The sequence below is a fragment of the Malania oleifera genome, chromosome 10 (assembly GCF_029873635.1).
Source record: "Malania oleifera isolate guangnan ecotype guangnan chromosome 10, ASM2987363v1, whole genome shotgun sequence".
Lineage (NCBI taxonomy): Eukaryota > Viridiplantae > Streptophyta > Magnoliopsida > Santalales > Ximeniaceae > Malania > Malania oleifera.
This window is the reverse complement of record NC_080426.1, coordinates 12,923,525-12,989,936: the sequence shown is the minus strand read 5'-3', so window position 1 is coordinate 12,989,936 and position 66,412 is coordinate 12,923,525. Positions and strand designations below refer to the sequence as shown.

At 35.7% G+C, this 66,412-nt stretch overlaps 4 protein-coding genes across 10 annotated transcripts in view; all 4 read right to left on the bottom strand.

Annotated features, from left to right (window-relative positions):
• LOC131167098 (small ribosomal subunit protein uS12-like) overlaps positions 1-3,235 on the bottom strand; it is a 4,817-nt gene extending 1,582 nt beyond the window's left edge. Inside the window, exon 1 of the mRNA XM_058125904.1 lies at positions 2,995-3,235. Coding sequence (XP_057981887.1) covers positions 2,995-2,999 — 5 coding nt within the window. The 5' untranslated portion in view covers positions 3,000-3,235. The remainder of the gene's footprint in view (positions 1-2,994) is intronic.
• Positions 3,236-9,308: 6,073 nt separating this feature from the next.
• On the bottom strand, positions 9,309-9,966 carry LOC131167097 (salt stress-induced hydrophobic peptide ESI3). The gene is made up of 2 exons (XM_058125903.1): positions 9,785-9,966; positions 9,309-9,625 (listed from the first exon to the last, which is right to left on the bottom strand). The coding sequence occupies exons 1-2, from the start codon at positions 9,863-9,865 to the stop codon at positions 9,542-9,544; spliced, it is 165 nt and encodes a 54-aa protein (XP_057981886.1). The 5' UTR covers positions 9,866-9,966; the 3' UTR covers positions 9,309-9,541.
• Positions 9,967-11,026: 1,060 nt separating this feature from the next.
• LOC131167096 (uncharacterized) lies at positions 11,027-20,482 on the bottom strand. Its single transcript, XM_058125902.1, has 3 exons — positions 19,975-20,482; positions 13,362-13,621; positions 11,027-11,517 (listed from the first exon to the last, which is right to left on the bottom strand). Exons 2-3 carry the CDS (start codon positions 13,578-13,580, stop codon positions 11,404-11,406), a joined length of 333 nt encoding a protein of 110 aa, XP_057981885.1. The 5' UTR covers positions 13,581-13,621; positions 19,975-20,482; the 3' UTR covers positions 11,027-11,403.
• A 14,233-nt stretch (positions 20,483-34,715) lies between these two features.
• On the bottom strand, positions 34,716-51,796 carry LOC131167094 (uncharacterized). 7 transcript variants are annotated; one of them, XM_058125894.1, is made up of 14 exons: positions 51,546-51,796; positions 49,950-50,186; positions 47,181-47,419; positions 45,074-45,164; positions 41,860-42,056; positions 41,268-41,343; positions 41,074-41,157; positions 40,909-40,988; positions 40,693-40,819; positions 40,371-40,430; positions 40,223-40,273; positions 39,968-40,126; positions 38,594-38,726; positions 34,716-35,294 (listed from the first exon to the last, which is right to left on the bottom strand). In XM_058125894.1, exons 3-14 carry the CDS (start codon positions 47,336-47,338, stop codon positions 35,116-35,118), a joined length of 1,395 nt encoding a protein of 464 aa, XP_057981877.1. In that variant the 5' UTR covers positions 47,339-47,419; positions 49,950-50,186; positions 51,546-51,796; the 3' UTR covers positions 34,716-35,115. The 7 variants fall into 7 exon arrangements, with proteins under 7 accessions (XP_057981877.1, XP_057981878.1, XP_057981879.1 ...); XM_058125895.1 differs by lacking the exon at positions 49,950-50,186 and having other exon boundaries at positions 51,516-51,796; XM_058125896.1 differs by lacking the exon at positions 49,950-50,186 and having other exon boundaries at positions 47,181-47,376.
• Positions 51,797-66,412: the final 14,616 nt, after the last annotated feature.

Below are 66,412 nucleotides of genomic sequence, written 5' to 3'. Positions count from 1 at the left end.
TAAAGGCACAATGTCAGGAGAAGTCTAGGTCAGCATTTCATTCTAAAATGCTACCCACGCCTTTTCATTCAACCCATTGTTGTAGAAGAGTTTGCGACAGTCACAATGCAATCGCTTGTGCAAGGACAAGGGCTCTCTTCCTTTTTTCCGAAAATCATATCAAAACTACCAACAACACTTCCTGCTCAGACCTTTTACTTTTAACCATCATATCCTTCACTTGAAATTACAGAAAACAAAAGTAAACAAAAAGCAAAAAAAAAAAAAATACTTGCATAATTACAAAAAAAAAAAAAAAAGATTTTTAAAAAAATCTTCTAAAATGCACCTTCCTAAAATTGACAGGGGGGAAATCTTATTGCCCACAATTTGCAATGGTTAAATTCTTACCATTCATCTTATGCTGCAATGAGAAGGACACACATTTGTTTTTAGCATGTGCATTCATTGTTGTTGCTTGTGTATAATCCAACTCTTACCCAAGTACACAGGCATGATATCAAGTTGTGTTGTTAGGTGCCTAGATTCTTACTAGAAGTCCATATGTGGGATCTAAGTAACCTAATGCGTGTGGTATGGCTGGCAAATTTTCACATGGATTTGTGAATCATTTATGTCAAATCCATGAATTATCAAGGTCATATTCACTTTCAAATAGAGCGATTGTGGCAAACCAAATGCCACATGAAATGTGCGCATTTCACAACACTCCGCCATGAGCAGAATCAGTGCCCCAGCTCATCACATGCCTGTCCAAAGACACAAAAGTGAATCTTTGCATTGAGAAAGGATGGAACTGTGGATGTGTACATGGGCTATGACCTGTTGTGCTCAACACATAAGTAGTAAGAAAATATATACACCAAACAAATAATAAACTAATAAGGGAGAGTGGACAGCAGCTCAAAGTGTCTCAAGATTAAAATCTCTCTCTCACACACACACACAGAGAATGAGAAAGACCACAAAACATTAATGGGCCATTTGTTATCATTTCATATTCTGTTTTCGTTGCATTGCAATGAAGATAAAGGTGTAGACAAATCGTTTGTCTACACTGTTTCTGTCTTATATTTTTAGATATTGAAGTTTAAACTGAAAAAATTGTTGTGGCTATATACATTTTTTAATAAAAATTAAAATAAAATGACCATGTAAATTGAAAATGTAATTATAATAAAATATCCATAAAACAAAATTATTCAAAAATATTTCTTTGAATATTGATAATGATTCTAAAAATATAATTAAGTAAGCTTCTACTTTTTATTATCATATTTCCTCATTTGTATTCTTTTGCATTTTTCATCATTTTAGTTATATTTTTGAATTGTTATTTTATTCAAGGACAAAAATGAAAAGACAATCAGATAAATTTTAGTTTTTTTTAGTTTTCAACAAATTACGAATTTTAAATTTCAAATTTTAATTTATTTTTATATTTTTAGTTTTCATTTTCATAATTTTTTAGAGTAATGTAAAATTAACCCTAAGACAACCAAAAATCCCTACTTTAACCCCAGTCCCATCATAATTAATGAGGTGCTATATATTACCCAGCTCTCTTTGCCCCTCTATATGTTCATCATAAAATGGCAAAATATTTATGCATTTAAGCTAAAACATAAATAATAATGATATACTGCGTATGTAAATAATGTAGTATATAAATAATAAAGACATAACATATTAATATTAAAATGTAAAAATAATACCATATATCTACTCTTAAGGCACTCTCAATCCCATGTTTTCTTTATTTCTTATAATGTACTGCTCTCATTTCCACAAATCAAATCGGCTACCCAGTTTGTGCCCTCTATCTCTCTCTCTCTCCCACACAAAAACACAAAAGTGTTGTACACTGTAATACAACAAGATCGTTTTTGGATGGGTAGCAATGCAAAATGCATAGAGGTTGGCACTTGCAAACTTCACTTGAACCAAATAATACAGAACTGTTTCTATTTGAGGTATTTAAGATTGTTAAAAAGCTCTTTGAAGATAACTAGAATGATGTGTTACGTGGTAATTTGTTTAATTTTCCATGGGCTATATAATTTGAAGTAAGACTTTCTTGTCTAGCCATGAGACCATGGGTGCTGAAGAGTATGGGGGAAAAAGAACAATTCAGCATTTGATCATATAATATCACCTGTTATGCAATAACCCATTTGGAATTGCAAATTGTTTACTGTGGAGTTCTGTATCAGACATTAGAAAAATTCCTCTTTACAATAGGATAAATTGTGTGAACATGACAAATGTAGATAGTGGTAGAGACAAATTCTCCCATGTCAAAAAAATTTGTGGCAAGAGTTGACACGTTCATGGAAATCTGATGCACAAAAAAATGTGGGTTAATTGGGAGTGGGGCATTCTTTTTAGAATAAGGTGGAAGCTTTTGTGAATTGAGGGCTGTGAAGATGAATATTTGATGGGATCAAATACACACACACACACACACACACACAGTAAAAATGATTCCTAACGTCACTAAAGTGGTTTGTCAGTGTCCAAATATGAGGTTAAATCGTCACTACTGTGCTTTAATCAATCTGGATCTTACAAATTTGAAAAATTTAAGCAGAGAAAAATGATTAAAAACGTCACGTTTGGTGCATTAATACTAAAAACACCTTCATAGCTTCAAGCACCCAGTGTAGAGAAATACATTTTTCCCTCAAAACATAGGAGGCAAGAAACAATAAATGGAAAACACGTAGCTACGTATTCTGCCCAAGCTAACATAATACACAATGCAAGTGCACCTCAACCTTCAAGTAAGATTTTTGATCTAGATAGGCCTCCAAAAGGGAGAGGGAAACAGTTGCAGGAAACCATTTCCCGTCGAAACATATGAACTCAATAGTCACGACCGTCCATTAAATCCAATCGAAAATGACGCCAGACAGATTCATTGATAACATATATATATAGAAATTAAATTAAACCCTGTAAATTCAGATCAAAGAAAGGGCGTGAGAGAGCTACCCCATGGTTATTGATTGAAGTTGTTCTTCAGCTGGAGAAGCACACTCGCGCAGAAGGATGGGAGAGAGGGGCAGCCAACCCCTACGGAAGCTTTCTGCTTGTAGTATATATACCGAATCTGAGCTGGTTGAGCTGTTTGAATCGGAAAATTAGGGTTGCCTTCAGGATTTTGCAACACGGTCCCCGGGGACATCCAAATTCTTTTTGCACACCACGCGATATGCATCTGACGGTTGGGAATTTGTTTTAAAAAAAATAAAACAACAAAATACACTAGCTGAATTTTACTAAAATTTTTACAAAGTATATCTTTAATACTAGTGACATGAATTTGAACAAAACTTAATGTAATTTTATTTAAACATATAAAAATAAATTATATTTTTTTAAAATTAAAAATTTATGCTCCAAACTAATTAAAATAATATTATTTACTTAATTTTGTAATTCAAAATTTTAATAGCATTGAAAAATATATATATATTTTTTTGTATCATCAATAGGTAAATATAAATTTAATAATTGTCAAATTATATTATATATCTAAATTGAATGTAATGTTTACCAAACTATAAATTCAAAAATTTTTAAATGTATAAATTGTTTTACAAAAAAAACTTCCAACTAATATAACCCTAGTTACAATATCAAAATTTAAATTATTGAGCAAATAATAAAAATAATTATTCATACATTTATTAGTATTACACACATGTTTTTTCTGTGTTGTTATTTTAAAATTTTTACTTTATAATAAAAAAAATTATTTTAATTCATAAGAAAAAATCCCTATCTAATCATTCAATATTTGAATGATTCATAAAACCAATCTAGGGAAATTCAGTGTCTCTTTTTGGAACTTTAATATTGAAATGAGAAAAGATATGATAAGAAAGAATTACCTAATTTTAATTTATCACTCAAACAAATCAAATATAAATTATAATTTTTAAATCTATTTATGCTTAATTTACAATATATATATATATATACATATATATATATATATTGTTTTATAAAGTCTATATTCATTCTTAATAGAGATGATGTAAATGGACGAATGCTCACAAAGCCATGAGTCGACTCTTATTCTTTTGAATCAATACAAAAGAATTTTTTAGAGTTACAGCAATTGAGACAATTGATGTAATGACCCGAATTTAGAAGGGTATTTAAATAATAAAATAGGGGAATGAAGAATGAAAATAGAAAGAGGTCGTCGACGAATACAGGGGGTTCGTCGACGAAGGCTTAAGAGAATTCATCGACAAACACAGGATTTTGTCGATGAGAAAATATCGAGAGGGGTTCCTAGGTAGCCTAAATTTCATGGACGAATACAGGGTCTCGTCGACGGAATTTGTGAAGGACTCGTAGACAATGAATGGGCTCGTCGACGAAATCCCCTGTTTTATTTATACGAAAATCTGGATTTAAGCTTCTTTAAGAAGCTAACTCTTTTCTCTCTCTCTCCCCTTCGGTTCTCTCTCATTCTTTCGTCGATTTCGGGCCAGATCTTCGTCGGATCGACAATCCAAAGTCACCACGACGCTCCTAGTGGAGTTCTCTCCGAATCTACTGGAGCGAATCATCGGTGAAAGGAAGGTGGAAACCATCCCAAAGCCAGGGTAAGGCTTAATACTCAATTTTTGGATTTGTGATAGTTGAGAAAAGTGTTTTATGCGTTAAAATATTAAAGTTTAATGCTGAGAGTTTTCGTTTCCAGAGGTATTGATTGGAAACGTTGGGAATCCTCCCTAAGTTGAGGTAATGCTTTTAAGCCTAATTTGACTTAGTGATAGTTATAGAAAATATTGTACGTACGAAAATACGAAACTTTAGTTCTTGTGGATTTCATTTTCAGGGTATTGAGTTAGGAATCCTGCGGGGGCGGGGAAGACTTTCTTAAGAGCTGTCCAAAAACTAGGTAAGGGGATAAACTAAGCTAGTTGTTGTTTTTGAGAAAATGCTTATATATATATATATATATATATATATATATATATATGTATGTATATATTTATCATTTGATTTATGGAAATGTATATGTTTATATATATGTTTTATATTTGCAAAATACTGTGAAAATGATCGTATGTTGAATATGTGAAAAATCTGTGGTGTGGCATGAGTAAAAATGTTGTGAAATACTATTTTATGGGAATGTGGATGATACAGATTTTTATGATGGAAAACCGGTGTACGGGCCGAGATTTTTTATGTGATTTGCCGGTGTACGAGCCGTGCTATGTGACTGTGATTTGCCGGCGTACGGGCCGTGCTATGTGATGTAATTTTCCGGGGTACGGGCCGTGCTATGAGATATGATTTGCCGGCATACGGGCCGTACTATGTGATTATGGTTTACCAGCGTACGGGCTGTGCTATGTGTAGCTGGCGTACGAGCTGAGTTATGATAAAATGTGTAATACCGGCGTACGGGGCGATGATTTTCATGATACACGTATATATGTGAAATGATATGATTGATGTGAAAATAAATTATATGAGATATTTATGTATCACGGTTTTAGTATATCTATATGATATCAGAACTTGTTTGGCTTGGTTTAGACTAGCACTTGCACAGTACCGTTGCTATGTGTCCATGGTCTTCGTGATCATGATATTTGTGTTAACGCCGCTGTACGGAGTGGTGTGAGATTGGATGGAAGATTTGGTTATTTTCAAGAAGTGTGTTGTTATCGTCCCTAGTGTACGGATCAGTTTGGGTAGACCCATCGGACCTACAGACTAGACTATTGACTTAGCAGTGGTCGGCCAACCATTGTCGGGTCCCGCCTTCGGGCCACACAACCCAGTCATGTGGGGGTAATACATGACAACAGCCACCTAACCTACCAAAGATGTTTTATATTATTATTATGATATGAGATGAGATATGCTTATGAAATGCAGTATGTTCTGCCATGTTTGATGTACTTATGTTTTCCCATATTTGATAAACAGTATTGAATATGTTATGTATGGTATATGTAGAACACAAAATACTCATATTGTCATACACTAGTATTAGTTTATTTCCCTTACTGAGAGGTGTCTCACCCCTAAATTTCATAAAATTTTCAGGAGCTCCAAATAGGAGAGCGAGAAAAGCCCCGCTGATATAGAGCAATTATCTGCCCTTGTTGGAAGGGTGAGTCTTGGTAGGGACAGTTAGATTTTTGTGAGAATTGTTCCTAGATTTATTTGTGGGATGTATATATATATTGAGAGATAGTGTTTGTAGTACTCTAGTATGTGTTATGCACATTATGATGAGATGTATATAATTTTATACTTTCTGCTGCATAGGCTTCTGTTATATGTTCTGTTATATCCCTAATACCCATGGGTCCAGGTGGATGATGACTTGCTGAGCAGGATTGTGAGATATGTAGTATTGATTTTATGATTTGATGTTATAATATATATATATATATATATATATGTGTGTGTGTGTGTGTGTGTGTGTGAAAATGAGCTGGTTGTGACAATTGACATATGTCTAAAAAAATTATTTCATAAAAGTTCATTGTTTTCTTTTTTTAATAAAACAAACAACTTTGATACTTGAATAAACCACATCACTTATGCTTTTATTTTAACAAAAAATTGTCTTAGGCCCATTTCAGCCATTATGATTTTATATGTGTTCAATTCCTCAATATCTTGTTCGTTAACAATTAAACATTTCCTTTGGGTTAGAATACAAGCTATGTCATGAGACGAATCACAGGTATCTAATGTATTCATACTCAGTAGCGTTCTATAGTAATCCGAACAGAAAAATAAAATAAAATAAAATAATAAATAAATAAATAAAATATTGGCCTAACTGAGTTTTTCAATCTTATTTTGATGATAATAAAATGAAGGATTTTTAACATGCGTTGTTAAGTGATTTTAATTCAGGTATAAGTAAAAGGACACTCACGATTAATCATAGAAGTAAGCTAAAAATTAAAGTCAATCAAATGAAAGCTTTTCAGAACATTGAAGAAATAAAAGATACATGAAGAGCTTAAAGAACAAGTAGACCTTGAAGTGAAGACTGAACCTCAAGAGGTTACAAGACTTAATAATTAAGGAGATCATATTTAGAAAGATATTTGTAAGTATTTCAAGTCATCACTATTTAGATATGTGAAGTTCCTTAAGATACAAAAACTTAGAAACCGGCACTTAAAAAAAAATAATCTTGAACATGTTTTTGAAAAGTCATAATTAAGTTTTTTAAGTAAACTAGATTTTAAAGATATAAAAAATAGAAAATATTTAAAGAGATAACTGCCCAGCCGACTAGCCGACTAACTAGTGACCGTCGAGTGATGTCGAGTGAGTCAGCCGACTGACTCTGCGGAGAATTTTTGAATTTCAAACTTGCGGAGAATTTTTCAAAAATTAATTCTATAATTTAATATTTTTTAAAAAGTTACCTAAATGAAAGATTTTCAAAAATTAATTATATAATTTAATATTTTTTAAAAAGTTACCTAAATGGAAGATTTTCAAAAATTAATTATATAATTTAATATTTTTTTAAAAGTTACCTAAATGTTTTATGTTAAATGAGGAAACTTTTCCTTAAAAAGGTCTATAAATACCTTCCTTGTAATGAAGAATCCATTCAAGCAATACATGATTTTTATGCTAAAACTCTCATAAAACTCATTCTTAATCACACTTTTGCTGGGGGAAAACTCTCTCTCTCTCAGAGTTCCCCGGATCACTCGCGAGTACTCCTTGATTCTCTCTCCCTCCTCCTGGCTTGTGGGATCTCGTTTTTAAGCCCCGCTCCAAAAGTTAGGGTTTCGGTTTCTGAGAGTTCTAGATCGTTTTCAGGAATCAGGTAAGGGGATTATATTATGTCAATTACTTTTACAAGTTTTAACCGATTGAAATACTAGATATGTTTATATATATGTAGTTATGACTTTTCCTAGGTTTTCGTACCTAGGATTTGATTAAATATTTTATTTTCAAAACTAACCGATTAAATTCAAATATTATATTTTTGGATTAAAGTTTTGGACTTTCTGAACGTTCATCGATTAAAAATTTGGAGTTTCAAACCATAGGCACGTTTTAATACGAACCAAAGGCGGTAGGATTGATTATCTGCGCCTTTCTTGTACTTAATTATGTATCTACATTTTAGTAAAATAACAACTTGTAGATACTCATATCTCTATTTTCAGTAATGTTTATTTTCTCAAGCAGTTTATTTATTTATGATTTATCAGGTGAAAAATTGTGTGGCATGAATACAATTTTAATTGACATGAATGAACAAGTTTTGTGAAATATTGAATTGTTACGGCTATGAGCCGAGATTAGATATGATAATTGGGGATCGGGTTATGATTGACGATCGGGGATTGATATTAGTAAACAGTATATGACAGATATTCCACAAAATTACGAACAGTTTATATTTTATACAGTTTTATGAAAATGAATTATGATTTTAATTTTGTGATGTAAATTATCATATATGAGAGTCATGTGAATATGATGTTATGTTATGAGCACGGTACCGTAGCTATACATTGGAAAATAATGCAATTACACTTCTTAGAGAAAGTGTTGGTATTGGATATTCTATTGGAGACCTAGGTAGTACTCTCCGATGCAGAATTTCGGGTATCGGGTTGGCATAATTATACTTACTACTTAGTTTGACTTAACTATAGTCGACCGGTTATATGCTAGGTCTAACCTACGGGCCGCATAACCTGTCATGAAAGGAAAGTGCAGTACCAGTTAATTATATTAATTATATTTTTCACTATTTTATTTTTATGTCAAATATCATTAAAATAAAAAAATATTTTAATATAATTAAAAAAATATACAAAATATTAAAAATATAAATAAAATTTTAATTTTATTTATTAATTCAATATTTATCCACTTTTTTCTTGACAACAAAATATTAAAAATTGAAATACTCTTATTTTTCTTTTCTTGACCGCAAAAGATCTTTAAAATCAATTTGAAGATGAAATTATAAAACGCAAAATATAAGAACTTCTACACCCGAAAAGAAAATGATTACATGGAGGGCATGTGAAGGAAAATAAAGTTAAAATTAGATGCGAAAAAAACTATACTAAAGTAACAAAAAATAAAAATAAAAATAAACAACCATCGCAGACTTGCCTTCCAATCGCTCTATCCATTCGTTCATAAATTAATATTATTTTTTTGTTAAAAAAAAAAAAAAAAGGCATTTAGATTTTCATTTCATTATGTATATATTTCCCCAACAAATAAATTTAAAACAGCACGAAGATTGAAAGATGCAAAAGGAAATGAACGTTTTGCTTCAATTCACAATTGACCGAAACATGAATTACGCATCATCTCATGTCATGTCATATAATTACACTGATCAGAGGGTAAACTTAAGAAGAAAGAACCAACCATCCATCCACCCGGATGTTCAAATTATGTATATATATTAAACCACATCTTCAACACCTCATCCATTCCATTCTCATCAAATTATTTTTTTTAGGGAGAGAGAGAGAGAGAGAGTATACTATCCAACTATAACATAAATTGCATAGATAATCCCCGGAATGTATCCCAGTATCGTCAGCAGCAAGTCTATCCAAAACTCCACCTGCATTCATTATCAAATTACAATTCCTAATTATTAAATAATAATCATCAACAATAACTGAAAAAACATAATAATAGAATGAACAACTCGATCTCTTATTTCTTAAAAAAAAAAAAAAAAAAAAGGATGAGAGAGAGAGAGAGAGAGAGAGAGGATTACCCCGCAGCCATAGCGGAGGAAGACGCCCACAGGGGGAAGCAGTATTGCTAGTATTACTTCCAGAAACGTTTCCGATCCCATTCAATCCTTCCCCACACCACACTCGCTGTGTCTGCCTCTCTTTTTCCTAAATTTGGAATATTTGGGGGAGCAGACCGTAAATATAGAACAGATGAGGGCCTGCCTTTTGTTCATTTCTCACCACGCCTCTCTATATTTATATTGAATCCTGAAGCGAAGAAGCGGTAACAGTTAAAGGACAGGTGTCGGCTGCGCAGGAGATCGTGGAGCCGAGGACGCCACGTGGCATACACGTGGTGCCTCGTAGAAGAGTGCAGCTGCGGCCCTACTCAGTTTCTGACTGATTTAAGTGTTAAGATCTTGGCTATTTGCTCATCCGAGGCTGGGCTCAGCCGAACATGTGGGATGGGATGCCCGTTTCAGTTAGTTCACTTAATTCCATCAATTTATGAAAGTTTTAAAAGAACCAAAATTTTGATTGTCAATACAATAAAAAATTTAAATTAATTAATCAAATTAAATCATTTATTGTAAAATTTTTGTTAATCAAATCTAGCTAAAAGATTTTGTTAGTAACTCCCCCATTAATTGAGTATATTTTGAAAAATTTCAATAAAAAATGTCAATCAACTGAAATTAAACTAAATTAGCTAAACCGAATGAACCCCATTGATAATCCAAAGTCCTAATGTCAATTTTTATACTTTGGAAACTAGGCTAAAATAAAAATATTCAAAATTATAATAACTATCGTGAAGTAAACTTGTAATAATACCCTGAAATTATGAGAAAGGATAATTAAACAAAGATTAAGCTTATAAACAAAGGTCTCCAGAAATTAATTTGATTTTATGCTTGAAAAATCTACTACAAAAGCTATATTTCTTTTAAGATAATGAAAAAATTTAGGTAAAAGGCCTTGCTTATGATATTTATTAACCTAGAGAAAGCATATGATATATCTATGAAAGTTTTAAGGTGAATTTTAGAGAAAAAATGTGTATGTAATAGGTATATTGATGTCATTAAAGATATCTACCATGGACTAATGACTAGCATAAAGATTATAAATGGAGAAGTCAGAAAATTTTCAATCACCATATTGTTGTTGTTGGAGCCTAGGCTAAAATAGAATGAAATTATAATGCACTAACATTCGAAGTCAAATAATACAAAATTGTGCTCTCTCTTCTGTCGAAAGTATTGTAATGCATAAGAAGGTGAATTAAAAGGACGACAGCATATATATAATATAATGGCAGGGTCTCCTGCATAAGTAAGAGGTCCTTCATTTCTTCCCGTGTTGGGGCACAACCAAGAGCTTGAAAAGCTATAAAATAACTTGGATGTGTAATTACACTCCAAACCCAGATTACCAAAATCTTAACAGTACATTTGAACCTAAGATTTTTCTCTAACAAAAGAGTCAGATGAAAGGAAAATGAGTCATCTGTTACTTATGAGTTCATTAGGTTCAAGCTATAGAATTCTAAATAATGGCATGCTACCTAAGAGAGAGAGAGAGAGGGAGAGAGAAGAATTTTCAATTCTGCAAAACAAAAATTCCATGACAGAGGAACTGAAAAATCTTGGGCCCATCAAGGCTGATAAGCTTCAGGGAGCTGAAGACCCACACTTGCAGCAGATTTTCCCAGAGTTCTTTTCATTTCTTCTGATCTATCCACAGCAATGTTGTAAGAGAATAGTAAGTCCTGCAGAGTCCACCAAACTTAAATAAATTAAGGTGCTCAGAATATCATTGCCAAATTCCTTCCCAAATAATTAGCCCCTTCTTGCTGCTAGGAGGGGACACAGAGAAGATAAAAACAGCAACAATGGCTATATATTCAACAATGCCTAGAATTCCCATGAAAACAATACACACAAATACACCAAATAACACACTGGTACTTTAATCAAATTGGTTGCCATTCACAAACAAAGCTACCAAATTCCATCTTATTCCAAACCCTAAAGAATGCTTCCTTAGCACGGGAATGATGAAATGAAACTTGAACAGCATCAGCATATACTGACGAGGATATCAGAACTTTGATAAGGTTAGCAGCAATTGCACACTGTGATTTGAGAAGAAACAACAGAACATATAGCAATTATTTGTCTTCCGTGACAGAGTTTCATCAACATAGTTATGCTCAACATTCAAATGAGAGAATACACAGTATCAAAGTTATAGAAGATTCTGACAAAATAAGCAATGATTGGATTGATGGATTACATCTGATGGATGAGGATAGTTGCACTAAAGAGAAGAGAAGATTAAGTGGAATCCTGAGATATGATGGTGGGAGAGCACAGTGCTGCAGAAGATTGCAACATGAATAAAACTCTTAAAAGTTGGCTTGAAGACTTAAAACCCAAGAATTAAGAATAAACTGAGTAAGTGCTCTGCTCCCCCTTTGAAGATGGAAGCATATAGCTAAAGACATGAGACATTGGCAGCTGAGTTCCCCACTGTAAAGTAATGCAAAGGAGGTGAAAAAAAAAAAAAAAGCAACTGAGTTTCTCATTATGGAGTAAGTAGTATACAAAGAAAAAATTGTACAATTGATCTTTTGGCCAGTCAACCAGGGTTGGTTGCTTCATGGTATGGGGTTATTCCCATGTGGCTTTGAGGACAGAGATTAGGTTATGTATCAACCAAAGGTAATGTCCATGTTTAGCTCACAGGCTTGTCTGGCTAGGCTACACTTGGCAGTTGGCATTGGTTCTTGAGGAGGAGGGGGTCCTACAAAAACCTATGACAGCATATTGCCTGTCATACTGTATTTGAATCGAAAGATGTCATTAGGGGTAACCACCCACCACCCCCCCCCCCCCAAAAAAAAAAAAAAAAAAACAAAACAAAAATGATTATTATTTGCAAGATTTTCTAACAAGCTGGGAAGAGTAACTATGGTGTTGTCGCCCCACAGGCTCCCTAGGAAGGTTATTCTGATGATTGAGAAGGATATGAGTGATAATACTTCTCATCTGACCACAAAAAAAAGGTAAAAAAAAAACCCTAAAAAAAGCTAGGCAGTCTTCAGGTAGATGTCACATTGAATGGATCAGTTTTAATTCCATTTTGAAAACTGAAACAGTTGACAATTCATTTCAGGGTTTCAAGGGAATGGATGATCAGATGTGTGCTAGGTCTAAGATAGCAGAAACATATAGGCCCCAAACATATGACTCAAAATCCAAATTCTTATTATACTGGAAATCAATATCCAAATAAACACGATCATTGTTTTTATACATTAAAAAATTTAATTTCCATAAATGTTGGAATCTATTGAAGTAACTCCACCTGTGATACACTTAATGTCCTAATTTTTCCACACACAGCCGGTCCCAAGCCCGGGTAAAGGAGGAGGGTTGCATTAGGTAGATTACAGCCAGCATAAAATTTGTCAGATCACTATGATATGAATCCTTACCAAAATTGGCGAAAAAGGATTCATATAGCCAACCCCACCTAGTGAGACTTAAGGCTTGGTTTTTTCGTTGTTGTTCGAGTTTATTGAAGTAGAAAGATCTATAGTGGTTATACCTTATGGTGGTGAACGCTATTGAGCAGAAAAGCATAATCATGAGCAAGCTTCAGTTTTTGATGCATGGATGACAGGTCTGAGACCTCACCATTCTTCCGGAACTCTTTTGTTACAAAGTCCCTAAAATGCCTCTTGCTGCCTTCCTCACCAATATGTTTTCTGATGGCTCTTAGAAGGTGGCGATAAACCTTAGCAGCTTGCAAGGCTTCAGATCCCATTTCCCAACTTTGTCAATTGTCAATCTCTGTGTTTTTTTGTACTGCATCATAATGACATTTCATCAACATACACACGGACATCTCTCTAACTCACGAAGGCACAAACTAAACCAAGAGACCTACACTCAATATCAGTAAAAGAAGAAGCTACACATTAATTCCCTTCAAAAACAAATTGAATTACTTCAGAAATATACACTTATCTGCAGCTGGTGTACGGATTTCAGACCTTGGATTTGGATAAATTTCAGCATAATTTTGTTTACATTTTGCCTAGATCCAATACAAATCTAAATCCGGCCCCCTCCAAGCATAAAGTCAAAATACATTCTATCCAATTCTAAAATACCAATTTTGGCTGCCATGACTGTATAATCGCAGTCTGTATCCTATGGGCTACTACCAACGCTAGAGTAAATTTATTGCCAAATTTTTTTTAAAAAAAATTTATGAAGCATTGCTACAAACACATAATGTGCTTTGTTAAAGAGAGTTCTCAAACATTGTGATGTTACTTTTCACAAATTCAAAGCATTGGAAATTGGAGAGCACAACACATGCCTCCTGAGGATTTTTTAATTGCTGCTGACAGCACAATACTCTTCAGTATAATCCCAAATATCTTTCCTACTGTCTCATGATTGTGTCATCAGGCCATTTACTAGAACTGGACATCTACACACATTTACACCATCAGAAACATATAATCAATGGTGTTGGTCATTAAAATGCTACATCAGGAATTCAAACCCAAAATTAATTCAAATTACACATTACAAGCTAAAAGAAATAGCAATTCAAATTCAAGATTAACAAAGTTTATTTGCCATTTAATATCCCACATTATAGAAATTCCGAGAGATTTCAAGTAATTAGCATACTAAATCTAAAATAAAATAGAGATATTGTAGTCAACAACTGATATTGTATAGGCAGAAAAAATGCATCTGATAATCTTTTTCTCTTCTTTTTTTGTCTTTTGGGGGGAGAGGGGAGAGAAATGACAAGCATAGTAAAAGGATCAGCATTAAGGTTTGATCACCGCAGGAAGCATGGTGGCAGCTGATAGTTACCCCAGTATAGGGCTAAAGGGACAATGTAGGGAGAAGTCTAGGTCAGCATTTCATTTTAAAATGCTACCCGCGCCTTTTCATTCAACCCATTGTTGTAGAAGAGTTTGCGACAGTCACAATGCAAACACTTGTGCAAGGACAAGGGCTCTCTTCTTTTTTTCCTAAAATCATATCATAACTACCAACAACACTTCCTGCTCAGACCTTTTACTTTTAACCATCATATCCTTCACTTGAAATTATAGAAAACAAAAGTAAAAACAAAAAAGCAAAAAAAAAAAAAAAATAATAATTTTTTAAAAAAAATCTTCTAAAATGCACCTTCCCAAACTTGACATAGGGGAAATCATGATAGTTTCAATTCAAACTCAGGTATAAATCTTGTTGGCCAACAATTTGCAATGGTTAAATTCTTACCATTCATCTTATGCTGCAATGATAAGGACAGATTTTTTTTTTTTTTTGCATGTGCATGCATTGTTGTTGCTTGTGCATAACCTTACTCTTACCCAAGTACACAGGCATGATCTCAAGTTGTGTTGTTTGGTGCCTAGATTCTTACTAAAAGTCCATATGTGGCAAATTTATACATGAATTTATGAATTATTTATGTCGAATCCATGAATTATCAAGGTCATATTCACTTTCAAATAGAGCTATTGTGGCAAACCGATTGCCACATGAAATGTGTGCGTTTCACAACACTTGGCCATGAGCAGAATCAGTGCCCCAGCTCATCACGTGCCTGTCCAAAGACACAAAAGTGAATCTTTGCATTGAGAAAGGATAGAACTGTGGATGTGTACATGGGCTATGACCTGTTGTGCTCAACACATAAGTAGTAAGAACATATATACACCAAACAAATAATAAACTAATATGGGGGAGTGGACAGCAGCTCGAAACACTTCTAACCATTGTGCATATGCAGGTGTGTGCTGCACTTGTATGTATGATCCGAAATAATTAAAAAAATCAAAGTACAAAAATGGTTATAACTAAAGGAGGTAAAAGAGACCTCAAGACTAAAATCACACACACACACAAATTATATGTTTCCTGATCAATTACATTATAGAAGGCAGTTAAGTATGAGTATATTAGATACCTGTGATTCGTCTCATGACATAACTTGTATTCTAGCCCAAAGAAAATATTTTATAGTTAATGAAAAATGTACTGAGGAATTGAGCATATGTAAAATCATAATTATTGATACGGGCCTAAGGCAATTTTTTGTTTTTTTTAATTATATAGGAACTCCAGCCACCAATGAGCCCTTCGGACTCCCTGGTGCGGCACCAAACCTACGGATCAGTATCCTCAGCCCTCAGGTCTCGTTGATTCGGGCAAAGTTCGGATGCGGACACGACTTCCAATATTAGTTGGACGTTCGGTCAACCCGATCCCCGTGACGCATCTCCATTACCATCCACGTTCCTCGCTGGCTCATTAAGAACTCTCACAATCCACAATTCCTGCTGGCTCACAGAGCGAACTCTCACCATCCACAGGTATCGCTGGCTCACAAAGTAAACTCTTATCACCCACAGGTACCGCTGGCTCCATGAATGTATCTACCTGAAATTGAACCCCGAATGCTCCTTCTTACGTGCTGATGCCTTTCCACCGCGTCATGCCCGTGGAGGCTAATTTTTTGTTAAAATAAAAGCATAAGTGATATGGTTCATTCAAGTATCAAAGTTGATTGCTTTATTAAAAAGAGAAAACAATGAACTTCTATGAAATAGTTTTTTTAGACTTGATTGAATTGTCTTAATTGTTGTAACTCTAAAAAATGAATTTGTATTGATCCAAAAGATCCACAGTCGTCCGACTTTGTGAGAATTAGTCCATTTATATCATCTCTATTACAAATGAATATAGACTTAATGCAACAAAATAGATTTTTTTTTTGGTAAATTAACCAAATAAATAGATAGAAAAACCATAATTTGATATTTGATAAATATTAAATTTATATTTACCTATTGATGATATAAAAAAATATTACTTTTAATGCTATTAAAATTTAGAATTACAAAATTTGGATATCCCTTGGGGTTGAGGACCATGTTGCAAATTTGGATATCCCTGGGGGCCAAGGACCGTGTTGCAAAATCCTGGAAGGCAACCCTAATTTTCAAATTCAAACATCTCAACCAACTTAGATTAGGTATATATACCACAAGCAGAAAGCTTCCGTAGGAGTTGGTTGCCTCTCACTCCCATCCATCTTCATGAGTGTGCTTCTCCAGTTGAAGAACAACTTCAATCAGTAACCATGGGGTAGCTCTCTCATGCCCTTTCTATGTGGTTTAATTTAATTTCTCAGATATGATGTGCACTTCAACACACACACACACACACACACACACACACACACACACACACACACATATATATCTTTTTCATTGTAGTTTGTCTTTCATTTCAATGGCTTTTTCATTATTCTTAATTTTTCTTGTTATCAATGAATATGTCTAGCGTCGTTTTCGCTTGGATTTAATGGATGGCCGTGACTATTGAGTTCATATGCTTTGACGGGAAATGGTTTCCTGCAACTGTTTCCCTCTCCCTTTTGGAGGCCTATCTAGATCAAAAATCTTAATTGAAGGTTGAGGTGCACTTGCATTGTCTAGTATGTTAGCTTGGGCATAATTCGTAGATACGTGCTTGCCATTTATTGTTTCTTGCCTCTATATTTTGAGGGAAAAATGCATTTCTCTACAATGGATGCTTGAAGCTATGAAGGCATTTTTAGTATTAATGCACCAAACGTGACGTTTTAAATCATTTTTACCTGTTTAAATTTTTCAAAATTGTAAGATCCAAATTGATTAAAACACAATAGTGATGATTTAACCTAATATTTGGACAAAAACAAACCACTTTAGTGACGTTAGAAATCAATTTCATTGTGTGTGTGTGTGTATTTGATACTAGCAAATATTCATCTTCATAGCCCTTAATTCACAAAAGCTTCCACCTTATTCTAAAAAGAATGCCCCACTCCCACGTAACCCACATTTTTTTGTGCATCAGATTTTCATGAACGTGTCCAAGACATTGGTTGCACTTCTTTTAAACAAAAAGATACAAATTGTAGTTTGAAACGAGAATCCAGAATAATAGTCATTGCCAAAATTTTACTATAATCTAACCAGTATTTGTCAAATTTCCCTTACATTTGACTAGTCACATTCCTTAAAAAGACATCATTACCCAATGCCGCATTAAGTAAAGTTACTTGTACTTTCCATACTCCTTGAAAGTACAAATTTGCAGTTGGAAAAGATGTCCCAAAAAATATATTTGTCAAGTCATAAAAAACCTTCAAGAAATAAGCAATTTTCTTAATTTCCTTCCATTCATCATCATTTGGGCAAAACTTGAAATTCTCCTCACTAAACTTGAATTGGCAAATAGCATCTCTATAGTACAAAACACTTTCAAGCATAATATAAGTAGAATTCCACCTAATAGGACAATCTTGGTGAAATCCTCCCACACGTGGCACTCTTACCTTTTCACAACATTCATGAAATCTAAACTTACGATGTTGTGAATGCTTCACATATTTGACATAATCTCGTATTTTGTCCACAACCAAATGAGATAATTTTAGGCCATCTTAGACAATGAGATTTAATATATGAGTGCAACAACGAACATGAAAAAATTTTCCTTCCCTTACCAAAGCATTTTTCAAGTTCAGATTAGACTTCAAAAACTCTACAAAACAATCATTGGATGTAGCATTGTCTAATGTTATGAAAAATAACTTTTTGTCTATACCCTAATTCACTAATAAGTACATGACTTTGTTACTAAGTGCTAGACTAGTGTGTGGAGGAGGCATGCTTGAAAAACTCAACACTTTCTTCTGAAACTTCTAATTTTTATCCACAAAATGTGTAGTTAAACATAAATAGACATCAATATTTAATGAAATCCATAAGTCCAACGTAAGAGAAATTCTACTAGAATTATTCAACAGAAATTCACAAATGTGCTCTTTTTCCTTGAAAAAAAACGCTCATAACATCAGCTTTTGCAGTATTTCTCGTCACAAATTTTGTCTCTGGATTTAATTCTAACGCTCATTCATGAATTCCTTCATACTCAACAAAAGCAAAGGGCAAATTGTGTCTCACAATTGCCATTGCTATCTTACGTTGTACAACTTGATCAAGTTTTCGTGTATGCAAAGACAACTTTCCATCACCTTGACTCATTAGCATTTGTTTCAGATCATTGTTTTTCTTTCCCATGCAATTTTTTACATGACAATGTAAATTCGATGTCCCAGAGTTCTTACTATGGTAGAGATATTTCTTAGGACAATACTTATATTGGGCATATTGTTTATCTCCACTTTCAATCAACTCAAAATCCGTCCAAATATTAAATATTTTTTTCCTAACTCTTTTTACCTATGGAGTTGTTTCTTTTGTGAGTTTCGTGTTTGATGAATCTGGTAACTGAACTTCTTCTTCACTCATTTCATCATTTTGATCAATTGAATTTACTATTGATTGAAATATTTTTTTTCCCAAATCCTTCACTGCAAAAAATACGAAATGGTATTAAATATTTTCATTGTCCAGCGAAGGATTAAATTCATCTTAAAACAGAAACAATGCTACAATGCAGGCCTACAGCAATAGCAATGCAGAGAAATTATTTTTGGATCTCTTTTTCCATATTGTGTACTCCATAGTTCTCTTCTGATGTCACATCGATTTTTGCCATGGCTTCACAGGTTTTTTGCACCCTATTTACATTGTTTAATTGCACCTCTTAATATTCAGTTAAAGCCAATAAAGATATAAAAACAACTCTTTCTCTTAGTGCTTGTAATCATTCAAAATGCAGGTTACAGTCACAAGTTTAGAACTTAATTCAGTGATTTGCACTCAAACAATTGTAAGTTATCAAATTGGCCGCTTATTATCTATATATTCAGCAGAAACCTATATATATTTAGCATATTCCTATCTTTAATTTGTGTATCCTTTATTAAAAAAAAAACAGTTTGGCTATATATTTTGCCTTAGCTACTCATGCTCCTCAGCTTTTGTATCCCTTTTCCCATAGCTTTGATACTCCATAATTCTCTTCAGATGTATTTATTTTACCAAACTTACACAGCTTGGAATTCATGACTGTTTGATTACACCTTTATTAATATTGACTTCAAGCCAAAAAATAGAAAGAGTTGGTTCAAGGTGGGGTTTTGACCAATTTGACTAAGATGCAATAACAGAGAATAGGAAGCAGATCTGTAGAAGAAGAAGAAGAAGAAGAAGAATACTTACAAATTCGAACTTCGAAGCAGATGAACTCACGAAGGCTGAAGGCTTGAAGACGAGCTTGCGAAGAGCTCCTTCTCGTTCGAAATGTCCACGACGAACTCACGAAGCTCCTGCTGGTTCGAAGGGTCAACGACGAACTCACGAAGCTCCTGACGAACTCGCGAAAGGTGCTGCTGGTTCGAAGCGTTGAAGAAGAACTCACGAAGCTGAAGCTCCTGCTGGTTCGAAGTATCGAAGAGACTGGCGAAGGGTCGGAGGGCAGAGGGCTTCGAAGGGTCGAAGAAGAAGGGTCTCCGTCCCTCGTGCGGCTGGCTCTCTTTCTCTGAGTCTCTGTTGGCTCCAATGATGAATTGAATGGAGCATGAGGGAGGGCTAGGGCTCGAATCGAATGGGAATGGGACATTAGGGCTGGCCTGGGGGCTGGAGTAGGAGGGGCCGAGAGGGGCGTGCGGGCCGTGTGGGCACTTTGGGGCTTTGGGCAGTGGGCTGGCAGGGGCGATGGGGCTCGGTTGGCTATCCCATTGAGCTTTTATGGGTTAATAATGTACGCGGTTTGCGGACATTCGCCTAACGGCTAGATATGAAAATGAAAATTGATATTTGATTTATTTAACAAACGGATGATTATAAGTCAGTTAAAATGGTTCGGATATGATTCGAATTAACGGATTTTTATCCACTTTACCAAGTCTATACGAACATCTCTCTAACTCACAAAGACACAAACTAAACCAAGAGACCTACACTCAATATCAATAAAAGAAGCTACACATTATTTTCCCTCAAAAACAAGTTGAATTGCTTAAAAAATATACACTTAATCTGCAATTGGGATATAGATTTTAGACCTTGGATTTAGATAAATTTTAGCATAATTTTGTTCAAATCAAATATAAATCTAAATTCGGCCTCTCCAAACATAAGGTCAGAATACATTCTATCCAATTCTAAAATACCAATTTTGGTTGCCAAGCATGTATAATCGCAGTATGTATCCTATGGGCTACTACTGATGCTATAGTAAATTTATTGCCAAAAAATTTTTAAAAAAAAATTATAAAGCATTGTTGCAAACACATAATGTGCTTTGTTAAAGAGAGTTCTCAAATACAATGATGTTATTTTCCACAAATTCAAAGCATTGGAAATTGGAGAGCACAACGCATGCCTCCTTGCAATTTTTTAATTGCTGCCGGCAACACAATATGGAGGTCTTGAGTTTTATAGCTATCAGCACGCCAAATTTCTTTTATTGTTGATGGCCAAGGACTCCAACATGCAATATGGGGCTCTTGTGATGTATTATTGCTCATGCAGTATGGGCTCTTGTGATTTATTATTGTTGTCAGCATACAAACACAATAGCATGACAGTAGCTCAGGAGTGGTGGCTAAGGAATGCAACAGATGTGTATATAAGTATATATTTTGGCACAATACCGTGTGGAAGAAAATTATGAATTAATGGAAATTCTTTGAGGCATTCTGTCAAACACTTGCTTTGCATTTTGTTATTTACTTTAGCATGGTATCGAGAGCCAATTAAGGGACTCACGTCCATCAACATTTTTTTATATTTTTTTTTCTCTCATGTTCTTCAGCCACTATGGCCTCTTTAGACTCCTTCGACAAATCCCAAACACCTCCTCCCATCAACACCACATTTCTAAATTCTGCTAGTCATTTTATTACTTTTAAACTCAATATTGAAAATTACTTGCTCTTGAAAGCCAAAATGGTTCCCTTCCTTAAAGGTAACCAATTGTATAGCCATGTTGATGTATCTTCCGTCATCCCTCCACCAACCGATTGATAATATTCCCAACCTAGAACACACCCAACGGCTTTTGCTTGATCAACTTATCATTTCGACCATCAATTCTTCCTTGTCTGATCTTGTTCTCACACAGGTTCTGGAATGCACCACCTTGCATGAAGTCTATACCACCTTGCACAATTTGTTCGCAGCTCAGTCTTCGACTCATGGAAGTGTAGAACATTGTCATCACCATGTTGTTGATACTGGCCTCTCACTTTCAACTCACGCATTAATGTCATCTCAATATTGGTATGAGGCATTTCAAACAGTTGTATTTCTCATTAATCAAATGCCCACTCCAATTCTCAATCATAACTCACCTTTTCAAACTCTCTTTCGTCATCCACCTAATTACAAGTTCCTTTGCACATTTGGCTCTACCTGCTAGCCCAACTTAAGGCCTTACAACCGTCATAAAATGGATCTGCGATCCAAACTCTGTGTGTTTATGGGCTATAGACCAGACCACAAAGGCTATCATTGCCTTCATGTTTTGTCGGGCGATGTCTATGTCTCCCGAGATGTGCAATTCAATAAGGCCCATTTCCCCTTCTCTTCGGCACAACCAGCTACTCTTTCACAAATTACCTCTTTGGGTCTTCACCTTCCCTCCGGGCCCACATCCATATGGACTATCTCCCCTCAATTGCCCATACCATGTGCCACGTATTCTTTTGATCCCTCACATCTCGAGTCTGGCCCACCTACACCTACCCACTTATCCTAAACTCCTTCCACCTCGTAACATTCACCCACTCAAATTCTAGAGTCTTTGACTTCACCTCCTGGGTCTTCATTGCCTCACCATGATCGCTCACCTTCTGCTATCCCAACGTAGAATAATCACCTCATGGTTACCTAGTCTAAGGTCAATACTCACTGTCCTCTCACTCGCACAGATGGCACAATCCCTTGGCCCTCTAGTAAACCCTCCCTTGCACTCACCAGCTCCCCAATTCCATAAGAACCACAATCTTACATTGAAGCTCTTGATGGATCCGCGGTTGAGGATCCTCATTTCTATCGTAGTGTAGTAGGCAGCCCACAACACCTAGCATTCACTCGACCAGATATTTCTTTCATTGTCAACAATGTTTGTCAATACATGCATTGTTTACGACTACCTCATTGATAGGCGGTCAAAGGAATCCTACGTTACCTTAAACTCACTCACAACTTTGGTCTTCATTTTTCTCCTTCATCCTCATGTAATCTTTCCTCTTTCTCCGATGCTAACTGGGTTGGCTGCTCTGAAGATAGAAAGTTCACTGGTGGGTTTTGTGTCTACTTTGGATCGCATCTTGTGTCATGGGGTTCAAAAAAGCAACCAACAATTGCTAGATCATCCATGGAGGTTGTGTAGTGATTCCAAAAAATACAATAAAATAAAAAAAAAAAAATAATTAATTAATAATTATTATTTATTAAATAATATAATATAATATATTAATATAATATAATATAATATAATATTATAATGTTATAATAATAATAATATTATTATTACATATGTATATATATATAATTAGATCCAATCTTCCTGAAAAATAAGGAAGAATAGAATTTCATTCCAATGAGAACCCCACTAATTCTCACCACTCTCTCTCTCTCTCTCCCTCCCCAAACACTCACTCCCTCTCTTTAAATTTTTTCTCCATCTGTCAGCCCAATCGAAAAATGAACACCACCACAGGATTCTAACTTCGATTCTCGTCATTTTAAATGGAGTGGAATCGTCATTTTGGGATCTTAGGCACCACTCCAAGGATAAGGTAAGTGAAATAAATTATATTAGACTTTTATTTTTAAAAAATTTAATCGATTAAATTTGAGTATATGAACTCATATATATTATACATAATTTTCTGTATAATCCAGGCATATGAAATGGGTGTTTTTTATTATTATATGAATTTGGGAAAAACCTAAAATATGTAGGTTGATCGTCATTGTTTCTGAAAAATATATTTGTGGTTAAATAAAATTGTGGAGGCAATCAAACCTGATTTTCGTTAAAAATGTATTTTTCCTGGGTAGTTTAAGGTATTCCGAAATTATAATTTAAATCGTGTAGCATGAGAATAATATGTTTTATTGCATAATTGAATCAAAATAATTTTATGGTATTATATAGTGAAATGGTGAAGTGGTACTTATTATATGGAAATGCTGGAAATACTGTGAATTTGTGAAATATGTAAAATGTCGATTTTATACCGAAATACAAACATGATATTTTTAATACTAAGAAATGTGATTTGTATAAACATGATATTTTTTATATTGAGAATTACTGTGGAATTATGGAAATGAGAGCTCTGATGGACCAGTGATGTACATGAGAGCACAAAATCATTGCTAGTGGGTGAGTCAATGCAACCACACCTCTCGGGGAGAGTGTTGGTATTGGAAGTCGATTAGACCACCCCTGGGTCCGGACCAGGCTACGATGAGCTAATCATACTACAGACGAGATGTTGTAATTAGTGTGATCCCAAAAGAGGGGTGAATTGGGTTTTAAAAACTTTTCGACTAATTAAACATTTACGCTGAATCACCAGAGATCATATCTCATTTTCACATGTGTAAATAAATTAATAAAATAATAAAAGCAGACATACACATGAAACATATCTCATTTAAAATAGAGGTGTGCATGCAAATAAGTATAATGACGAATGAAAGCATACACATGCAGAAATGTGCGCGAATTTAAATGAGATAGAGAGAGAGTGATTGTAATAACCCCAAAAAGTGATATAGAAGATTAGTAGAGTGATTCCAAAAAAAAAAAATTAATTAATTAATCGGATTTAAAAAAGAAAAAAGAAGGAAAAATAAGAAAAAAAATAATTAAAATTTATTTCTATTTTTATTAATAAAATATTTTATTAATATTAATTAAATATATTATTATTATTATTATTATTATTATTATTATAACTCTCTTGAAGCTAGAAGCTTTAGGAGGCTTGTTTTTTATTTACTTTCTTTGGTTTTCTTCTTCTTCTTCTTCTTCTTTTCTTCTTTTGTTTTTCTACGCGATAGTCTCTCTCTCTCTCTCCTCTCATTCTCTCTCCCTCTCTCATCGATTTCGTGATGTATTTTTGCCCGATCGAAAATCGGAAGATACCGCTGGACTCCATTATCTGCTGTCATCATTTCTATCTGAGCAAATTGGTGGTAGGAGCGGCGTAAACATATCTTCTGGAGTAAACTAATTTTTACTTTTTCTTTAATTTCTTGCAAATTATAAGTTCAATCAAAGAACGGACACCACCCTGAGAATCTAGGGATGATTCTCTACAAGTTTAGTGAGACGAAATTCTCATGGGGTCGTCGTGGGTAAAACCTCAAATTTGGGGTACGGGGGTTATTAAGGGACTTATTTTTAATTAATTTGTATTAATTTAGAAATGCTAAAATATTGAGCATCTGGGGTTGAAGTAGGATTTCTGAAATTTAGGGCCCGAGTGAGCACCGCAGGTGTAATTTTGGGACCAACAGACAAAATTCAGAAAATTAGGTGGGACTGTTAAATGTTAGTTTAAATATTAATTTGAGGTATATGGAGTTTAGGGAAGGTTAGATGGGTATTATTTTATAGAAATAGATTAATTAATCTGAGAAAAATGCAAATTACAAGAGTTGAATTTCGGGCGCCAAGGGCGTAGGATTTGGGTTCTAACGAGACTGTCAGTAAGGCAGGTAAGGGGAATAAAAAATAGCAGTGTTTTTAGAATTACTATTTGAATTAATATGTGAAAATGAGTATATGATATTTTGTTTGGAAATTATTATGATGTAAATATCAGATAAATTGTGTGACATTTGAGTAATTTTAAATTGTGATATTTTGGAGTATAAAATATAACGATAAGTAATTTTTAAAAAAATATTGAAATGAGAATTATTGATGTGATTAGTGAAAAATAATGAAATATGGTATTTATATGTGAGTAGAAATGTTTTGCCTGAAAAATGAGATTTTGTGAATTACTGATATTGGAAAATAATGAAATATGGTATTTATTTGTGAGTGAAAATTATTTGCATGAGAAATGAGTTTGTACAAATTATTGATATGAGTATTTTGGGAAAATATGAAAAATATATGAAATATGATATATGTTATTATGAGATGATGAAATGTGCACAGAAAATGATGAGAATATTTATATTGAACTAAATTGTAATATACTGGAATATGATTGATGAAATTCCAATACCGCATAATGATTGCGGGTATGTGGTAGTAAACCCTGTTGGATGGTTATGATATTGAGCACGGTACCCTTGCTAGTAGTGTTAGTGCAACCACACAGACTCTTGGAGCGTGTGGCGTGACAGTCGACCGAGCCATTTTGTAGGGTTGTTGGACCCCCTGAGTCCGAATCAGGGTTATAGACTGGCCAATCGTACTACAGATGCGATATGTGATATGATACCTTGATCTAACCGGGTCGGCCAACTACGGTTAGATCCAGCCTTCAGGCCGCACAATCTTGACCATAGGGGGAAGCATGGTATAGATAGAAAGATCCTTAGGGTGGCCATGAGTTACAGATGCGATGTTGATATTTGATTTAAAGACCCGGAAGTTTAAAATGATTAAAATAATTTATAAATAAATAAATAAAAGGAATGACGTGGGAAAAAAAATTAAAAAAAAATTAATTAAGTAACTAAATTATTAGTTGTTAAATTAAATATTATCACATTGGATTTAAAAAATAATAATAATTAAAATAAGATATATATATATATATATATATATAAAACTTACATATATATATATATATATATATATATATATATATAAAGTAATCTGAAGAAGATAAGAAGAGAAGAAAGAAGAAGCAGAGAAGCAGCACGCGGCCCCCCTGTGATGACCCAAAAATATATATATATGATTAAAGTACAATAATAATAAAATAATAAAAATAGTCATTAAGTTAATATCAATACAGAAGTGTTTTTCTGTAGGATCCTTGATTCCATGTTTGATGCCTAAGAAAGACCTTATCTTAACGAGTGCTCAGAGACCATTGCGGCTCAGTCGCTCCCTGGAGGTCGGCCTTGTCAAAATGGAATTTCATAGGATAAACAGGATAGACACTATTTGTACACGTAAATAAGTATATATACATAAAATAGTGTTTTAACAGACATAATTTGTCGAAATACATAATAAGATAATAATAATATAGGTATCATATGTGGGGCCCACAAGACTATGTGGGGTCCACATGAGTCCCGGAGTCACAAGACACTGTTTATATACGTAAATAAGTACATAAAATAATGTTTTAACTGATATAATTTGTAGAAGTATATGATAAAATAATAATAATATAGGTATCCTATGCGGGGCCCACAAGACTGTGTGGGGCCCACATGAGTCCCGAAGCAGTATGGAGGTTTTCACAAGTCTCAAAGCTATGTAGGATGCATAAAATCGTATAAGAGTTATTCGAGTTACGTAGGATCCATTCGGGTCTCGAAGTTGTGTGGGGCCCACAAGACCATGTGGGGCCCACATGAGTTTTTAAAATTTAAATTTAATTCTTGTTCAAAAATAAATAATAAAATAAATAAATACTAAAAGTAGTTTAAAATTAATAACAATGATAATAATAATGATAATAATGATTAGAAAAAAAATAATAAAATAATAGAATAATTAATTAAGTTATTGATTAATTAATTAGGTAAGTAATTAATTAAAAAAAAAATTATTTAGTGGGAATGGTGGCAAGCACTCCCACATGGCTTCCATCCCTATCCCATACTCAACCCATACCTTGCCCATCCCTTGCCCATTCTTTAATTTTTAAAAATTATAATTTCACCCATCTCCCCACACTTTTATAAATTCCATTTCTTCCCCAAAATTTTCCTATAAATAGGGAGCTCTCAACCTTCATTTTTCACAACAATTTTCTAAGGAATAGAAGGATTAGTGAGTGAAAGAATTTGTGGTGGAGTAAGAATTTTGAGTAAGTTCTCACTCACCCACTCTTTCCGATCTCATATCTTAAAGATAGTTATTGTGTTCGTAGCACACGGTAAAAGAAGAAGGTAAGTAAATTTTGATTATGTTAGTTTCTTTTTATTTTAAATTCATACCCGAGTTTATTTTGTACGAAAATTTTAATTATGTTACTTAGTTCCACAAAATTTCCATGAGTTTATTTTTACGCATATTTAATTATACCAGTTCTATCTTTAATATACTTGCATCTATTTTTGGGTTAAGAAATGTTCCAATCCCCTCGGGTAAATTTTCAGCATTTCTTTCTATTCAAAAATAAAATTATATATATTTATAACACAAAAATTGTGTGGCATGAGTTTATTTCTACGTTACATTTTTTATGTAAATATGAGTAAAGATGAGATTTTCACAATATTATTTTAAATTGCATAAATTATAATAAGATGATTTTCAAACCCCTTATGGCAACGAAAGTTCAAAGTTACAGATGCTCGGTACCGCAGCTTAAAGTTTATACGGATCAGAGTGCACCCACACTGTTTACAGAGTGGTTATTTATGTTAGTGGATTTCTCTTGAGTGCACACCTGGTTCCGGACCAGGACTTAATAAGGAAAATCTCACTTAAAGTTTACGTACATTGATTTAGTTTGGTCGGCCAGCCAGCTAAGTCTAGTCTTCGGACCGCACAACCCAGTCATGGGGGTAAACATGACTTACGGCAAACAGGCCTAAGGGTGGTTTTTATAATATATATTTATACATATTTAATTACGTGTACAAAGTTACTGATGATTTGAAGGAAAAGTGTAAGTTTACGTGAAAATGATCATTTTGGTACTTAAATGACGATCTAAGGAAAACGTATAAGGAAAAGTATATGTATGTTTATCATTAAATATTTTTACAGTTTTAAAGTTAAAAGTTTAATTTAACAGTTATAGTATATGATTGTAAAAATTTACTGTTGAAATTGATGACAAAAGTTTTATGCAGAAATTTTTAAATTTATGTTTATTTTAAAAGCAGTCTTGAAGTTATAGTATTAAATATTATTTTACGAAATTCTTTAAAAGCTCATTTTTGCCACACACTAATAATAATCTTATTTACTTACTGAGCGTCGTCTCACCCCAATCATATTTTATTTCAGATAACTCTGAAGGACATGTCGGAAATCAGGCTTAGCAAGCATGCGGGTGGGGATTAGAAAAATAAAGATTAATTAGAAATATAGTATGATTTCAGATATTTACGTTTGTGTAATTTTCTTCTTTTGAAATAAGTGATTGTAACATGAATAATTAGCACTCTGGTTTGAATAAAATTGAGTTTATTTGCTTCCGCTGTAAATTAGTAGTAAAAAGTTAATATCCCAGGCCCCTCGGGGTCGGGGTGTTACACCCCCACCCTCCTGGAAAATTTTATTGCTCCTGCACACCAGCCACTTCCATCTCCGCCTCTCTCCTTCTCTCAATTTCTCAGTGAATTGGTAGCGGATCGGGAAACGGAAGGTGCCGTTGGATTCCTGGTTTCGCTGCTAACATTTCTACTGGAGCAGATTGGTCGTGGGAACGACTTAGACACTGCTCTTGGGAGAAGGTAATTTTTTCCCATTTTCTCAATTTTACTTTAAATCTGTTGTTAAATCGGCGAACGGGTACCACCACGTGGTCCTAGTCGTCGTCATCGTCATTTTAACGTAGGTAATTTTTCAATTGGGATTTTCTAGGCCCTACTCCAAAGCGAGTGGGATTTGAAAAATTTGACAAATTAGTTAAATATGCAGGTATAACTGTAAATTGAAAATTATGACCCTAGAAAATATTTAAATAGTATGTTATTTAGAAATAATTTAAATGAAATTAGAGTTTTTGAATCAAAGCTCGGGTAAGCGCTGCGGGTGTAACTTTGGACCCCGCAGGCATAATTTAGAAAATTAAGTGGGAGTGTTAAATATTAGTTTAAATGTTAATTTGAGGTATGTGGAGCCTAGGGAAGGCTAGATGGGTAATATTTTGGGGAAATGAATTAATTAATTTGGGAAATTTGGTAATTTGGTTATATTTAAGGATATATTTAATTATTTAGAATTTATGGGCCTAGAAATTATTAAAATAATATTTTATTCAGGAATAATTTATTGGAACTAGGAATTTAATTTCAGGATCCTGGTGAACGCTATAGGCATCTTTTTGGGGTCCCTGTTGGAGTAGTTCAAGAAACAAACTAAGGGAGAAATTTATATATTAAATCAGGTTTTTCATGAATTAAAAATAAACATGTGTTATTTATGTATATATGTTTTTATGTGAGTTTAAATGCCAGCCATGAAATTTATGTTTTCTGAGCTTAGGATTGTTGATATAGTTATGTATGTGTGAAAGTAAACAAACGAAAGTGAAAGGAATTTTCTAAGGAATTATGTTCTTAATTAAGTGTATTTTGAGCATGTAAATGTTAAATGTGGGTTGGCTTATTTTATGAGAAATATGTATGAATTTTACTACTAAATTGTGTGGCATGAGAATCTGTGCAAATTATATATTAAATGTATGAGATGCAGGTTAAGTAAGTAAAATAATGAGAATAAAATATGATATGGACAATGTTGCCTGTGTATGTTAAATGCAACCATGTAAATGTAAGATAGCTGAAAAAGAGTCATGTTAGCAGATCTAGCACACTTCTGTGTAGACTAACTGATGACAGCTAAAAGGAGCCGTGTTAGCAGATTTAGTACGTTTCTATGTAGACTAACTGATGATGGCTAAAGATCAGCTGTAATACGAAGTAATGAAATGAAATGTTATGCAATGAAATGACTGATGAAATGGTAATGAAATGAAATGACAAAAGCAAATGATGTAAATGGGAAAAAGTCACTTAAAGTGAAACGAAATGTAAAGTTAAGTTATGAACAGGAATGAATGTGCATGAATGTATAATGACAGAATAGAATGATGTATTATGATAATAGAAGTATGTATGTATGTAGAATATGTTATGATTGGGCGATGCATACTCTTCGCCTGAGGGCTTGCTGAGTAAGGCGAGTGCACTAGTAGCTTCAGATGTGACAATAGCTACATAAAACACTAGGGCAGAGGGAACCTACTTGTATGGGCGAGTAGGATTCCCTATCCTTAGGGCCTTTGCCGGTAAACTATTGTTGAACCGTGTGAGTACGAGATTAATCTACCACTTGAGGGCTTATTGAGAAAGGTGAGTGCTCTGATATGTTTTAATTGTGACCTTAAGAGTTACCTAAGTATCAAAGTAGAGGGGTGCTATTTGTATGGGCGGGTAATCACCCCTATCTTTGGGTAATCTCGTGGGTTAAATATTTGCATGTGATTGTTTAGGTTCAGAAAACGATTTCAATATTATATGATGATTTGCAAATGAAATAAAAATGATATCTATCTATCTCATGTTGGCCACACGTTTTAATATGTATATTTCTTCCCTTACTGAGATGTGTTTCAACCGAATATGATTATTTCTTTTTCAGGACATCCTGAGGTCAAGCTTAGGGAGCTCGAGGGTATTTAGCATTTTGAGGGACTTAAAGAGAAAGGGTATATTTTCGAAACACTTTGGGGGAAGGTAAATATTTATGTTTTAATCCTGTCGAGAACAGGATGGTTGTGAAAATACTAAAATGCTTTTGGAGATGTATGTATATATGGGAATGCAGGTGTTGGATGGATACTTTGGATTATAGATAGAAATTAGTAAACTCTGGTATTGTGCTATATGGAGATTTTGTTTATATTTTCCGCTATGTATGTTATGTTAATTATGGATTATCAAGGATTTTATCCAATATAACGCGCCGGACCTAGGTTTAAGGGTTCGGGGCGTTACATTATGGTATCAGAGTAATGATTTTGGGATTTTGAGAATTTAGGAAATGATTTATACCAGAGTATAGGAATGAGTCCTGATGAAAAATATGAGATGGGTAGGTTAGTTATTGAGAAGTAGGTATGGTGTATGGAAGTATAGGATTTTGTCTTATAGCTTGGAGGTAGAAATCCCTTAGCGGACTTCTGTGATTTTCTGATTCAGTCGACGGTTTCAGAAAACCATGGTAAATCCATCGACAGTGATGTTTCCTAGCTGTGAGATTGGTCCTTATGTGGGGATCTTGGATTTATTGGATTTAATTTAATGATTATGTTATTTGAAGTTATGATATGAAATACTTATCTCTTCTCTGTCCTTTTTTAGGATGGATTCTGGAGATGAAAATGTAGGGGTTGAAGAAAGGGAAGGTTTGGATACTTCCAGTGAAGAAGACATAGATACCTCTAAGGTGTTACGGGGTATAGTTCGCCAGGTTAGGGCAGAGATGAAGAAGGAATCTAAAGAACAGAACTGTCCACCTGCAGATAAGGGCAGTAGCATCAAGGAATTTATGAGGTTGAACCCTCCTACTTTTGAGGGGGGACCTGATCCAGTGATTGCAGAGAACTGGGTTCAGCAAATAGAAGAGATATTGGAGGTACTTGATTGCACGGACGAGTAGAAAGTCGGATTTGCTGCATTCAGAATGACAGGAGAGGCGAAACGCTGGTGGTGTCTTGCGAAGCTGCTAGAGGATCAGAGGACCGTAAAGATAGCCCTTACCTGGGAAAGATTCAAGGAACTGTTCTTTGACAGGTATTTTCCTTCATCTGTCAGAGAGGAAAAGATTGAAGAGTTCACCAGTTTGACCCAAGGGGATATGACAGTTGCAGAGTATGCGGCTAAGTTTGTAGAACTGTCACGCTTTGCTCCATTTTTGATCCCAAATGAAGTAAGGAAAGTTAGGAAATCTGAGAAAGGCCTAAGGCGCAGGATTTATGAGCTAGTGGTGGGGTTTCAGGTTTAGAATTTTTCGGAATTAGTTGATAAGGCATCGGTGTTGGAGAAGAGTATTCAGTGCAGCACTGAGCCTTTAGAGCATAAGAAGAGACCTGCATCATCTACTTTTCAGTCTGAAGCCAGTCAGGGACCAGCGAAGAAAGGGAAGGAAATGGTAGTCTCTGTATGTCCAAAGTGTAATAAGAGACATAGGGGCGAATGCTGATTTGACACTCCAAATTGCTTTAGGTGCGGTAAACCAGGGCATATCAAGAAGGATTGCCGGGAACCATGGCCTATGGTAGCTGCTCAGAATCAAAACCGTGGAAAACAACAGGTACCACTTGGAAGAGGCGGTCCACCCCGGCTATACACACTTCAGGCTGAGAAGGAATGTGTACCTATTCAAGTGAAGATAATACTTCTTAGACAAATGATTTATAAGACAAAGAAGATGATCATTTAGGATCAGTGTATTTTAAAAAAAATTAAAGAGACGATAATATCTTAACAGAGCAAAAGCAATAAAGCTAAAATTGCTCTACCAAAGGAGTGACTCTCTTTAATTAAAGATGGGTCAGCTCAATTCTATGAATTATCCTAAAAAAAATTATATAATGATCAGGTCAATCAACAAATATTGTATCTTAACTTCTGAAGAAATTGAAGTAAGAAAATTTTGACCATTTTAATTGCCTTGATTATATACATTTTACTATCTTCTCACTTTGTATGTTCTGCTTTTATCAACCAAGGCGGAATGGTTCAAATGGCATCTGAGCCATGTTTTTGGAAGAAGATAGTAGGCCTGTTTTTGGAACATTAGGACTTCATTAATTAGACAATAAGTCGAGAAGAGGCATTGTAAGTCAATAAGACCTTGATTGATATGAATATCCTAGAATATTACCTACTTGAAATTTTGGATGAGAAGTATTTATGGTTCGAGTTATAATCCAAATGAACGACAAACAATTACAAGCCATCAGGCTTGCTGGGATGACAAGGAGCTCTGAAATTGTGAACTCCTTTGGTATTGGGCAAACATACTATTTGCCAAAAAAAACTTTGAATCAAAATAGGATAAAAGATAAAAGAAATAAATCTTAGATTCATATACAAGACATATACCAATATATATATATATATTTTTTAAAAAACACTGAGAAACTAAATAAAGATAACTTGATTAAAATTTTAATAAGGGCGTCCTTCTCATGTAGCCTAATTTTTTTAACCAAAAAGACGAATATCAATAGAAAAGTAAAATAATAAGTAATTTTATTTTTATTTTAATAGTTCAATGTGTAACGATAAGATAGATCCCATGAACTTCTTTCAATTAAAGGTTATTTTAAATAAATAAAAAATCATATTGGAGGTTGTTTTAAATATAGTGTTCGGGGAAATCAAATAAGCTAATGCATTGTTTAAGTTAATAACACTTTTTAGCACTGATATTTTGTTTATAAAAATTCCTCTTTTGACTAAATTGTTTACTTGCTAAAATTGGCCCATTATTATATATATATTTTTTAAAAAACTATTAACTAAAATTTAAAACATGCTGATTTTTGCTGTCATCTTTGATTCACAAATAAGCAGCGGTTTGTATTTTATTAGAGCAAATGATCAACAAATCTAGTAAAAATCCGCTATCTTAATTGACAGAAAAATGATAATTACAAATATTAGACTACAAGTAAAATAAGTGACATTTTTTTTAAAACTTTTTATTGAGGATTCATTTTGTTCTTAATTGTAAGGAGTCATTTGTGTCATTATAAAAAATTATGAAAATAAAATTAAAAGCAAAAAACTAAAATCCAAAAGCAAAACCTGGTTCACATTTTCAAAACTAAAACATATTAGACTTAATAATTCTAAAAACAAGTTAATATTCAGCTACAGAATGCAATGAAATTTTGCCAAACCAATCTCTCTCTCTCTCTCTCTCTCTAGGTCATCCCTATATAATACATTCAGAGGGGAGACCTTTTTCTCATCCTTTCGTTCCTTGTGGAACGAAATACAGTGGGAATGAAACAAAATAAATAATTAATTAAATAAATGAAAAATGCATAAAAATCAAATTCATAAATTTAATTCAATTCAATTCTAACGCACTAAGCATAAAGTGAGGACTAAAATCAGGTACAGGTATTAATGGGTTTTCGGCGCTCAACTGCCCTGCCCTATCAAATTGAGCACCAATACAATTCAACCCAATTGGACATGTTATAATGTACAACAATTTCTAAAATCAAACCTTATTAAACATATGTCTATGAACACAAATAAATCGTACGTGGGTGTATTGGCAATGCCACCAAAATTCAAAAAAAAATTCAAGGGAGGAAATAAAAACCTTGTGAGCCTATTAACCTTTTTATGTCTTCGATGGAAGACAAGTCCTTCTATTTCAGGTATATAGTAAGTTGGGAAGTATAAAGCTAAGGGTCCTTCTCAGCACTTGTTTCAGGCCAAGAACGGCTCCATTGAAGTTCTTGAGATAGGTGTAGAAAGTTCCATAGAACAGGTCACGGCTGACCCGACAAGCGCACAAAATGCTGGAAGCAGACCCAACCCGTACCTTGTTATTGAAAAACAACCAAGCATTGAAATTGAGTTGCACCACAGCATTTTTGGAGAGGTACCTGCGAACAAGTCGATTGTGTCAAAAAAGAGAAAATTTTCTTATCAAAATCCCTTATCTGGAAGCAGAAATAAATCCATACTTGCAAAGTATTTTCAAACACCGTGTTAGTCCTCGGGTCTAGATGAAACTATTGCATCGGGTTTTGTCCAAATTCACAAAATTTCAAATTCAAAATCCAAAGTCTCAAACACAATGATTACAGCTTTTTATGTGCCCCACACCTGTAAGCATGATCAGGGTATCATATCGTAATTATACTACAACTGTTTTAAAGAAGGCTGAGACACCAATAACTAATAGGCAGTGTGTCACGGACCGTCAATTTCAACCTAATTAATGGGCCGCGCGGCACTCAACGAGGCTCTCCCTCGACAGAGTTAGCCAATAACTACACGTTTAATCCGACTATCATGAACACTCGAGAGGTTTCAGTTCCAACAAGAATGAATTCATGAAGACAAGCGACCTTCATACTCAATGACATGTGGAACTAGTTGTTATATTCAATCAGCAAGACAACTACACAAGCCATCATCCGAGTTATTCAACATCCACTATAAAAATCCCTAGTGAGAGCAAGTGAAGACATCTCTCCTTTCCATTTAACCAGGGTCACACTGTCAACCCCTAACATTCTCCCCAACTCACTCTATCGATGACCTCGTCGATGTATTTGTAAGAAGACTTCCTACTCCTGTTGTTGATGACCTTCATGATTGACAATATGCCTACTAGGTTATACTCTACATATTTAGTCTAGACTCTATACGACTCATCCACGGTATGAAGAAATAATGAAAACTCACTTGCAAAGAGCTGAAAAGGGACACAGACTCATCCACTATGTGAGATTACAACGACTACTAACTGGTTAAAGAGCTAAAAAGGGATACGACTCCTCGACCATGTGGGATAAATGATGACAACTGACAAGTAAGGATTTGAAAAAGGATACAACTCATCAACTATGAAAGGTAACTACAACAACTGATAGGTAAAGAGCCGAAAAGGTATACGACTCATCCACTCCAGTTGGTTGTCTTTTGGGTATTGAAATCTACCGAATCTCACATTGTAGCATCGTTCAAGTCATCAGAGGCTTGCAATTATCTATCTTAACTTTGTCAGAGTGTGCAGCGTTCACTTTACCTACCCCTTTTCACGCATTTGGAATGTCACCCTGCCTACTTTCCTAGGTACTTGGTGAGAACCATTATCCTATCTCTGCCATACCAACCAAAGCATGCATCATTTACCCTGCCAACCCTTTTGCGCTTGGTGTGACATCCTACCTGCTTTCCTGGGCGCTTGGTGTGAACCATTACCCTTTCTTTACCATGTTGACTTCCAGAGCGTGCAGCGTTCACAATGCCTTCCCTTTTGCACTTTTGTGTGGCACCTTGCCTACTTTCCTGCGTACTTGGTGTGAACCATTGCCTTCTCTCATTAGTCTTACTGGAAGTCCTCTACTCACTTACCCATCAAATTGTTATGGATTCTTTTCCCATCCTATGTACATGCAATATAGCAAAAATCTCAATTAACTTCCGTAGGGCAGCCTCAAGCTCTGTTGGCACAAACCCATGGGATTCTAGATTGCATCCAACCTTGATGTCTTTCAGCCTATTCAAGGCTTCCGACAGGTCAATATTCTCAGACAAACCTGAAGCTCTATTGGTTTGTTTCCCGCAGGGAGGCCTCAAACTCTATTGGCTCTACTCTTTGGGGACAATGAATGGCATCACGCCCTTGATATGTTTCAGCCTACTCAAGGCTTCCAATAACTCAATATTCTCTGGCAGACCTCAAGCTCTATTGGTCTGCTTCTTATAGGGAGGCCTCAAGCTCTATTGGCACTACCCCTTGGGATGATGGATGGCATCATGCTCTCGATGTGTTTTTAGCTTACTCCAAGCGACAGCTCAATACTTTCTTGCAGACCTCAAGCTCTATTGGTCTACTTCCCGTAGGGAGGCCTCATGCTCTATTGGCACTACCCCTATGGATTATGTATGTCATCGCGCCCTCGATGAGTTTCCAACTGCACAATCCTCCTTCGAATACCGCAAGCACTGTTTTTCTTTCTCTTTCATGAGATAGGAGATGACATCATGCCCTCTATGTATTTCAACATTTGTGAGGCTTCCAACTACTCCATACCAAGGATTTTCATACATGGAGTGACTTAAGTTCCACAATTCTATTTTCAAAATCAATTTTCTTTTTGGCGGCCTCAACTCAATCAACACGCCTTTCTCTTGAGTCGTCCCATGCCTTAGATACTTACACATTGTTCTGTTTTACAAAAAAGTTTAAATTCTCATTTTCCAACTCATAGTGTTCATGCCCACCGGACTCACGCACACTGTGCTCTGATACCAACTGTCACAGACCGCCAATTTCAACCCAATTAACTAGCCGCGCGGAACTCATCGAGGCTCTCCCTCGACAGAGCCAGCCAATAACTACACGCTCAATCCGGCTGTCATGAACACGAGCCATCATAGGCATGAAATATCAGTTCCAACAATAATGAATTCATGAAGACAAGCGACCTTCATACTCAATGACATGTGGAACTAGTTGTTATATTTAATCAACAAGCCAACCACATAAGTCATCATCCAAGTTATTCAACATCTACTATAAAAATCCCTGGTGAGGGCAATTGTCAACCCCTAACACACTGCATAAGGTTTCAAAAAGGAAGCAAATTGGACGGTAAATTAGTTTGGACTACTCAGACTTTGAAATGCTACTACAGAAGGTGAAATATAGAGGACAAGATTTTTTCAAAGCAGATTTTTCAAAATAATCTGATCATGTCATCTAAAAGGGTGCATCTATCCAATACAGCTTGACGTGTAACAATAATTTAAAAAATTTTAAAGTGAAACAAACCCATGTAACTTTTGATTCTACCCTACAAACAGTTTTAATTTAATCTTATGATGTTTATATATATATTTTACTCATCAAAACCTAGGGTTTATTGAGTTTTATTTAACAGTTGTTGAAATCGATTATTAAGAAATATTCTATTTATCCAAAATCTTTAATAATTGCAAAAGAAAAAAAATAAAACAATAAATAACTGCCTGCTTAGATTTGAGAACATGGAGTTAAACCCGATCTGGTATTACCCGGGCATGGAAATTAATGCAGCTTCTGAGGCTCTTAACTGGTGGTTGAAAATTTATGCAACTAAATTCAAACCCAAAAAACAAAAAAAATAAAAAAGACGAACACACACACACACAGAAAAACTTGCAAATGAGGAACAGCTAAGCGGCTTACTTTCATGCGACTCAAGAATGTACAAGGCAAGCCCACATGAGATTTTGTCCAAGAAGCTTAGTGATCCATAAACAAATGCACAGCCATTGAGATCTTCACCAACCAGAAAACTTTGCATACCAACTCCAGTCACCTGTTAGTCAAAGGAAATAGCCCAATTACAAATTAACGCTTTCTCCAGACACTTGTAACTCCCAGACCCAAAATATTAAAAAAAAAAAAGAGGGGGGGGGGGGGGGGAGGGGGAAGCAGCTGGGTGAACATATAACCTAAGTTTAAAAAAAAATCTGAAAATGCAAAGTCTTTGACTTTCAATTTTGATGGATATTTTTAGAGTTCTAAATTCACATTTGATTTTATCATCAGTTTTGCAATTTGGAAAACTGGTGAAAATCTCAAGCAAGACATGGAAATTTCAATGTGTTAGATTACCACTGGACTTAAAACCTTAAGTTGGTAGATTGTAACCAAAAACGTATATCAAGCATTAATGTTCCCCTGCATGTGATTGCATGTGGGGAGGTAAACAAAAAATGAGTAACAATCCTTACGGGAAATAAAGATTAGTTTTAACAAACAGTAAACATGGACAAGAAGAATTTGAAACCAAGACCTTTAGAAACAACAGTTATATGTGTGCACCCACACATGCAGATACATATTTTTATGCCAAGTTGTCAACATACACATGTTTTTGTGCATGTGAGTTACATGCACACGTTTGCATACATGTATACTTACATATACACTGGCAACAATTATTTATCTATTTACATATGTACAACATGTGCGTGCATGTGTGTGCATGCACACTTGTATGTGTAGGTGTCTATGTACATGCGCATGTGTGTACGTATATGATTATTTCCGTACATATGTGCATTATGTTTACGTAAAAGATAAAAATTTTGAACTCCTGGCTGAAAATTCATATATATATACAAACATGTAAGCTCACCCAGCTACATATGCTTGCATGTACATATAGTATGCAGTATCTATGTATGTGTGTACAAACATGAGAACAAATCTATATTTTGTAAAATTCCAGAAATTTTGTAACAATTTAGTTGAGTGTGCCAACATTTTCAGATATTAATTTCTAAAACCTTGTCAAATTATGTATTTGCAGTTTTGTTTTATTTCTCCAAAATAATAGTTTTAATATTGATGCAATACTTTATATTTCGCATGACGCATCATATTATGTGCACTTTAGACATTAATCCTAAACCATTATTGAACGAAGTTGACTGACCAGTGACTATAGTACGGTTAAATTTAACAAGGGCAACACATTTCTCCTTTTTCGTTAATGGACTAACACATAAAATGTAATGGAATGAATATAAAAAGCATAAGTTTCCATCATACCGTCATTAATGCATTTGCTATGCCAATAACTACTGATAAAATGTACATAAAACCACTCAAGTTTCTTGGTAAAAGTAGGATCCCTGCACCACAAAATATCCAAAGTATGCCTCCAGTAGAGTAGAAGGCCTTCAAGCGTTGGCCATTCCAGGAAATCTCCTATAGTGTTCATTTAATTAAACACTTAAACATTAACAATAAAGTACATATATGAATCAAGAGACATATTTTAAATCAGAAAACTTCCAATGCAACCTGCAGAAGGATAGACACGATGAAGCTGCATATGTAGATAATGGCAGGAACCTGTTAACACCAGTAAAACAGGAAATCAGCCTTGCACATATTTTTTCTTACAGTAGAAAACTGAACAAGGAAATTTTAATGTGGACAAAGATAGTACCAGAGCCTTCGATGATTGGGCCATTTGCAGATCATTAATGGCATATAATGCAAGTAATGCCTGAGAAAAAGAAAACACCATCTTGTTGTAAGAACTGTCAAGATTAAATTAACAATATTTGCAAATCAATTTCTGCCTCTTCTTTTGGGGCTCGCATTATAAGGCTTATTTTGCAGGAAAAATGTCCCTGTTTGAACAATGCACTTACTTGAATGCTCAAAAAAGAAATCCTCGTGGAATACCAGCTCCTTGCATGTTCTTGATAATAAAAACTAAAAAATCTTAAAAAAGAGAGCTGCTATGCAAGGAAATGTGAGCTGACCTGTGAAACATTAGTCACTAGTCTTGTGAGCATATACACAACGGCAACTTGATAGTACAAAACTTTCTTGAACCAATAAGTCCATGAAATCCTTCGATGACTTTTTCCTTGAAAACCTTGCTTCAGTCTACACCCAAAAAATGCAATGATTGCTTCAATTCAGTGGTTGCAATTGCACCAGGAAGTTTGACATCTAAGTAGGAAAATATTGCATACCTTGGCTCTTTGGTTCCAAGATGAAATACTCCCACAAAGCAGGATCCAATAATAATTGATAGATATGCAATCCAATGGTACTGCCCAATTGAGAATAACTGTTACACCCAAAGGAAATATCTCTGACACCTAAAATTTATACCAACACTCCTCTAATCAACATACCTGATTTTCAGTATCAACATGTGTCCTGGCTTTACTGACGTTGAACACGATAAAAGCAATGGCATATAGGCTAAGATTGGCGACCTTTTAGAACATTGGATTAAAAAAAAAATAAAGACAGGACCTTCAATGATGCTGCATAAAATTTGCATAAAAAAGGTATGCATCAAATCAAAAATTAGACAGGTGCTAACCATTGTAAAGGCATTGCGACAGCTAGCCAGCGCTACCCTGCTTGTTGAATTTAGGGTGATGCAATTCACCATGGACCTTCAACAGAACCAAAAAAAAAGCAGCTTATATCGTATAAAAATGTCCTGCAAAAAAGGCTTGCTATCTGGGTATGAGTTCTTTTGGGCAGAATTTTTTTTTTTTTTGTGAGAGAGACAGAGGGGGGGGGGGGGGAAGTTGGCCATGCTGTTCAAAGGTAATATTCTGACAACCTTCAACCATGGACCTAAAACACTAGATGAAGAAGATGGTTAAAAAAATCCAGTGATGAGTACTTAACCCATTCCAATTTTCAAAAGGTCATTCTAAGTTCAGAGGACAAAAAAATCCCATCTAAGGAAAATGAAGATATTTTGCTCTGTTGGCTCTTGGGAAAATACACAAGGAGTTCAACCTTTCCATTACACTAGAAAATTCAATGAAATGGCGACAACTCAAAAACAACAAATATGAAAAGGAACCTGTACCCCCACAACTCCCACCCCTTTCCATCCTTTTTTTTTTTTAAGTTCCTTCGCTCAAGTAAAATGTCACATTTTAAGTTGAGGTAATTACATGTGTGAAACTTGAGTAGCAGCCCAGCCCACATTAAAGATTGCTGCAAACACGCTGTACCCCACAGTTTGCATTGCGGAAGAAGTGGTGCCAAAGATTTTGCAAGGCATGCAACCACCAAAAACAGAAGAAAAAGAAACAGCAACCAAAACAGATCCTGCACCATGCCATATTTTGAAATGTCCAAACCTGTCTATCTACCATGTAAAACAGTAAGAAAAAATTAATTCCAGCATGCAATAGTCTTAACAGGAAAAAAAAAAAAGGATGAACCCAGGTGAGAGCTTAAAATTTGTATTTCCTTCAGATTCATAGAAAGATGCAAAATTTTGAAGTTGTGCTTAAAACAATGAGTGCAAGCTGTTTAATGCGGGATGCCGACTAACCTCTCTTTTGGATGTTGGTACTTATTAATTTTTTTTTTTAATAATAAAATAGATTTGGAGAGGATCAAATGACTAGTGCAGTTTTTGGGTTCTTACTTGAATTCTCATGGACAATACATCTACTAACAAAAAGCAAATTTCAAGGATGAAAGTGCATTACTAAATAATCTGAAAGTTTTGGGATGCTCAAAAAAGCCTTTTGCCAACTACTTGATGTTGGTAGAATAATATTAGACATGCAAATATTTGACTCTTCCAAGAAGAGCACAAGGGGAATACTTTTTTCTTATGACTTCTTGATGTGGCTGCCCAAGGAAAGAGTGTGATTACCTAAGTTTCACCGGGAAAAACATAAAAGAGAGACTATGGATGCTCATAACAGAGAGACTACGGACGCTTTCCTTATTCTGGAAATTAGGAAGATGACCTCTCCCAAATAGACCATGAGAACAGAGAGAGAGGAAGGTGAAGTAATTTAAAGTAAAATATAATTTAGAGCAGGAACTTACCTGTCCCGCAAACTGCCATGGTAAGCAGTACGCAGTTTGGCCTGAAAGAGATTTGACTGGCATAGGTCTATAAACAACATAATGTTAAACATACGCATATTGTCATGGTTGGCAAGGCACAGCCCAAAATATAATTGACAACAGTAGGTATAATAGCATGTGTAAATTTCTTAGTTTAGTAAATTCAGTTTGACACCTTAGCTTTTAATGCCAGATCAATTCTCTTTTCATAAAAATAAAAATAATTCATATAGCGTCATTTTTAAAGTGCACTACTTCTTTGCACAGAAAATATGCAAAATACTAATTTATTTTTCTTAATGCCAAGAACCATCTATTAGGCATGCAGCATGCTGGATCCAAACACAATTTTTCAGGAAACCATCTTTGGTAAAGGCTTGATAGGAGTTTGGACAAGGTTAAACATGGAAGAAGTATTTCCATGAACTTGAACTAAGATTTTGAACTTGAACTAGGCTTTTCCGCCATAGCTCAACTCAAACTCAACCCTACAGGTTGGCCAAGTGCACAAAGCCCTTGCTTACAAATGGATCCAGGGAAAATGAAATGCTTGAATGTTAAGCAGCATTAACCCCATTTCTGGAGGGCTTGATTTGCTGAATTCAAACTCATGCCACTGTGCTGGTTTGATAAGTACTTGCAATCCTGCCCCATAAAACTCAACCTTAAGGTTGCAAGTTCAACTCAACAAGCAGAATCACATAGTACTTGTACAATTTAGGCCTGCACAAAAGCCTATCCATAAATGGGCTAACCTCAAGCGAGAGATGTGAATTCAGAAAAGGCAGAACGTGATTTTTTGTTTGGGATAATCTTGAGCAATCCTCATCTTTATTCAGCATTTCCCAATTGGTAGGTCAAGTATTTTCACTAATATCTCCATTTGTTATGCCCCTTTTAACATTTTTTACTGAAATGACATTTTCAGGTTTTGATTGCTACAAAGTAAGGACATAGACGTAGTGATGTAGCAAAATCCACAAAAGTAGGACACGACATGCTATGGATGAGTGAGCATGCGCACGCGCACGCACATACAGAATTAAAACATGATCAACCAAATGCAAAATCAATAAGTCTGCAATAAAAGCTCAAAAGTACATTCTTGTATTTGGTATTTACTAACTGATGAGATAGCTCAAAGTCAAACAATCAAACAAATAGATGTAAATGGGCATAGTCTAGCCAATTCTGTGTTGTTTTAGGTTCGTCCAAAGCTAAGCTTGTCTTTTATACAACTAAAAGAATATTCATTATAGTAGTCCTTTTTATACTTTATTAAAGACATGCCACTTATCATATTTCCTACAAATGTCAACAGGGTTTTCATGTCTCTTATAAAAACCAAATCAATGCTCATGCAAGCACGATAATAGATTTTCATTTTCTCACAAAGTTTGATCTGCAACAGAAAGAGCTAAACACCCTTCTTCCCCAAACTCAGTAATAGAATTCCATTACAGCCATAAAACTGGACGTTGAAGGCTTGATGCTAAATCCAAGGCTTAAGAAACTAGAACAATACACACAGCAGGTGTTTCTCTACTCCCAGTTCTGTCTGTCCTTGTTTCTTCATTTTCTCCCTACTTGTTTCACCAGTTTGGGCAGGCTGCTATTAAAGCTGCCCTCTAAGCTTTCCTTTTTTGGTGAAAGGGGCATACTTATTGATTTGGGAGGCTTGCATCGTTTATTTCCAGATACAATTCTTCAACCCCTTTGCTTGCATTGTCCTCTTATTTTCCAAATAGCAAAATAATAATACCTAGATTGGGATTTCAGGCCAAGACAGTACCTAAAGTCTTATCCCTTGGCTTAGGCTAGCCAACCTAGGTCCAATCTGCATCATATCAAGTTTTTCTTAACTGAACTCACTAATGTGCTTCCTTTAATGAATAGCTGCAAAAAAAGAGTTACATGTCCAAACATATAGGATGATTCTAAGGTCTTTATATTTGCAGGTTACAAAAACCTCCCAGAAAAAGGCATGCACTTTTAACAATATTATTGGACAGACAACTAACATAGTCAAATTGCACTACAGTAAATTAGTTTAAGTTAACCTAGAGAATTGATTACTCATCTTATATATCATTGTAAATAGCAGAATCTCAAACATGAAAAATATAAATATATCTTAATTGCTGATATAACTATAAATTTAAAATGATTAATAGGTTAGGCAAAATATTACTGCAAAATAAAAGACATGAAAAGGAATGAGAAAAAACAGCAGACAAGCACATATCAGTATTTTTCAAATGTAATGTCAGCATTTAGGCAATTTAATTTTAGAGATACCAGTTCACCAGCAAATATGGTCGCAAATCCATCAGCTATTTGACCAGAAAGCATAACAGTGGCAGCATCACTGTGAAATAAAAGGAACACACTATACTCAAAACACAAAGATAAAAAAATACAATTCCCATGCTAGAACGACTAAACCTCTGAATGTCTCAAGGCTAACAAATTCCAGGTGGTTGAAACAATAAAGGAAACAAGCACAAGAATATTTGGTGATATGTTAACAGAAATGTTCAAAATAATGGGCTTTTGTACATCAACTTTGTGAAACCAATGGTACAACAGCGAACACCCGAAATGTGTGTTTGTTTAACATAATGTACATGATAACATAATGTGTGTTTGTTTAACATAATGACAAATGCCTAAGGATTCACCTAAACCATTACAAATTTGAAACAGGGATTCCCTCAGGGTGCATGAAAAGCCTAATCGCGCATAGAAGAATGGATTTCCAACGCCAATCAATAGATAGGGTAAAATAGTTATAGAAACACAAATTAGCATCATTATTTATCTAGAGCAATTGTTCATGAAGAAATCCACAAGCATAGAAACCTAGAGATAGAAATGACCAAGGGGTTAAGATAAAGGCCCTCCCCACCTCAACAAGAAGGTAAGTGAAAGAGATCTATTTGTGAAACCCACAAGCAGCCCAATACCAAACTTCTTCAAATTAAAAGCTAAGAATAAGTCACAGATCTACAGAATGTGAATGTGAAGAGAAGTTTTATTACATCTCCTGAAAAGATCACTAGCCTTTAAAATCAAAATTACATGGCAATTAAAGTTAGTACACATTGATATGAATATATGTCAAACTAGAGCCAAAACTTATTATTCATGTTTATCTCTATTTTCTTAGTATTTTGTTTATCTCTATTTAAAAGAAATCGCACGCGTATCTAGAAGCTTAAAATCATAAGGCACATTAAAAATATCCAATATGCTGAATCATATGTAGCACACGTATATGGACGATAGTTCAAGATAGGATCCTGATATGTAGAAATGAACTTTGTCTGTCACAAATTTTTTTTTTTTTTCTTTTTCATTCCCTTTTCTGTGTTTCCGCTCTTATGTTTTTTTCATGGGAAAGTTCAACCATTACATAATAAAAATCCAAACTTATTATTCAAATCTATCAAAGTCTGTAATGGTCATTGACAAATTGTGTATGAGACATCGATAATTAACAGAAAGTACATGGCTGTATTCTCATCTTTAAGTGAGCTATGGGCTCAAACTTGGTTGCCCTCTTCGGCATAATAGCAGTGGCAAGCATCTGCCCTCAATCCATCCCTGCAGTGGCAGAATGTCTGCTATCATACTGAAAGTACTTCAAGTAATCAAATATACACATATCCAATTGTAGGCAGTGCCCATATTTAAGTAATTGAACAAAAGCATCAGCTCCATTCAATAAAAGAATAGGCAATGTGTGACAGTCAGCATTACCAAGCCATGGAAATCACATGCAATAGAAGGCAAAGCAATATCAGTGGTGATTGCTTACCAATAAGTTATAAGTGATTACACACCCTGATAAATTTCAGTGACATACTGATAGTCTTTGTTTAAAATGTCATGTGGAATGATGCCACATGTTCAAAACAAATAAAACAATGATTTTTTCTGAATTAAGTTGCTTTTAACCTATGTAATATTATCGTTGCATTTTGTGAAAGATTGGTATACTGCAGTTCCTACACACCCGAGACAGCAGAGCCTATTTACATTAAGCAAGATAACTCAAAAGAACATCAATTGCATATAGGATTCATAGTAGGGCTTCTTGCTCCCCCAGCTATTTTTCCTGCTTTTACAGGTTCGTGGTTCCTTGTGTGGAACATTGGAACCGCTAAAAATACAAGTACAAACTTCTTCTCGTAGAAGCATCAATTCTTATCAACAATGGATCTCATTGAAACTCAATAATTGCATAAATTTTCTAAAAGTAATACTTGATCTCTATTTTACCCTAATATCAATTGCAACCTGACACAAGAACAAACTGAGATTTACTGTACATCTATCTTTTGCAGGGACCCATATTCAATATATATACAATGAAAAGACCAAAAAGACAAATGAAATGTACCTCGGGGACAGTCCAATGTCAGTCAGGAACACTAAGAGATAAGTGAACCAACAAGATGATGTTATGTCATTGAGCATGTGTCCAACACCATAGTATAAGACAGACCGCCTTTCAAGGGGCTTACTGCCTGATTCATCATCTCCCATACCATCAACCATGATAACAAGATTAAGGTAGATCCATATAATAGTCCTCTCTGCAAAGGGTCGAAAACTGTAGCTTCAGATCAATAAAATACCCTGAGAAAAAAATGAGTTAAAGGTTCAGAAGGCAAACAAAATCTATCAATTCACTATTTTTTTTCTTAAAAAAAATGCAAAATCCCATTTTAAAATACACAGGTGCAGATGGTCTTGAATAATCTGCACAGCCATTTTTTCAAAAATGATTTTGATGGCATGTATAAGGAGGCAGGAAAAATCAAGGCAATGTCAAGTTAACAAAGAGACAATCGAAAGGCCAAATCCATGGTTATCCCAACCAGAAGACCCAAGTAGCATGCTGGTGAGCACTTTCCTCGGTGCTTGTGTGTGTAATGACAGAAGTAAACGACTTGTATAATTGGTCTAACAAGAAGATTTTTTTTATTAAAGCATATAAAGCAACCATTTTCCAAAATAATTTTTAGAAGAGATTCGTTCCTTGAATGTGGAAAAACCAGAAGCTTTTCGAAGTATTAGAAATGATAAAAAAGATTCTGACATAGCAAACCTTATGAATACATAAGACTATCATACTTATGCAGCATTTGGGACCATGAATTTGAGACTTGGGTTTGGAGTACTGTAGATTTTAGCACAATATATAAAATACAAATCTACATTGGCCTTTATCCAAATATAAGATTCAAACTGCATGTCCCCTATTAAGGCTTGATATACATTGTTGGCCGAACAACCTAATGGCTTAAGCTTTTAAGTAAAGAGGTAATCTAACATGGTATCCGAGTTAGGTTGCCAGGAGGTCTTGGGTTGTAGTCTTGTTGCCCACATTTATTGGTGGTTGTCAAAAGCTATCTCACTCCCTGTAGCATATGTGATGCAGGACAGCATCAAGGAACTACCGCCAAGAGAGAAATTAGAATAGAAATAAAGGGAGGGAGGAGAGATGAACAGAACAGCACCAAGGTACTCCCCAGGGGAGAAAGAATTTGGGAGAAATAGAGGATTGGAGAAGGGAAGAAGAAGAAGAAGAAAGAAGAAAAAGAAGAGAGGAAGAAGGAGATGCAATTGAAGGGAAAACAATTCAATTTCAAATTCAACAATAACCACCTCTTATATGGCTCTCATACACTATTTATACGAAACCCTAATATACAAGAAACTACACAAACACTCCCAATGATATTGTAATAGCTCATTTGTTAATAAGCTTCCTTTTTAGTGTAAATTTTCTTCATGCTTTCTGAATTCCAATTGACTAATTCAATAAGACATATTTTGCTGTCATGTTTACACAATTTTTCATAGTGGTTTATATGATCTTTGCTTTTGACTAAATGCAGATTCCATTTGTCGTTGTTTAAGCTATACCACCAATCCACCATTCAACTATCAATCTTGTCTCAAAATTTGCTCTTGCACTCACTGCTGGCAACTCCCTTGTTCTGAAGCCCCTAACCCACCTAGAATCAATATTGTGTGGATGTTTTCTGTTGTGTGTCTATGCTTTTAGCTGGTTTTATAGATGAAGAAATCATCGTTAATTCATGATTCTTCTCCTTGAAGAGTGTTATAGCTGCCCTATACATGGCTCATTGCTTTCACTTGGCTGGTTTCCCCAAGGGCCTTACTAACTTTGTTAAAGTAGAACGTTTTAAGTTACCATTAAAAACCCCTAAAAGACGTAATCCCACTACTAATTAATCTAAACACATGTGATAAACTGATTAACTAAACACAACAATGCCTTGATCCAATTCTTTCCTCAATTAATATCCAACAAGGATCTACCCAGGGTCCGGCTTCTTTTCCTACACCAGTGAGTTATTTATCATTTCTTTTTTATCTCTACACGCGATCAGGCTGCACATGCAAGGAAGTGTTAAGGATTGATATCCATGGTCGGCCGACAACCTAATAGCTTATGAGCTTAAGCTTTTAGTGAAGTGGCCATCTAACAAATACAGAGTTAGTGTAATTTTACTACTCCTGTCTTCTCATAATTGTTACTACTTAATTGCTTTGACCAAGGGGGGCCGCCAGTCCAAATAAATGTTAAATTGCTCAGGTAAAACTTGTTGCTGGAATGCCAAAAAATCCTCGTCTCTAATCTATATTCATCCCCAAATCCAACAAAGAGAACTGTCAGGATAGAAAACAAAGCACTTAATTATCTGGGCAACAAAGCCAACCAACTCATTAAATTAAACACCAATTTAACTAAAATACTAGCAGCGCAGGAGAATTGAGAAGCAGACAGAAAAAAAAAAAAAAATTTGCTGCCATAAGCAGAAACATGTCATATGGATTCTGAACAAGGAAATAGTTACAATAAAAAAAAAACAATAAAAGCATTCAAAAAATATATATAATCATCAGAATTCATAATTCTATATAATACATATAAAAATGTTTTGTTTTTGTTTGTGCTGAGAGCCTGAGAATCCCAATCCTTGCATTCTCATTCATTTTCTCTCCTGCATTTCACCCATGATTATGCTGTTTTCACTTCTACAGGCACTCTCACTACACCTCCTTTAAAAAATTATTAAAAAAACATTAAAAAATATTTTAAAAACCATGAAGGTTTCCCGATGCCCTCGCCCACCTGTGGCAATGGTTTACATTTCCCCATGTGGCACTACTCTTCCTCCTCCTCCTCTCTCTCTCTACAACACCGTCTCTCCCTCCCCCATCTTGCAGCCTCTCACAGCCCCAACAGCATCCAGTAGTTGCTGGCCCCTGAAAAAACAAAGGCAACCCTACCATCTTCCCCTTTTGCCCTCTGAAAGCCTCTCGCAGTTCCTGTCACAGGTCATTGCTGGTCACCGACTGAGCAGGTGCCCTGTGTGTGTGTGTGAAAAAGAAGTACAATGGGGCTACCAAAAAATCAGCAAGACAATAAGAATCATCATAATTTAGATTTAGAAAGGAAGCTGAAGCTGAAAAATCATCATGAATTAGTAATAGAAAGGAAGCGTGTTCCAAATTCATGACATGAACAATGAAGAGAGGAATTCCAGAAATTTCAAATTTTAACTGTGATTGTAATTCAAGGATGTTGGAAACAGCCTGTCTAAAATATTGTACTTGTTTTTGTTTTCTAATATAATGGACTTTGTATTCCTCATAATTTGGATTGCTTTGTATTCAATGGATTGTATTTGCATTTTTTGTCTTTAGTTTTGTATTCATAAGCTTTCTTTCTCTTTGTTCATCTGTGTATTCATATGTAAACGGTAAGCTGTTGGTCAATAAAACACACAGGGCCAGTTTAGCAGTAGAGAATGGTTTTTAGTTTCCATTTTCAGTTTTCATAAGAATTGCAAAGATGTCCCCTTATTTCCAGTTCTCTGAATAGGAAACTTGGAAAATATTTTTTGAATATTTTTTGTTATTTCCTGAGTTCTCCATATAACTATAGAAAAATTCACAAATAACATGACATTATATTAATTTTTAAATAATTAGTTATGAAAAGTACAAACTCCCTCCACAATTTAACAACCCCATAACTTTTTCGAAATATTTGCTAAGGCAGATAAGATCCCGACATAGAGGACACAACATAGCTTCACACTTTCATATTTAGAAGCATGGATTTGAGCTCGGATTTTCAACTGTGAGAATTAGAGCAAAACACAATACAAATCTCTATTGCATTTTAATCCAAATCTAAGGTTCAAACTGCATGCTCCCAAGTACAGCCTTAGGGTAATTTACCACTCCCCTGTCTTCGCATAATGTTTACTACTTCCCTGTCATCTCATAATCCTTTAACCAATAAAAATTGTCGTCCGGATACAATTCATCCCCAAATCCAGCAAGAAGAATGCTAGACGAGAAAAAAAGAAAAAAAAGAAGCAATTAATTAACTAAAACGAGCACAAACCCCAACGTCTCGTGAAACTAAACCCTAATTGACTAAAACACTAGCCTTCCGTACAGTACACCAGCAGAGCCGCAAGGAATTGAGAACAGAACAACTACAAAAGCGGTTACCATGCGTGGAAACATCGCAATACGGATCATCCACCAGGGGTCCAGGACGTATTCATAACAAAATAACAATAACAATAGTAATAATAATCACTCAGAACACATATGATAATCAAAATTCACAACAAATTAAAGGAATACGCGCGCGTATAGAGAAGGAGGCAGAGAGAGTAACCGGTGGAAGAGAGAATCAGAGATCCATTACCAGAGCATTGCTCTACTTGCAGAAGAAACTGAAGCGAGGCACAGAGAGAGAGAGAGAGAGAGAGAGAGAGACTGAACTGAAACAGCCAAAGGAGTGACGATGCTGCTGATACCTTGCTTCCTCTACCTCAAACGGCCAAGCCCTCTCTCTCTCTCTCTCTCTCTCTCTCCTAAATAAAAAACAATCTTTTTTAAAAATAAATAAAACAAAAATCTGGCCCAAATCGGACGGGGCACCGGTCCGCCCGGAAGACGGGAAGAGAAAATATCATATCCGGAAAAAGGAAAAGCAGCGAAGAGTCGCAATCAGAAAGAGAAAATGGGCCGCCGAAGAATATGCAGGTGAAACGGCATGTAGGAGTGTCGTTTGGGCCCGCAAATGTGGACTGACATTTTGACAACTCAATGGAGGCGAGCTTTGTTTGCTCCACCACAGATTCCTTCACACGTCGCACGTATTTATTCCGCTACCTGCAGAGCAGACCAGTACACCGCCCCGGACCCAACTACCAAACACGCCCTACCTACCTCTTGTGTCCAAAAATGAAAAAGGCCAAACGATCCAAAAAAAAAAAAAATGAAAACGATTATTCACCAGCTATTCTTGCAAATACGAAATTATTGTTCGTTTGTTTTTTTCTTAATAATTTTTTAATAGGGGTGGATTTATTAAATTTAAGCCAATGATTTGTCTTCCGGCTCCCCATTGAGACACTAAGATTCGGTCCTCCAATAAAGGATTTCTTCCAATTTGACATTGTTAAGGAGATAAATTCCAATGGGATGTTCAATAATGTTGGAAGCAAGAATTTTTGAATTTAGATTTGTATGAATTTTTTTAAAAATTATATATTTTTATAATATCTTAGTCTAAATTTGTACAAAACGATATAAGATTGGAACTTAATGTTCCCAAACACAGGTCAAAATTAATTATTGTTTTCCAAGATTATAGCTTATGAGGTAAATCGCATCCAAAACTTAAAAAATTATAATATTTATTTGAAATTGGAAAAATATTAAGTTCTCACTTGGAGCTAGGGGTGGCAAAACACGTTGAAATTTCACAGGTAACCTGTGACCCATCTATTTAAATCGAGTCTGGGTTTAGCATAAGGTGACCCGTTGTTGAAATATTTTCTTAAATATACGATTTTGTGGGTTTTTAAAGTCTTTCATTTATGATTTTTTGAAGCATTCATGAGGAGTATTTAATGTAATGTGTGTTTGTCCTACATTGGAAAAAGAGAAAAAGGAAAGGTCATTAATAAAAAACAAGGTGGAATTATCTCTAAAAATTGATTAAGAAAAAATACTAATATGTACTCTAGTGCACCATAGCACCATCTGCATACGCATTTGCGGGCAGGTGGCATGGGTTGTAGGGCACTAGTGGCACATTTAGTTAGCGCACATGCACGCCTGCATCGTTGTGAGATCGTGATCATTGATCATGATCGAATGACTTAAAATTAATCTTATATTTTTTAAGATCAAGTGGCGCGACCAGGAGACTAGGTGCGACCTGGTCGACTGTACCATTGACTGAACTTGAATTCCTGAGAGTCTCAACCAGGGGCTCGACCAAGTCGACACCAGGTGCTACCAAGTCAAATCTGCTTCGCGATTTGAACAAATGCAACTTTTCAGAAAAGGCATAACTCTGTCTATAAAGAGACATAATTGACTCCACAAAATATAAATAAAATTCATGATTCTCTCCTTCTCTTTCTTACTTAAAGCTTCCACAAATTATATGTAGAAACCTGAACTCAAAAAAAAAAAAAAAACAAATAAGAAAAGAAGAAAGGAAAATTTAAAAAGGTAAAGCAGTAGGACTCGTCAACGAATCCCTTGTTTTCGTCGGATTCGTCAACGAGTTCCCTTTTGTGACTCGTCAAGGAAGTTCAGGCGTTGTCAAAGAAGAAATTCTGAGCGACAAGAAATTTCAGGTTTATGGTTTGTCGACGAACCCCTGCTTTCGTCGACAAATGTTCTTCTACAATTCATCAATGAATGATCCATTTCGTCAACAAAACTGGCCAAGTCAACGGCCTATAAATAGGTTTTCAATTACTTCTTGGTTAAGAAAACAAATCTCCCTCTCTCTCTCTCTCTCTCTCTAAACTTATGAATCTCGCCCTTCTCTTTTCAATTTCTCGTCGTTCGTTGCCTGAATCGACGATCAAAAGTCGCCACGAGGATCTGGGGGCAATTCTCTACAAGTTCACCGGAACGGAAGTGCGTTTTGAGGTTTTCCATGCATCACTCCAAAGTTGAGGTAAGGGTAGAAGTGAGTTATGTATTTAGCAGTTAACTGATTAAATGGGGTGTATGGGCCTAGGGATGTTTAATGATTATTATTCTATGGTGGAGTTGTTTGAACTAGGAAAATGTGTTTTCAGAGTTTTTGAGCCCGTGTTGCTGTGGGTTGGGCTTTAGGAGCGTCGTAGAAACTCTCTCAATAAACAGGTAAGGGGATTAAGTTAAGTTAGGTTTTTTATTAAGTTGAACCGATTAAACTGTTGTATATATATGTATGTATATTTATGATTTCAAGGGTTATTTCGAAAATCGACCGTTGAAAGTGGACTTTATAAATTAAGGATATATGATATGGTATTTTGGATAAAACGACGGTGGAAAACTAGGTTTTATCTTACGAACTTCAAACTATGTTTTCTTGATTATTTAAATGGCTATATTCAAATATTGAAATTGTGTGGCAGGTGAATAATCGGTATGAGCTATGGTATAACTGAATTTGGGTATGGTTGTGAAATAATGAATTGTTTGTGAAAATACTAGAACTACCTTTGTGAAATGCTGAGTTTTATTTAATGGCTGTGAGCCGAGTTTTATTTAACGGCTGAGGATCGGGTTGTATTTAACGGCTATGAATTGAGTTTTATTTAATGGCTAAGGGTCGGGTGGTATATGACGGCTGAGAGCTGGGTTTATTTGACGGTTGGTGCCGGGTTTTGTGAAATGGCAGATTTTATACAGAATGAAATTTATACTACAAATTTATTATTTAAATTGCATGATATGGTATAAGAATCATGAAGACCAGTTGTATTATGAGCACGGAATCGTTACTAGGAAATTATTATTTGGCCATGTGCGCCCACACTGTACTGAAAGGTATAGGGTGGTTTCAGCCAATTAACTTAAGTAGAGGTTGTACCTTCCCTAGGGTCCGGACCAAGAAGTGATAAGGCAATCGGACCTACAACTAGGTTGCGGATGCCTACAAGTGAATTAAGAGATGGATACTTTAACTTTGTTTGGGTTGATCCCCTAGGGCTAAGTCCAGCCTTAGGGCCATACAACCCGTCATGGGTGTTAAGCATGTCGTTTAGTCATAGGGAGTGTCTTTTACGCATATATGTTCATTTATCTAAATGGTGTTATTATTTATTGAATTGGTTTACACTGTGGAAATGAAAAAGGGTATTTTCAACTGTGCAGGGTGAGTATAATGTATAAATGTTATTTTCGGTTAAATGGAGAATGGGATGTTTTCTGTATACACCAAAACTCATGTTAGCCACACTAATATTAATGTGATACCCCATGGAAGAAAGACTTAAAAGGATTAGATGTTACTACCCATATCAACAAGGTGCACCTTTCTTTTCGGGAGCCTTCCCATAAGAACTCCACGAAAATCCTATATCCAGATCACATAACAAAATCTCAAATTTTTTTCCTATATTCTGATATTGTTTCCTGCTGTACTCTAGATTCTACAGAACCTACCAACCTAGGCTCTGATACCAAAATGTAACGACCTCAAAATTAAATCATTTTTTTTAAATGAACACATATGAACTGCTCTGATACCCTGCTATGTAATCTTAGGCCTCAAAGGGCACTAGGATATTCCTGAATACTATAAACATACCTATGCAGCGGAAAACATAAATTATACAGCCATATACATACATATAATACCAGAATTCAGTATTTCTAGACCATAGTTATATTTTACATCTCTCTCCAATACCATCTACCCCAAAATACAATACTCTATACAACTTACCCTATATACAGGGCAAATAAGTAATCACTCTATGTGCAAGCCTGATCTGCTCGCCTAACTGGCTCACCTGAAAAATGTTAAAGTAATAGGGTGAAACGACGTTCAGTAAGTGGAAATATGCTATTACTAGTGTGTGGCGGCTAAGTTGCATTCTATTTTGATAACATATGAACTGTATAAAATGATAAGTCTATGAAACATATCTTACATTTATCGTAGTTTAAAATATAACTGTATCATCTGAACTTTCTACTTTTCATACTGCTAATATCGTACTATATTTATCAAATACTGTAAAACTGTATACATATACATAACTGTGCTTTTTTCTTGAAACTCTTTATGTCATGATTTAACCCCTCATGACAGGGTTGTGCGGCCCGTAGGTAGGACTTAACACTGATCGGCCCTCCAAGTAAGTTACTATACTTTACACTACCTCAGTCCGGCCAAACTACATCCACTCCTAGGCGCGGAACTAGATTGCTACCTTGTCAAACCGGCCCCCTCAACCCAGCGAACCGGGGAGCTGCATCCACTCCGTGCACGATTTGACGGTACCCACACACTATCTGAGATATGTGGTTGCACTCTATCTGTATTAGTAACGGTATTGTGCTCTATAAACTGTATCTATCTGTACTATTTTCTCAAGGATCTGATACTGTATACATATATATATATATATATATTTATTTATCTTTGCTATTTTCATCATGTTTCCAAAATAACCATAACACTATAATTTTGTATTGTAAATACTGTAATATCTGAATATCATAACTGTAGCATCTTGATGTTGTCACGCCCCGAACCCGCAGGTGGGTCCCAGGTGTGAATAAAATACCCTAACCTATCTCTGTATCAAATTTAAAACATCTATGATACAATACCAAAAGGAGGGTCCGACCCCGTGGGGCAAATGGATGCCCCCACACACACACATAACCATCCGTATTCATCCAAAATACGCAGCAGAATAAGGTCTTTTATACATAAATAGTAACATACCAGAGTCTATACAAACTAGGATATACATTCCCATAATACAAAACATACCCCAGGTGTCTACAAAAACCCTCTCGACAACCTGGATACCAAAAACCCGTACCTAGTAGGTACTAGCAGTAGCTACGACACCCTTGCTTCCAGACGCTAGGATGCTACTTACGGCTACTTGAGGGACCTGAAAAACATTGTACGTACATTCGGGGTGAGACACCTCTCAGTAAGGAAGAAAGCAGGTTATATCAGTGTGTGGCATACTAGTGTTATTTTACATACTTCATAACACTATAAAACACAATACAGTTCGAAACATTTCCATACAGTTTCATACATATACATATATAGTTCATACAGTTCCTGTATTTTCACAAAAACAATTCCACTACACACGATACCCAAAACATATGGTTAGTGTCGTCACACTAGTTCGCAACTATACAAGGTCACCTCGTCTCACAGCGATTACATTGCTACATACGCAACTACGCTGCGATGTCTGAGGCCCATAGTGATTACATTGCTCCATACGCAACTACACAAGGTCACCTAGTCTCACATCGATTACATTGCAATATACGCAACTACAATGCGACGACTCAGGCCCAATAGTGATTACATTGCTGCATACGCAACTACACAAGGTCACCTAGTCTCACATCGATTACATTGCTACATACGCAACTACACAAGGTCACCTAGTCTCACATCGATTACATTGCTACATACGCAACTACAATGCGATGACTCAGGCCCAATAGTGATTACATTGCTACATACGGTGTAGAACACACCCTTCGGTGACCAGCCAGAACATACTGGTGATATTTCACACCCCGAATATAAAGTCGACCACTTTCGCCCACGATAGTTAACCGATACATGGCTGTTTTACAATTCCTTGGAATCATTTTGGAATTCAAGTTCCTATACATTTCAGCGTACGGTAATTAGCCACCACATAGCTGTTTTACAAATACCTGGAACAAATACATACAACCATACATACCACACTTATTTGATTTACGGCAAATCATATCAATTACAATTTCAAGTATACAATTTATGCAAATATGGATTACGGTCACCTCAATAGTAAAATTTTAACATAACCAACAGTTTCCAAAACAAGGTAGAGATGATACCCGAAATCCCCAATTTTTCCCAAAAACTGTAACTCGAAAATCCCATATTTTTACCTGATAGATTTCCCCAAATAAGTAGTCATAACATACATACGATTGTAGCCTAAAAGCTTACCGATCTTGATTTTGAAAATGAACTGATATAACAGAATCCCCTTACCTTAACTCGAATTCCAACTACGAACTCTAAGGTCCTTAAAACTATGAACCGAGACTCCAAAACCTACAAACCACCGTACAATACATACTTTAAATTCGTACTACTACACATATACTGAATCAGAAATGAAAACTGAGCCTTACCTTGATTTTAGCCCGAAACCCGAAATCCTCCGAAACAAAATTCCGATCAGTTAGAAACGTAAAGAATCCTTCACTGATCCTCGCAATATCGTTGGATTTACGAATAGGGCATCGATCGGCAAACAAAACTAGAGAGAGAGTGCGTAGGGAGAGTTCTAGAGAGAGAGTGTTTGGGAAACTTAGCCCCAAAGCAACCCCAAAATATCCTTATAAAGACCTTTGACCCGGGGGATTTCATCGACAAATTGGTGTTTCTCATCGACGAACTCTTTAGGGATTTTGTCGATGAATGTGAATTTCGTCGACGAATCCTGATATTTCCAATTTCCGCCTCTCGGCTTTTCCTCGTCGACGAACCTCTGAATTTCTTCAATGAGAAGCCTTCTGCCTTCGTTGACGAATTATGGCCTTATTGACAAAGTCTGCAGAATTCTATTTTTACCCCTCTTTTACATAATAAACCCACATCTCACGGTTCGGGTTCTTACAGATGTTATAACTGTATATCTGACTATGTAATTTATCTGTATAATCTGAGTGTTATGGTATTAGGAAACATGGCATTCTTTAAATATTGTATATACTAATCTGAATAAATTGTGTTATACTAATATGAATAAAAATTGTAATATACTGATCTGAATAAATATCTATGTATATCAGTCTATATTTGTATATACTGTATAGCATGATATGCTGTAAAAAGTTGTATAAGTTTTATATCAGATAAATATCTACTCAGGCCACACAAACATTAAAAACTCTTATTCTGTAAAAACTGGATAATGAACTGGTATATATAAATATATAAAATCTCTAATAACATTGTTAAAACTCCTAACATAGTATATTTTCCTTACCTAATTTCTAAAAAGCCCCTCCTGTACTATGGCCCTACACCCGCAAGATTCTCCACTCAACACCTTGAAAACCATATCTCTCATAACAAAATATCGTTATTTCTTCACATACTATATTTCTTATAACTATGGGAAAGACAAATACTGAATAAAATATCTTATCCTGAAATTGGAATGGAATTTGAATCATTCCCACCAACGATCTACTTCGGCAGACTTGCAGAAAACTTTCCTAAGAGCATCGTGGTGGCCTTAGATCGTCGATCCGGCGAGTAACGGAGCCAAGATCGAAGAGAGAAGGGGAGAAGGACGTTTTAAAGAGAGAGAGAGAGAGAGAGAGAGAGAGAGAGAGAGAGAGAGAGAGAGAGAGAGTTTCCTACACCAAATTCTACATAAATTATGGGTTTTCAACTATTTATAGATCCGGATTCTTCAACGAGACACGTCATCTCGTCGACGAGTCCCCGAAGAAGTTCGTCAATGAACCTTCACCCTTCGTCAATGAATTTCAGACCGCCACAAACCCCCTCTCGATATCTTCTTGTCGATGAGACATATCCTCGTTGACGAGACCCTTATGCACCCTCATCAATGAATCCCCTGTGTTCATCGACGAGGCTCTATTTAATTTTCTTAGGTTATTACAACCTCCCTCACTCAGCACTATCCCAGGTGTCTCATGTAGCATCTGGGACAAGAAGGGGGCATCGATATATCTTTTATCACTCGACCTCCCATCCCCTGTCTCTAACCTTCTCTACTATCCTACCTTCTCCACAGCCCCCAGTTAAACCCTACCTGAAAATTTGGAGACATGGGCCTCTTCCTCTGACTCTGTACTGCAACACCTCTCTATAGGCCACTCTCATTCACTGAAACTCTGTGTACTATCTCTAAGAAGTTCTGATCCTGGAAACCTACCACCTGCTCATACAGGTTCTGCCTCAGGCCCTCCTCAAACTTCCTTACCTACCTTTCCTCATCTAGCACCATATACGGGGCGAATCGAGACAACTCAATGAATCTCATTGTATACTGCTGCACCATCAAAGGCCCTTGTGTCGGATACAAAAACTCTGATGCCTCCACACTCTTGATCGTAGCGGGAAAGTACCACTAAAAGAAAATCTCCCTGAAGCGACTCCACGTCATCGCTACAAGGTCAGCCCTCTGCTCCTCTAACAGTCTCACCAACCTCCACTGGCGCTTTACTTCCCTAGTTAATTTAAATGTAGTAAATAACAGTATCTGCTTGTCTATACATGAGAGGATTGCCACTATTTCCTCTATGTCCTAGACCTAGTTCTTAGCCACTTATGGGTCGGCCCCTATGAAAAACGATGGGGTTTCATACACGTGAACTGCTCAATCGTGCAGCTTTGTTCCCCTAAACTCCTAGTCATTTATGCCATCACTTGCTGGGTGACGCTACGTAATACCACTAATACACTTAACACACTACAATCCAAAAATAATCTTCTATGACCATTCATTTTATCATCCTCAATCCCAATTTAGGATTCAATCCTACCACTCAAAAACAAGAACCGACGATAGTATCCATGGTTTTCCTGAAATCATCACCCTAGGAAAAACATAGAAACAACCACGGAACTCCTGCCTCTAGGCTACAAGATAGAACCCCAAATTCCCAATCTCATTCTCTAAAAATAACTTACTTATATTTCAACTACCCATCATCAAAATCCTTTCCTATACTCTGGTATTATTTTCCCTGCACTCTAAAGTCTACAGAACCTAACAACCTAGGCTCTGATACCAAACTATAAGGACCTACCTAATTTACCATATATATATAATTTTACATAATAGCATGTCATTAATCATGATAATCATAAACATAATCCACCTAGACCCGTGGGTACGGGGGAATAAACCTGTCATATACAACTGACACCTTAGCAGCGGAAAATATACATCATATACATAACAAACCAACCGTCCAAATATAATACCAGAGTTTTACAAACACATCATATAAATATACACACATCCCAAAATGATCATAAGTTCCCTAGGGTCACTACCCAAAAAGCCATTTGACCCTAGCATAGCGACTTACCCTTTTGGCAAGGTAGATCAGGTGACCACTAATGTCGCAGAGCTCTATCCGCTCCTCTACCAGGATTCCATGAAATGTTTAGAGCTGGGGTGAGACACCTCTCAATAAGGAAAATAAATTAATATCAGTGTGTGGCAACATGGGTATTTTCATGTGTCATAAGCATATACAATATATAAATTGTATTTGTGAAAGCTGTCTGATAATTTACTGAATAAACATATTTAAAAGTAACATAAATGTCATGCTATATCTTTGTACGTGTAAATCATCTTATATAACTATATAATATGTGAAATAAATCCAAGGATGGATAGCTGCCATGTATTACCTATAAGAACCCAAATCGTAGTATACGGATAAAATGTTTGAAAGAAGGGTAAAGTGGTAATTTGGGCAAGCTTCGTCGACGAAGCTAGAGTTCGTCGACAAAGTCCCTTCTGTTCTCGTCGACAAAAATCAGAGGCTCATCGATGAGGAGAAGCCAAGAGATTTCGAGAAACCGGGGATCTCAGGCTCGTTGACGAGGCCACTGAAACGACCTGCTATTTATTCAACATTTTTCTTTTTTGAATATAATAAATGTCATCTGTCAGAAATACTGAAAATAACATCCCAGGATCAAAGAGCACTGAGGAAACTCTGTCTGTCATACATATCTAAGCAACGGTACACAAAACTGAGAGCTGCTATATATAGCACAATATAATATACCAGAAAACTATACTGCTTTGCAACATATTTACAATACAAAATACCCAGTGACGTCACGACAATCTGAAGACTATCCCAAAAATACTGTTATCTCAAAAATACCTATCCTTCCCACAAGGGCAGCTCAAGTCAATCTCTACTCGCGAGCCTGATATGCTCGCCTAACTGGATCTCCTAAAAAATGGTAAGTCACTGGGATAAGACAACGCTCAGTAAGTGGAAATATGCTATTGCTAATGTGTGGTGGCTAAGTTAAATAATTAAAATACTAAAATAATACAGTAATATGAGAAAATTGATAAACTGTACAGAATATATTTATCTATCATGTAATCTTTAAAATATGACTGTGTATCTGAGTTTACTATCTCAAGGTACTGCTAGTATAATAATATAAATTGCTGCTATGTGATATTTCTGTACATAGGAACTTCTGCTATACTTTGAGATCTGTATATCATGATATATCCCCTTATGATATGGTTGTGCGGCCCGTAGGCTTGACCTACTCTGGTCGGTCCTCCAGGTAAGTCAATCTTTATCATCCACCACTCTGTAATGATCTATGTAGATCCTGACCCACTGCAATCACTCCGGGCTATCTCAAACCTCTGTCATCGTCTAACCGACTACCTTAACCCAGCATGCTGGGGAGACTACAAATCTCTCCTAGCACGGTTAGACGGAATCCACATGCTATCTGAGTCATGTGGTTGCATGTGTCTGAAACTAGCAACGGTACCATGCTCTACTATAATTATATCTGTCTGTAATTTCTACTGAGATCTGATATCGTGTAATACTGTATACATATATATAAATATATACTCATTTTACTGCTTTTAACATGATTTCAAAAAAAACCATAACATTATATTTATGAGCTATATTATCTGTATGCTCTATATATAATATTTATATGCTCTGTATATAATACCTGTGTGCTCTGTATATAATATCTGTGTGCTCTATATATAATATCCGTGTGCTCTGTATATAATATATGTATGCTCTATATATAATATTTGTGTACTCTGTATATCTGTTGTAGCATCTTGATGCTATCACTGTATAATCTGTCTGAGTGTTATGGTCTAGAAATCATGTTTTTCTCTGAATATACTGTAAGTCGCATTCATTTCTAATATTCTAAAATATCTGAATATCTGTATATCTGAAATACTGTAAAATCTATATATGTAGGGTACTATAATAACTCATGCCACACATTTGAATAAATGTAGTCTCATGCTCAATTTCTGTAATTTCTACTATAAAAATAATATTCATAATTCTTTAGAAAATAATTTGATATACATGCTTGAAACACTCATTCATAATCTTCTATATACATAATAAAAATTGCTAGCATAGCATATTTCCCTTACCTTAATTCTGAAAAGCCCCTATTAAATTCTAGCCCTATACCCACAGGGTTCCTAACTCAACATCTTGAAAAACAATATCCCCCAGAGCAAAACATCAATATTTTTTTACCTACAACATTTCTTATAACTACAAGGAAGACATAATCTGAATAAAACACCTTACCCTGGATTTGGGATGAATTTCAAATCAACTTTCCCCACGATCTGCTTTGGTAGACTTGCAGAGGACTTCGCCAGGAGTGTCGTGGTGGCCTCGGATCTTAAATCCGGTGAGAAATGGGGCCAAGATAGAAGAGAGAAGGGGAGGGGGTCGTAGGAGAAAGAGAGAGAGAGAGAGAGAGAGAGAGAGAGAGAGAGAGAGAGAGAGAGAGAGAGAAGGGTTTTGTGCTGGAAATTGATAAAAAATATGAGTTTCAACTATTTATAGGGCTGAATTCGTCGACGAGACACGTCACCTCGTCGATGAGTCCTTCAATAATTTTGTTGACGAACTTCCTCCCTCATTGACAAATTTCAGACTGTCCCAAAAACCCTTCTCAGTATCTTCGTGTCGACAAGGCGTGGCTTCATATACGAGGTCCCCTTATGCGCTTGTCAACGAATTCCCTGTGTTCATCGATGAGGCCCTGTGTAAGAATCTCGGGTTGTTACATTCTTCCCTCTTTATAAAATTTTGCCCTCAAAATTTACTATCTGTTTCTTCATTTATCATCACATAAAGGAAAAGGGTCTACTTATTTTATTACTTGCCTTCACTTATGGCGGAGGAATACCGAGGTTACATACTATGTTCTGGGAGATTACATATATAAAACTAATAACTACTTTTATCTATTTAATACATGTACCTGCAAAAGAAACACTATCTAGATACTATACTTTACCTTATTACCTCTATACATCTTGGAACAACTGCGGGTATCTCTATCTGATCTGCTCCTCGAGTTCCCAAGAAGCTTCCTCTATAGCGTGATTCTTCCACAAAACTTTTACTAACTGAATTTCTTTTGTACGTAATTCTTGTGTCTTTTTGTCTAATATCTGTACTGGTGCTTCTTCATAAGCTAATGAATCCTTAAGCTCTATCTCTGCATAGCTAATGATGTGGGACAGGTCTGGGACGTATTTCCTTAACATAGTAACATGAAACACGTCGTGTATTCTGGATAAAACTGGCGGTAAAGTTAGCTTGTAGGCAACTGACCATATTCTCTCTATTATCTCAAAAGGGCCAATATACCTAGGACTCAACTTGCCCTTCTTCCCAAATCTCATAATCCCTCTCATAGGAGCTACTTTCAAAAATACCCGATCCCCCACTTTTAATTCCAACTTTCGGCGGCGAGTGTCTGCATAACTTTTCTACCGACTCTGGGCGATACTGATTCTTTCTTTAATTAGTCGGACCTTGTCACAAGCTTGTTGAACGATCTCTGGACCCAAAACTTGCCTCTTTCCTACCTTATCCCATAAAAGAGGAGAACGACATCCCCTGCCATACAATGCCTCATATGGAGCCATGCCGATACTAGACTGGTAGCTATTATTATAGGCAAATTCAACTAGTGGTAGAAACTAAGTCCAGCTACCCCAAAAATCTAGCACGCGCGCACAAAGCATATCTTCTAAGGTCTAAATTGTCCTCTTAGTTTGACCATTTGTCTAGGGATGGAAAGCTGTACTAAATGCTAACTGTGTACCCATAGCTTCCTGAAAGCTTGTCTAGAATCATGAAGTAAACAAGGATCCCGGTCTAAAACTATGGATGCTGGTACACCATGGACGCGAACTATCTCCTAAACATATATCTTTGCCATCCTGTCCATGGACTAACCGACTTTAATGGGGATAAAATGGGCAGTCTTCGTAAAACGATCAATAACTACCCAAATTGCATTCAATCCTTACCGCACTGGTGGTAACCTCGTAACAAAATCCATAGAAATGTTGTCCCACTTCCACTCTGGAATAAACAAAGGCTGCAACTGTCCTGCTGGTCTCTAGTGTTCATCCTTAACTTGCTAGCACGTCAAGCACTGGTGGACAAACTCAATTATCTCTCTCTTCATTCCACTCCACCAAAAGTACTGTCGCAGATCCTTGTACATTTTAGTACTGCCAGGATAGACTGTGTATAGTGATATGTGAGCCTCCTCCAATATAGTTCTCCTGATTTCGGTATGAGCGGGAACACATAGCCTAGTACGGAAATGCAGGGCTCCGTCATCTGATATGCTGAACTCCTCTCCCTGACCATCCCTCACTCTAGCCATCACCTTTGCCAACTCTACATCATCTCCCTGAGCTGCTTTAATTTTCTCATATAGGGTAGGCTGTATAACTAGGCTGGCAACAAAACCCTGAGGACTATCCTCTACTAATTCTATGTCGAGTCTCTCCAAATCCATCAGAATTGAGTGTTGAATCTCCATGGCTGCTAGTGTTGGTCCCACTGATTTTCTGCTCAATGCATCTGCTACTACATTCATTTTTCCTGGGTGGTAATTAATAGTACAGTCATAATCTTTAATAAGCTTTAGCCAACTTCTTTGTCTCATACTCAATTCTCTCTGAGTGAAGAAATATTTCAGATTCTTGTGATTTGTAAAAATTTCGCATTTCCCACCATACAGATAATGCCTCCATATTTTAAGAGCGTACACCACTGCAGCTAACTCCAAATCATGTACAGGGTCATTATTCTCATATTCTTTAAGTTGTTTAGAAGCATATGCAATAACCCTGCCATGTTGTATCAATACGCACCCAAGCCCTTTCAAGGATGCATCACTATATATTACAAACCCATCATCTCCTGATGGAATAGCCAACACTGGGGCTGTAACCAATCTCTGTTTCAACTCCTGAAAGCTTTGCTCACAGTCACTAGTCCATTCAAACCTTACATTTTTCCTTGTAAGTCGCGTCAACGGACCTGATAAACTAGAAAATCCCTCTACGAAGCATTGGTAATAGCCTGCCACTCCCAGAAAACTCTAAACCTCTTGAACATTTCCAGGCCTCACCCAATTAACCACTACCTTTATCTTACTTGGATCAACAGATACACCCGCCTCAGAACACATGGCTAAGAAAAGAAACTTGTTTCAGCCAGAATTCACATTTCTTGAACTTCGCATATAACTTTCTCTCTCTCAATGTCTGCAATACCAGCCTCAAGTGATGCTCTTACTCCTCAAAACTCCCCAAGTAGACCAGTATATCATCAATAAATACAACTACGAATTGGTCTAAGTACTGATGGAACACTCGGTTCATTAAATTCATAAATATTGCTGGTGCATTAGTCAACCCAAATGGCATC

What these genes read in the sequence shown, in the direction of transcription:
- LOC131167097 (XM_058125903.1), bottom strand. Translation starts at nt 9,865, where the DNA reads ATGGGATCGGAAACGTTTCTGGAAGTAATACTAGCAATACTGCTTCCC. An exon ending in TCCTCCGCTATGGCTGCGGG is followed by an intron (nt 9,626 to 9,784) that starts GTAATCCTCTCT and finishes TAATGAATGCAG; the next exon opens with GTGGAGTTTTGGATAGACTT.
- LOC131167096 (XM_058125902.1), bottom strand. Translation starts at nt 13,580, where the DNA reads ATGGGATCTGAAGCCTTGCAAGCTGCTAAGGTTTATCGCCACCTTCTA. An exon ending in ATAGCGTTCACCACCATAAG is followed by an intron (nt 11,518 to 13,361) that starts GTATAACCACTA and finishes TGGACTCTGCAG; the next exon opens with GACTTACTATTCTCTTACAA.
- LOC131167094 (XM_058125895.1), bottom strand. Translation starts at nt 47,338, where the DNA reads ATGGTTGATGGTATGGGAGATGATGAATCAGGCAGTAAGCCCCTTGAA. An exon ending in GTCGCAATGCCTTTACAATG is followed by an intron (nt 41,158 to 41,267) that starts GTTAGCACCTGT and finishes ATGTTCTAAAAG; the next exon opens with GTCGCCAATCTTAGCCTATA. An exon ending in CCCAATCATCGAAGGCTCTG is followed by an intron (nt 40,274 to 40,370) that starts GTACTATCTTTG and finishes TGGTGTTAACAG; the next exon opens with GTTCCTGCCATTATCTACAT.